The sequence below is a fragment of the Aotus nancymaae genome, unplaced genomic scaffold, assembly GCF_030222135.1.
Source record: "Aotus nancymaae isolate 86718 unplaced genomic scaffold, 86718_ANA_hifiasm-v0.15.2.pri h1tg000012l, whole genome shotgun sequence".
Lineage (NCBI taxonomy): Eukaryota > Metazoa > Chordata > Mammalia > Primates > Aotidae > Aotus > Aotus nancymaae.
The window spans coordinates 34,853,562-34,924,546 of NW_026988423.1; the positions used below are offsets into that span (position 1 = coordinate 34,853,562).

A 70,985-nucleotide genomic window follows, 5' to 3' on the forward strand; every position below is an offset into this window, starting at 1 on the left:
CCCTTCCTCTCCTTGCCCTTCTTGCTTGTTAGAGAAAGAAGTCAATTCTGTGGAGAGGTAAGAAGGATCTTGAGGTCTAGAGCCTAAAAGGCTCCTTGGGCTGTTCTCCAAACTAGATGGTAACATAAGGTGTGATTGTATCTTCTCCACCTGATACCCACTCAGTCTCCTAGGCCAGTTCCCAGTCCAGGGTTTGGTCAAGGCTCAAATGAGATAATTTCATGGAGGAACCCCGGCCCGGTTTTTCTACTGTCTTCCTGGAAGACGGCCTCCTCCTCTTGTGTCTGCAGCCCCAGCATCTGCCGTCCATATCCCCGCTAGGCAGGTAGCTGTGTAACAAGGGCTCATCTACCTGCCCCCCAACCCCTGGCTCTGATTTGCCTGTTCAGGTGGTGTAAATACTTCTACCAGGACCTATTTCAAGTCATTACGATGTCCCTGACTGGGGAGATACAGGGAGCACACCATTTACTATTTCCCCTACATTTCCACCTCACTCTGCTGTCTTCTGGGAGTTGCTGGCTGTCTTGGAGGGTTGGTGGTTCTGGTGGCTCAAGACCGCAGGTAATTATCAAATACTTAGGAAGTGACGTGTTTTGAGCACTTATTACCTTTTAAAAATGTACTTTGTGGCTAGGCATGGTGACTCACACCTGTAGTCCCAGCATTGGGAAGCCGAGGTGGGTGGATTGCTTGAGCTCAGGAGTTTAAGACCAGCCCAGGCAACATAGCAAAATCCCGTCTACCAAAAATACACACACATACACACAAACACACACACACATACAATTGGCCTGGTGCAGTATTGTGCGTCTGTGGTCACAGTTACTCGAGAGAGCGAGGTAGGAGGATAGCTGGAGCCTGGAGGCTGCAGTGAGCCATGATCACACCACTGCACTCAGTCTGGGTGACAGAGTGAGACTCTGTCTCAAAGGGGGGGGGGGAATATATATGTATACACATATATAATTGTAGGTATGTTTAGTTTAATTTTTACTAATGTCTGTGATTAACAGCTGGCTGGCCAGATTCCTGAGAACCGAGCAGTTTGCCCCAGGCCATCCAGCTTGCCATGGGCCCAGGGCAGACCTTGGGAATAGGCGGTCCTGGGTTCCAGAAGGGCTCCCATGCCCCTGCCCTATTGTTCTTCTGATAACAGGACATTTAAGGGAGGAGTTGTTGATTCTGGGTCTTTTAGGGGACTCTGTGATTAAGAAACAGCAGGGATGTTGCAACAGCAGGGATGAAGTGGGCCTGGGGAGGCTTCAGTGGCGGGTCTTCATTCCTAGCTGCTGACCTGGTCTGCCTTGAGATAAAGGCTAAGACCCAGAGAGCGGACCACGTCCACGGGGTCAAAGCGACTGAGGCGTCGGGGCAGTGGGGCATAACCGAACGCGAATCGCCAACCGAGACTGAAGCGCCGGTTTCTCGGGCCAGCCCACGCCTACTGCCTCAGCTCAACGCCACTCCCTCCCCGCCAAGTGGCTCTCCGCTCTGGAGGCGGGACCGAGTTCTCCGGTGGCCCCTGCAAGCTCGCGGCGGAGAGCTCTGGGAGGCTGGGAGGGGAGCGAGGGGAGTGAGGGGAGGGGCGCGGACTGGGCAGTCCAAAGAGAAGGGGGCCTTTAATAGGCTAGTCCGGCGCCTGGCTTGCTGCGCTGCGAGTGGCTGCGGCTGCGAGAAACCGCCCGGCACCTCCCGCTAGTTCTGCGCTGCAAATCCTCGTCCTTGCACTTGACAGCGATTGTACTTAAGCTCCCAGGGCGCGCTTTGCTTGGAAAGGCACAGGTAGGAAGCGCGGGCTGCCGGGTGCACGCTCGCAGCCCTGGGAGGAGTCTTATTCCCGTGGCTCTCCTTTCTGGGAGGTGCCGGCTGTCCCGGAGCGTTGGCGGTTCCAGAGTGCGGGCTGCACGGAGACCGTGTCCGCTACCGGAGAGCCCGGCCCAGCCCCTTCCCAGAGCGCGGCGGTGCGCTGCCCGGCGCCATGCTGCTTCTGGGCATCCTAACCCTGGCTTTCGCCGGGCGAACCGCTGGAGGCTCTCAGCCAGAGCGGGAGGTAGTGGTTCCCATACGACTGGACCCGGACATCAACGGCCGCCGCTACTATTGGCGGGGTCCCGAGGACTCCGGGGATCAGGGACTCATTTTTCAGATCACAGCATTTCAGGAGGACTTTTACCTACACCTGACGCCGGATGCTCAGTTCTTGGCGCCCGCCTTTGCCACTGAGCATCTGGGCGTCCCCCTCCAGGGGTTCACCGGGGACTCTTCAGACCTGCGACGCTGCTTCTACTCCGGGGACGTGAACGCAGAGCCGGACTCGTTCGCCGCTGTGAGCCTGTGCGGGGGGCTCCGCGGAGCCTTCGGCTACCGAGGCGCCGAGTATGTCATTAGCCCGCTGCCCAACGCTAGCGCGCCGGCGGCGCAGCGCAACAGCCAGGGCGCACACCTTCTCCAGCGCCGGGGTGTCCCGGGCGGGCCCTCTGGAGACCCCACCTCTCGCTGCGGGGTGGCCTCGGGCTGGAACCCCGCCATCCTGCGAGCCCTGGACCCGTACAAGCCGCGGCGGGCGGGCTTGGGGGAGAGTGGCAGCCGGCGCAGGTCTGGGCGCGCCAAGCGCTTCGTGTCCATCCCACGGTACGTGGAGACGCTGGTGGTGGCGGACGAGTCAATGGTCAAGTTCCACGGCGCGGACCTGGAGCATTATCTGCTGACGCTGCTGGCGACGGCAGCGCGACTCTACCGCCATCCCAGCATCCTCAACCCCATCAACATCGTTGTGGTCAAGGTGCTGCTTCTCAGAGATCGTGACTCCGGGCCCAAGGTCACCGGCAACGCGGCCCTGACGCTGCGCAACTTCTGTGCCTGGCAGAAGAAGCTGAACAAAGTGAGTGACAAACACCCCGAGTACTGGGACACCGCCATCCTCTTCACCAGGCAGGTGAGTTGATCTGCCGTCACTTTGCACCTAGATAGCCCCAGCCCTGCTAGGGTCACCTTCCCTAGCACTCCAAATCCCCTTTGTATCGTGCAATGCCCCCGAGTTTAAACCTCATTGATCTCTTCCGACTCCAACTCTGGAGTTTCCAGGGAGAGACCTCTCCTAGGCTCCGCGGAGCGGCGGCTCACGTGCATCTGGGCCATTGGAGTAGAGCCTGCGCTTTCCGAAGGTGTTGGCCTGGCGCGGCCAATCAGCGCCTCCTGGATCAGGCGCCAAGGGGCCGGAACCCAGGAAGTTGCCGCCCCGGAGCCGCAGTTTGTGCCCAAGGCCGATAGGAGACGCTCTGAGGAAGGTGTCGGAGAGGGCGGAAACGGCCCGCCCCTATTGCATGGGCGGCTGAGTCTTCTCGGACTCCTTCTGAGGTCGCCTTTCAAGGGTTGTAGAACTGGAAGGTAATCCAAGGTCAGCGCCTGCTACATTTCTCTCGGGTAACATGTTGTCTTCTCTCTGTACTGGGCCAGGAAAGCCCGGATTGGGGTGGAGAGAATCATTGAGATATTTTGTGGGTTGCAGTGACAGGCCAGAAAGTACTGTGAGCATCCCTCCTTCACTGCCGCTTCCCCTACAGCCTTCTCTGCTGGGCCTGGCCCAAGAGGCTTCCAGACCATTCTGAGCAGGCAGTGCAGTTAGGGCACCCGTCTGGAGTTGGGACTGTTTCACGTGGAGTTTCAAGTGGAGTTTCACTTGGAGCTGAGTTGGGAAAATCTCTTCCAATTTTCCTGTATCCTTGCTGTCAGAGGGTGACCCGTTTGCCCAGATGTATACTACAGAGCAGAGCAGGCACGGTTGCTCCTGCTCCCAAGTCACTAAAATTCCTATGACCGCACTTGACTTCAGGGCTTCAGTGTCTGCCCTTGCTGGGGTGGAAGTGGTGTGAGCTTAGTCAAGAGTATTTGGAGATTCCAGCTGTACAGTTAGAAGGAAACTGAGTATTGAGATTAGAAAGATGGACCCAGACCAGGAAGCAGCCCTGCCTTTTGCAAAAACTCTATGTCAAATAATTCTATGTCAAAGGAGCAATAACTGTGAACATTTAGATTCACAGGTATTGGAGTGATTGGGTACTGCGGAGTAGTTGGATTCTTGAAATTTCTCAGATACAGGAGGCTGGGAGGAGAAGGGTCATCCAAGTGAGCTGCTTCTTCTGATTTGGGGGGCTGTGACTTGAATCTGTGCTATGCTCTTTTTTTGTTATTATCATAACCACAGCATTCTGGGGATGGCATGGAATCCTTGGTTATCTCTGGGGCTCTAACTCTCCACTGTTTCCAAATGGTCACTCAGAGTTGGACTGGTGCACACAGGCTGGAGCTGGAGTCTTCCACAGTAACCCATCTGGCACAGCTAGCCCCTTCCTGGAGTTGAACTTCCTCCTTTCCCAGCCTTCTTCTCCTCCCACCACCTGGTTTCTCTAGGGAAGTATTTGGCCTAAGTCTGTTTCCTTGTGCTCATTCTTCCAACTGAGGTCTGTTGAGCTGCCACTGCCCAGCCCCTGCAAGCACTGCCTGACTCATAGGGAAGCTGCAAAGGAGGTGGCTTCGACCTCTGCACACAGACCTGCTCAGCAGTTAGATTGCTGGGGTTTGAAATAAAGCAAAGGCCAAGAACAGGATATCTTAATGGGCAAAGCAGCTGTTGCCCCATGGCTCCAAAACAAAAGACCTCAACCTCTGCAGCCTAGTGGTGAAGGCTGGTTTCTGAAGTCAGCCCTAAGAAGAGAACGCCTGCTGGGAAAAGGGACCGTGCCATCAGAAGGAGCCCGCCTTTTGAAGAAGAAGCAATCAAACAGTTTGACAGCTTCAATTTCTCAGTGGTGTGTGATCAACCCCCCGGGGGCTGTGTTGTCCGTGCATAATGGGTACAAGATGCATGATCACTGGGTCAGGAGCAGTGATGTGCGAGATGTGACTTTTAGAAGCTGCCTTCCCCTTAGGCGTTTAGAGAGCAAAGCCTGAGTGGGGCTTCAGTGTTGGCAGGGCCGCCATCAAGGTATGTACTTTACACTTTAAACACCTCTCCCTTACCTCCTCACCAGCTCAGACTTCAGGGCCTACTGCATTCTGAGAGTCTCAGGATCTTCTCAATCCTGAACTCTCTGGGGGAAGGTACAGTATTCAATAAGAACAGGAGCGAGTTGCTGCTCTTTCTAAGATTAAGGTAGCTGCAGTCTCCAGAAACCATAACTGTCTGGAAAGGAGAATACAGTGGTTATATAAGAAGTATTTTGACAATTTGAGGAGTTTACTTAAAGATTCAGAATAAGTTCATGGAGAAAAGTGCACATCTGATTTTGCAAAGTGATTGGTCTCCAGGCTCATAACAGCAGGGTGAGGTCAGCACAGGACTGGAACCAGAATCTGTGAAGAACTAGAGCCAGAGTCTTTCTCATTTATTTCTAGGAGGAGAAAAGTTTCTTTGGCTTCTTGTTGCATTGGCTGTTAGGAGCCAGGTATTTAATGCTGAGGCTTGGTAGGCCCTCATTCCCTGAGACTTCTCTCCCTTTAGGTCCAATAACTGCCGTTTGGGTAACCCTTTGTGGTAGAATGGCTTTCATTCATTTATTGGTACTCTCTTTTATACTTGTTGAGCATTACTTATTATTATTTCTAGGTATTACCCTGGGCTGTGGAGCTACAAATAGTAATAAAATGTGGCCTAAGCCGGGCGCGGTGGCTCACACCTGTAATTCTAGCACTTTGGGAGGCCGACGCGGATGGATCACGAGGTTAGGAGATCAAGACTATCCTGGTCAACATGGTGAAAGCCCGTCTCTACTAAAAATACAAAAAATTAGCTGGGCATGGTGGTGCATGCCTGTAGTCCCAGCTACTCGGGGAGGCTGAGGCAGGAGAATTGCTTGAACTGGGGAGGTGGAGGTTGCGGTGAGCCGAGGTGTCGCCATCTGCACTCCAGAGACTCCATCTCAAAAAAAAAAAAAGTGGCCTCAGGTCCCAGGAATTCACCTTGTAATAGGAGCTTACGAGACAACAACTAATTTCAATAGGATGTACTAAGTGCCAGACCAGCCCTGTTGGGAAGGAGGGTCGTTCTCCCGAACGCGGAGTGCAGAAGCTGAGGAAGCACTCCAAGGGATGGGAGCAGGATGGGGAGTGGGGGCTTGCATCATAGCTGCTTTCTATGTCGTCAGATGCCCTCTCCTCCATTTCACTGTCTGCTTTGCTATCTGTGACCTTTTTTCCTTTGGATTGACTTTTTTTTTTTTTTTAAGGACTTGTGGTTTATGGTTTTACTGTCTGCTTCTTCATTTATTTCTAGATTTTTTTTTTTTTCTTTTAGAGACAGGGTTTCACCATGTTGGCTGGGCTGTTCTCAAACTCTTGACCTCAGGTGATCCGCCCACCTCAGCCTCCCAAAGTGCTGGGATTACAGGCATGAGCCACTGTGTCTGGTCTGCTTCTTCATTTATTTCTTTATTTTATTTTAGGACTTGTACTTTATGGTTATTCTGTCTGCTTTTTCATTTATTTCTTTACTTTTTAGAGACAGGGTCTCATTTTGTCACCCAGGCTGGGGAGCAGTGGTGGCGTCAGCTCACTGCAGCCTTGAACTCCTGGGCTCAAGCGATCTTCCCAACTCAGCCTCCTGAGTAGCTGGACTACAGGCCTGTGCTACTGTGCCCAGCTAATTGGTTTCTGTAGAGATAGATAGGGTCTCATTATGTTAACCAGGCTGGTCATGAACTCCTGCCCTCAAGGGATCCTCCTGCCTTAGCCTCCCAATGTTTTGGGATTATAAGTGTGAGCCACCATGCCTGACCTCTGTCGTATTCTTTGTGAGACTACTTTTAACTAAAAATTTCATTTTTAAAGCAGATATATATTCAAGTTATTTTTCTTGAGTGAGCTTTGGTCATTTATATTCTTCAAGAAATGTTTCCATGTCATTTGAATTATGAATTCATTGACAAAAAGTTGCTTATAATGCTGTCCACTGTCTTTCCCAGTTCAGCCTCCCAAGTAGCTGGGACTACAGGTGTGTGTCACGCAGCCTAATTAAAAATATATTTTCTTTTTTTGGAGACGAGGTCTTGCTATGCTGCCCAGGCTGGTCTCAAACCCCTGGACTCAAGTAATTTGCTTGCCTTGGCCTCCCAAAGTGCTGAGATTGTAGGCGTGAGCCACTGCGCCCCGTCTATTTTGTTCCATTTTGTTTTTTCCTGTTGCCTCTTAGTATCATTTGATGCCACCTCTTTTCCCTCTCTTCTCACTCTTCTTCCATGCTCTAGCCTTCTTCTTTTGAGACCATCCAGGCAGGATCTTTGCCGTCTTTCTCTTCTCCCTTATTCTCTTCTTTTTTTTTTTGAGACGGAGTTTCGCTCTTGTTACCCAGGCTGGAGTGCAATGGCGCGATCTCGGCTCACCGCAACCTCTGCCTCCTGGGTTCAGGCAATTCTCCTGCCTCAGCCTCCTGAGTAGCTGGGATTACAGGCGTGCGCCACCGTGCCCAGCTTATTTTTTGTATTTTTAGTAGAGACGGGGTCTCACCATGTTGACCAGGATGGTCTCGATCTCTTGACCTCGTGATACACCCGCCTCGGCCTCCCAAAGTGCTGGGATTACAGGCGTGAGCCACCACACCCGGCCCTCTTCTTTTGTACTCTGACTTTTCCCCTCTCCCAACCCCGAGCTTGGTGCTCTCTTCCTGTTTTGACGTTGAGCAGTACTGTGTTTCACTGGGGACATCCTACACTGCGCAGAGTGGAAGAGCATTCTAGAACCGAATGTGAAGCATTCACCAGTTCTTTTGGTGATAAAGCACTTGCTGTAAGGCAGTGAAAGTTAGTGTTTTGATAAAAATAGTCAATAACGAAGTGATAAGACGTATGTTACATGTATCTCCCTATACAATAGAAAAGGATCATGATTTCGTTAGGATCTTTCTTGAAGTCAGGCCTTGGAAGATATTAGGAGAGAGAGGTCATTGGTAGATTTAGTATTTAATAATTTGTTATTCTTGGCCACTAACTGGAAACACCATGCCTTCTGGGAGACAGGAGGGAAGGAGTGGGAAGAGAGAGGGAGGAGTGGAATATGATGGTTCCCTGTCTTGCAGGATGAGTGCTCTCTCTCTTCAGTTACATCAAATGAGTTTGACTGATATTAATGTCAGCAGATGGGGGAGGAAGGTTGGAGGGAATCTTTTTCTTTTATTTTTAACCGCTGGTCTAGTTAGAAAGGTAAGTGAGTTTTTCTCTTTCTTTAGGTTTTCTCTCCTGCCTTTGAACTTCTCTATAGTTTTCTGTGTCCTCTCTCACCCCCGGAATTTTCCCCTAACCTTTCCTTGACACCTTGACTCGATCACGTGGCATGATGGAAAGAACACAGGCTTGGAGTCAGGCGGAGCTGAGTATGAGTCCAGGGGCTCGAATGCTCTAGCAGTGGACATTGCATGAGTCAGCGACTTGCACTTTCCTCATTCTTAGAAGGAGGATAATGATGATGACATGACACCTCACTTACAGGGCTGTTGGAAAGATAAGTGTTACTCAGTGGTCCAGAATAGGTCCCCAATTATGCAGTTTTATCATCACTACCTTAGTAGTCACTCCGTATGTGCTTCTTGTTGAATAATTAGCTACAGAGCCCTTGCCAGACTCAGGTTTGGGATAGTCCTGATTTAAAGCATTCTGTCCCATTGCCTTTGCAAGTATGCTTCACGCTTGCTCCTGTTTTTGTATGGAAGCTATGGACATCAGCATTTGCTAATCCCACTGATCTGTAAACTCCTTCTAGGCAGGGACCTCTTTAGTCTTTGTTAGCCCCTGCGTGGGTCCCTGCAAGTTGTCTGTGCAGTAGGTGATTTTGGAAGAAAGGTGCAGACAGAAGTGCAAGGGCTGCTGGTAGCTCTGGGTGCTTCAGTAGCTCACCTCCCTTCCTGGGGATCATTCATCCAGCTTTTGAGGCTGTCAGTCTACAGGGTTGGGAGAGGGAGTTTTAGATTCTTCTGGCATTTCATCTTGGCTCTTTGCCATGAGATTCTGCTCTGAAGAAAGGAGGGGCTCCAGAGAGGAGTGTGTTTAATTCACCTTGGAGTCAGCAGACAGGGTGCACGGCAGGGCAGGGATGGGGTCAGTGTGTCAATGCAGGTGTGGGGTAAGGAGCCAGGGGCTTGCACAACCAGTGAGGCGGTGCAGACATTGCACTTAGAGCACTCTCTGCACTTAATCCTGCCTCTCCCTTTCCCCAGGACTCTCTCCACTCAGTGTCAACTAGCACTCGCTTGAGCTATAGGGCGGGGCCTTCCATTCTTGGCGTGACACGCACTAGAAGCAGCCGGAAGTCATGGTGAGAGCTCAACCCTGCAGCTGCCCGCACTGCCTGGACTTCAACCCTTCTCTGTCCGTTTCTTCTGTAACCTTGGGCTTACTGTGTGACCCTGGGCTAGTTACTAACCTTCTCTGGGTCTCTTCCGTACGATGGACCCTGATAATGTCATCTTCCTCCTAAAGCTGTGAGGATTAAATGAGCAAAGGAAGGTAAAGCTCTCGTGACAGTCTCTGGCACAAATTGCCAGTCAGTAAATGTTAGTTATTATCACTCTATTTGTAGGCACCTTCTAGTGATTTTTTATAGAAGATTTAGCCTTCTTGCAAGCTTGGGGTTCCTCTTCTTCCTCATTGAGGTAATTATTGTTGTTTTGGTTAACTCATTCTCTTGCAATAATACCGTTTTGTACATCTGGAGGGATTTATATGCCAGTGAAACAGAATCTGCCAGTAGAAGTAACTAACATTCTTAGTCACATTGCCAAGGCACTGAATTGCTCGATTTTATACTTCTAGCAAAGCAAGGCCCTCCCATCCTTGGGGATTAGAAACAGACATGGATTTTGGGCTGGACAAGGAAATACAGTGATGCATGGCAGAGATTCAGATAGGAAACAAGTTAAAGGCACAGTAGTAATACTAGCACAGGGTGCTTTTCACCAGTGATTATAGTCTCCTGACTAGAGCTGCATGATTGAGACCAAAGAACATAGCTTTGGATTTGGGACCTCATTCTTCGCTCGATAGCCACATGGACTGGGGTGCATAATCTCCAGTCACTGAGCCTCAGTTTCATCATCTACAACATCAGAGAACAGCCCACAAGTCATCTTGTGAGTATAATACCTGGATGCTATGATGTAGTTACAAAGGTGAGCTGTGGCTCTCCTGCCTAGAACTTCAGTGGAAGCAGGAAGTCCGCTACATGAGAATGCATGTCTTCTGCCGCATTAAAAATGTTAATGTGCGGCCGGACGTGGTGGCTCACGCCTGTGATTCCAGCGCTCTGGGAGGCCGAGGCGGGCGGATCACTTGAGGCCAGGAGTTCGAGACCAACCTGGCCAACATGGTGAAACCCCGTCTCTACTAAAAATACAAAAATTAGCCAGGTGAGTGGTGGCGCATGCCTGTAATCCCAGCTACTCGGGAGGCTGAGGCAGGAGATGCTTGAACCCGGGAGGTGGAGGTTGCAGTGAGCTGAGATCATGCCACTGCACTCCAGCCTGGGCAATAGAGTGAGACTCAGTCTCAAAAAAAAAAGTTAATGTGCTTGATTTTCGTGCATCCCTGTCTCTTTGTATTGCTGGAAAACGTTGAGCATCTTGGTACCTGCCTGGGAAATGAGAGGAGGTAGGAAGGAGGTTCGCAGGGAAGGCAGCTGGTGGGAATTGCGGTGGAGGTGTATAAACAAGCCACTGCCAGCTTTTATCCTTGTTTATTTATTTAAGTTGTGGCTCCAGTCCTAAATTATTTTATAAGAAGGGACAGTTAGAAAATAACAGTCCAGGAGGATTAGGTTCCTGGCCAAGATAATTCCAGGATCATCTGGAAAAGCAGCTGCAGCTACTAAGAGAAATGGCCAAATGCTGGGAATCATGAGGCAGGTAGGGGCTGGGTTAGGAATGCCTACACCCTCTAGGAGGAAGAAGGCAGAACAGCTGTTGTTTGGAGACAAGCGCTTGAGCTGAAGAGGTTAAGGCGGTTTGAGTACCTCTGAGTTCATTCCAGAAGGGTGGAGATATTTGATGCCACAAATGAGGCACTACTGGGCCTCTGTACAAGCACTCGTAGGCGTTCAAAGTGCAAAGGCCCAGTGGTTCTTCGCTGAGTCCCTGCCAGGGTGGGGAGGAGGACAAGCAGAGCTTCTGACCCCACACAGCTGTGTCTTCCCACAGTGAAGATGCTGGTTACTGCAGGACGGCTGCTTCCAGAGCCACTCTTACCCTCAGGAAATTTGCCGGCTCTTTCCTTGTTCCTCTTGTTTGATCCAGGGAAACCGGGACTTCTTGATGGAAAGAACAGGTTGCTCCTGGCCAAGAAGGGCCTGCAGCTGCATATCTTTGCTCCAGAGAAAATCCACCCTCCCTAGGAGGAAGGAGGCTTTTGGCTGTAAGGACTTCCCAGCCACAGAGGCGGTTGCAGGGTGGCTGAGTTCCAGACGCCCTCGACATCCCAGTCTGAGCGTTCAATCTGGTCTAGCAGTTTCTTTCCTTCCTTCCTCCCTTTTCTTTCTCTCTCTCTCTTCTTTTTCTTTTCCTTCCCTGCCTCCCTCCCTCCCTCCCTCCTTCCTTCCTTCCTTCCTTCTTTCTTTTCTTTCTTTCTTTCCTTTTAAGTTTTGTACACATGGAGTCTTGTTATGCTGCCCAGGCTGGTCTTGGCCTCCTGGCCTCAAGTGATCCTCCCGCCTTGGCCTCCCAAAGTGCTAGGATTACAGGCACAAGCCACGGCATCCTGCCTGCTCTAGGCATTTCTGAAAAGCAGGGTTGGGAACAGGACTCTGACTTTCCATGTGGGTGACTTTCACTTTTCTGAGAGCGAGTGCTATCAACTACGTGACTTGGGTCAGTAGACAAGATGTTCCTTGGGTTTCTAAAAACATGTCATTCTGTGAGTTCCTTTTATAACCTACAGGGCCAGAAGGGGTTGCATGCTCTGGGACTGGGGAAGGAGCAGAGGCTGAAAGCACTGGTTGATTCAGATCTAGTTGAAAGGAAGCAGGAAACCAAGGTCCTGAAGAGAGAGAGGACTTGGATAAAGTCACACATCTACTTAATGATGGGACCAAGACCAGAATCCAGGCTTCTTGCTTCTTATTTCTGTGCCCTCTCCCTCTCACGCAGGCCATCAGTGAGTGTGCAGGCAGCCTAGAGGCAAGGGTAGGTGCCTGCCCCCACAGGCTGCAACTGCTGGGCTAGAATGTCCAGAGCGCTAGCCTTGCTGGGTCCCACACTGCACCTCTCCTACACCTACATCCTTCACTATGCCCCTGCAAGAGCCTTCATCCCTTCCCTCCTCATCTTGGCCCCCTTCCCCACAGTTCACACGCTGATCCATGTTCCTCAGCTGTCACATTCTCTAAACTGCCTAAACTGCTGGTTTGCTGGTCTGGTGAAGGTCCCTTCCCAAGGGTTTTTTTTTTTTTTTTAACAGGGTCCTGCTATGTCACCCAGGCTGGAGTGCAGTGGTGTAATCACAGGTCACTGTAGCCTTACCCTCCCAAGCTCAAGTGATCCTCTCACCTCAGCCTCCTGAGTAACTGGGATGACAGCTGTGCACCATCATACCTGGCTAATTTTGTTTATATTTTGTAGAGATGGGATCTCACTATGTTTCTCAGCCTCATCTTGAACTCCTGGACTCAAGCGATCTGCCTGCCTTGGCCTCCCAAAGTGCTGGGATTACGGGCCTGAGCTGCTGCACCCGGGCCCCTCCCAAGTTTTGACAGTGGTTGTTTTTTCTAGGTTTCAGAGCTCTTGGGAAGGAAAATTTTCTGGGAGAGTAAGTCTTTGAAGAGGAAAGAATATGGGAAGAGAAGGGCATTTGAAGTCCTCCCTGGGACTCCCAGAAGTGGAGGAAGTGCTTCCAGCAAGCATAGGCAGCCGACCTGGCCGGGTGTGCAGGCCACACGTCACTGCCTCTGGTGCACCTGGGTTCAGGCTGGTCACCCTCGGAATAACTGTTCACTCATTAGGAGATGTGACTATCACCTGACCGTGGGAAGCCAAGTTTGACTGCTCAGGTGGTAAACTTCTGATTGCTTTGGATTAAATTTTGCTGATTTTCTGTACTCTGACTGCTTTTCCTCCCATGCCCCCTGGCTCCTGGCTCCCTGCACTGTGCCGCTGCCCACCTTTGCCCCTTGCCAGCATGTACACAGATGCACACGTGGACTTGCATACACAGGCACAGGCGTACGGACACGTGATTCTTTGCCTGTGGAAGGTGGTAGTAGTAGTTGTTATTTCAGTGGGATGTTGTGAGGATTAAATAGAGTCATGCGTGCAATGTGCATGCGGTGTCAGCATTTAATACATTATGGCTCTGATGAACCGTGAGCATGCGCCTAGTTTCCACCTTTGACAAATAGATATGATAATATGTCTGCATCTTAAGCCTATTGTGAGGATGAAATGAGGTGATGCAGTAGCTTCCTGTGAAATGAAGAATGCCTTCCGTATTGAAGGCAGCAATGTAATGAAGAGGGAACCAGCATCACTGATTCAACACACTTTTTTTTGTTTTTTGAGATGGAGTTTTGCTCTCATCACCCAGGCTGGAGCGCAATGGTGCAATCTCAGCTCACTGCAACCTCTGCCTCCCAGGTTCAAGTGATTTTCCTGCCTCAGCCTCCCTAGTAGCTGGTATTACAGGTGCCCACCACCACGCCTGGCTAACTTTTGTATTTTTAGTAGAGGCAGGGTTTTGCCATGTTGGCCAGGCTGGTCTGGAACTCCTGACCTCAGATGATTCTCGGCCTCCCAAAGTGCTGGGATTACAGGCGTGAACCACTGCACCCAGCCTACCACATGTTTTCTTAAGAGGAGCAGAATGTACACAAATGTCTTAACCTATTTCCAATTCTTGGGCTCTTAAGGTATCTCAAAGTGTTACTGGCCTGTGATGCTCAGTAAGTTCTTTGAGATATCCACCCCGGAATCCCTATCCTGCCTTTCTGTGTCCCCTGGGAATACTTCCTGTCAGAGTTTGCTGCTGGAGGCCCTAGCTTCTGCAGCCAAGTTAAGCTTCAGTACAAAACGAGAGACCTTCCTGCTTAGGTGGCCATCTCTCCATTTCATGTATCTTTCTTCCTAGCAGCCACTGAGCCTGTGCTCCCTTGAACTTCTGTAGCCAATGGAACTGTGTCTGGTTGGGGGCTTGGGTCCACCTCACTGCTTCCTCCCAGTCTAAGGCAGCCAAATCGATGGCATGGGTGGGTGCTTGGCTGGCAGCCCTCTGGCTGAGAATCTCAACTTAATTCATGGTTGGCCAAGAGGCAGCCCAGCAAAGACCGAGGCTGCTCAAAGCTGCCTCTGGGTGGGAATGGGATTGGCTTCCTCCCTTGCCTCAGCGAGCCTCCCCTGGCTATGGGAGTCACCGTTTTTCTGGTCTGGTGGGCCATCTCTCTATAAAGTGGTGGCCTTCCTAATTTCCTCCCAGAGGACCTCCCTGCATAGGGTTTGGGCAAAGTCTTTTTGGTGAGCCACAGAGCTCTTCCTGGGTCTTCTCCCTCAGCCTGGGTTGATTCTGTGAACAGCCCCACAACCCCCTGGGAACAAGGGCCCGCTGGAAGGTGCTGGGCCTGGTGAGGTTGGAATGAGATGAGCTGGAATGTCCCATAGGATGCCATTTCTTCCCTTTAGGTCCCTTCTGTCACTGTCTCTAACTTCAGGCTGGCTTCTGCTTCTCCCCCACTCGGCAGGACCTGTGTGGAGCCACCACCTGCGACACCCTGGGCATGGCTGACGTGGGCACCATGTGCGACCCCAAGAGAAGCTGCTCGGTCATCGAGGACGATGGGCTTCCATCAGCCTTCACCACTGCCCATGAGCTGGGTGAGGCTGGATAAGCTCCTCCTGGGGTCTTCTGGGTTTGCCTGGGATGCCCTGGAGGGTGGGAGATGTGTGTCTTTGCCCCTTTGTGTTCTGAAGCCTTACGATCCCTTCTTAGGGCACAGCGAGCCTTAGCAATGGCTTTGTTTTACTTTTTCCGATTGCCCCAGCCCTGCTGGCCAGTGACATGATCTGAGCCCCTCGGCAGGGTGTCTCAGCACTTAGATACTGTGGGGACACCATGTTAACGACAAGGAGGTAGTATACTCTATTGTCAGGGAGCTGACAGTCTGATGGAAGGGACAGAAAACACAAGAACATGATCTTGAGGACATTCGAAAGCAGTCTGTCGATAGGTGGCAATGACCAGCCTGAACGCTGACACGGGCTTTCTAGTTCCCCTGCCCCATTTCTCCCTCCAACCCCCTTGTCCTTCCTCCTGTCCTCTCAGTCCTCTTGCCTCACCCACAGGCCACGTGTTCAACATGCCCCATGACAATGTGAAAGTCTGTGAGGAGGTGTTTGGGAAGCTCCGAGCCAACCACATGATGTCCCCGACCCTCATCCAGATTGACCGCGCCAACCCCTGGTCAGCCTGCAGTGCTGCCATCATCACCGACTTCCTGGACAGTGGGCACGGTGAGCCAGGGCAGCGGGAGGGGAATGGGGCCACCTTGGAGGAGGCTTTGCTGCTGGCCCTGGTGGAGGTGCCCACCTCTCCGTCCTCTGTACCTAAGGTACTGTTGCATTGCTGAGCTGTGCTCTGACATGAATGCATTCCAGTTGCCCTTGGTTCATTCTCCCCTTACCATTCAGATTCTGGGCTAGCCAAACCTCATCTTCCCAGCTCATCCTAACGAACGCCCTCGGTTTTCTGCAGGTGACTGCCTCCTGGACCAACCCAGCAAGCCCATCTCCCTGCCCGAGGATCTGCCGGGTACCAGCTACACCCTGAGCCAGCAGTGTGAGCTGGCCTTTGGTGTGGGCTCCAAGCCCTGTCCTTACATGCAGTACTGCACCAAGCTGTGGTGCACTGGGAAGGCCAAAGGGCAGATGGTGTGCCAGACCCGCCACTTCCCCTGGGCTGATGGCACCAGCTGTGGCGATGGCAAGTTCTGCCTCAAAGGGGCTTGTGTGGAGAGACACAACCTCAATAAGCACAAGGTAAGTGAGTGCTGGAGCCATGCTCGGGGACTGCTGGGAGAAAAGGGATGGAGATCTGGGGGCCTCCCCTGCCCTTGGTCTTCACCAGGAAGCTGCCCATCACAGACTGGCCATGGACTATCACTGTTGCATTGCTGAGCTGTGCCTTCACTGCCTTCTATATGGTCCTATCGCCTTCTGGACTCTAAGATGGGAGAGTAAAGCTATGGCAGGTCAGAGGACTTGGTGAGGCCTCAGACACATGGGGAAAAGTCCTCAGCAGGAGGTAGGGTCTCAGCCCTGAGCTCCAGGCCTCGTCTTACCTGGGGAGGAGCTCTGGGCTCAAAGCTGAATACCTGGTGTTAGGAGCGGCTCACTCACTGGCTCCTCTCTTGCTTCCCTCATCCACTCTTTCCCAGTGTGTCCCACATCCAGGGAGCTGGGGACCACGTGCAGGAACAGGGCTCAGAGCTGCAATGAAGCAAAGCCCTGGGCAAGCTTCAGGAATTGGCTGTATTGTGAACCAAGCTTCTATTTCTGTTGCAATTGTTGTTTTTCTTTAGCAGGAACAAAATTGAACAATACTTGTTTTCCTTCTTGATAAATAGGAATAGCAATCAAACCAGAACACATTCAGAATCCCAAATATTCTTTGAATATAGTAGCTTTATCTTCTTCAGGTCTTGTTTTGGGGATAGGAGAGGGATTTGTACTTTTCTGGGCAGGAATAAAAGATCTGTCTTCTTCCCGGATCCTGGAGCTGACTGTCCCTCCCCGTCCCCAGTTCTCAGCTCGGGGAGGACTTGGTACAAGTTTTCTGGGCACAGAGGCAATGTCACAAAAAAGCATCCACCAAACACCTTACCAGTTGCCCTGAGATGAGTATATTATTTAGAATCTTTTTCTGTGTTCTGGGGATACATATCTCCTGAAACTTTCAACTGTTTGCTAGGCAACAACCCACTGTGTTTAGGTAACTGTGTAAGATACTATAGTGATCAGAAAAATAAATAAAACACAGGCCATGCCTCAGAGAGCTCACAGTCAAGTGGGGAAGCTGGAAACGTAATACAAGAGGCAGAGAAGCGCGTGTTATGTGGAAGGACAGAAGGATGAAAATGTGTCACAGGGCGGGGCAGAGGTCAAGAGATTGATGATGATGAGAGGGGACTGAGAAAACTTTGAGGAGGAGGTTGGATTTGAAGAGAGCCTGAGGGATAGGGTAGGATCCCCATAAAGAGAAACAGAGCAAGGCAGGGAGATGGGAGGTCCTGGGCGGGTCAGAGTGACCTAAAAGGCTGCAGTAGATGGGGACTCTATGGGAACCGTTTTTGGGAAGGTCATTTGGGGCCAGATGGCAGCCACCTTGATTGCCAGTCACTAGAAGGTTCTGAGGACAGGCAATATGTGGCTAATGCCTCCTCCTGGGAAGATGAGGCTGGAGGATGCAGAGAGAAGTTGAGATAATATCGGATGGAGAAAATGCCATCTGAGAAGCACCATCTTTCCGCACTTTCTGGAATTCTCAGTCGATCATCAGCAAGATCTACCACCTCCTCAACCTCTTTCCTAAATAATCTCTTGGCCACTGCGTTTTAACTGAAACCTTCCGTGAAACCTTTATGGAAGTCACTGCTCTCGTTGGGCAAGGTCAGATAATAAAGCATATCTTACAAATCACTGCAGCTCCCACAGATCTGTTTCAGGAATCCCATTCTTACCACCGAGGCCCTGTCCTCCCAGATTACTCCCTCTGGGTTTTGGATTCCAACAATTCTTCAATCCCATCTGGGCCTACAATCCATTGCTGTGACAACCTTCCCATCATGCCTCACCCTTCTTTTGCCCTCACCTCCTCCTTAGTGAGCTGAAATTCCATGGTCCATTGTTGAATCACTTCCTCGCATACGCTCTTGACTCCCTTGCACCTGTCTCTCTACATCAGACATACTTGGATAAGCCACCATCTGGGTTGCATCCAACTCACTCACACATTCAGTTGTGCTTGCACAGATGACTATGGTTGGAGAAAAACGTGCAATTGTGCTCACTGGTCTCAGTTTAAATTCATGACCTGAGTTGGATACAGTGGCTCACACTTGTAATCTCAGCACTTTGGGGGGCTGAGGCGGGAGGATCCTTTGAGTCCTGGAGTTTGAGACCAGCCTGGGCAACATGGCAAAACCCCCATCTCTATAAAAAAATGCAAAAATTAGTGGGAGGTAACGGCATATGCCTGTGTTCCAGCTACTCAGGAGGCTGAGGCAGAAGGATCACTTGAACACAGGAGGCGGAGGTTGCATTGAGCCATGATCACACCACCGCACTCCAGCCTGGGTGACAGAGTGAGATCCCATCTCAAGGGGGGGAAAAAAGAAAAAGAAAAAAAGTAAAATAATTTGATGACCTGGAAACTTAGGTGGGCCCAGAGTGCTGCCCAGGAGTCACGCATTTTGTTTCCCCAGTTGGCTAACTCTCCAGCCTCCTAAACCATTAGTGCACACCCACCATCACCTCTCTCCTCCCTCTACCAACTCTTTCTTTCTCATTTTCAACCTTCACTGATGACCTTTCTTCTCATTTCCCTAAGGGAAAAAAAGTCAAATAATCAGAAGGGAACTTCCACCCACTGCCCGACCTGCTTCTGCACCTGTTCTCCATGGGCCCGATTTACAGTGGCTGAATTGTCCCTGCTCTGATCTGAGGCCGGTGCTTTGCACCGGAACCCTGTCCCCTCTTGCCTGTAAACGACATGGCTGATGAATTCTCTTTCCTGCAGTGCCAGTGTTTACCAATCTTGAGCTGAATCATGCCTTTTAGAATACAAACCTGTTGTAATTTCTCCCATCGGAAACAAAACTTCTTATGATTCTACTTCCTCTGTGGTCTGTTTCTCTGACTCCCTTTCCAGCAAGTTCCCTGAAGGAGTTGTACATGCTTGCTGTCTCCAATTCTGTCCCCACTTTTCTCTGCTGCCCATTCCAAACAGGCTTTCGCTGCCATCATTTCTCCAAAACAACTCTTATTAAGGCCACCAAATGCCTGCACACCACAAAGGTCAGTGACTGTTACCTTTCCTCCCATCGCCCAGCCAGCTAGCAGCATTTGTGGCAGCCCAGAGCTCTGGCCCCTGGAACACGGTCTCCACTGCCTCTTGGTTCTCCTCCTCCCCACGCTGCCCCTCTCATCACCCTGACTGCTTCTTCCTTGTACTCTCATTTTCTAAAATTTGGAGTGCTTCAACACTCAGTCCTTTCTCTCTTCACCATTCACACTCAGCCTCTTCGCTGATTCATCTAGACCATGGCTTTAAATACCATTTATAACTTGAAGATTCCCAAATTTGCATCTTCAGCCCAGGCCTGGCTCCTGAACTGAGGACTTACATCTCTAAGGGAATCTGGACATGTCCATCAGACACCTGATTAGCATCTTATACATGCATCTGTGAGACTGAGCTCCTGGTCAACTCCCCTGGAGCTGCTCTGGTAAATCCACATTCCGGTTGCTCAAGCTGAAACGCTATTTCTCTCACATGCTTCACACCCTGTGTCTCCACAGTCCCTGTGGCCGCTATCTTCGAGATAGATCCAGGATCATTTCTCACCACTTCGTCTGCTCTCACCCTGGTCCCAGCCACCACCCCCTGTCTCCTGGATTATTGCAGTTGCCTCTAACTGGTCTCCTTGCTTCTGATCTTACTCCTTACAGATGATTTCCACCATGACAGCTCTTCTGAAATGCACCTTAGGTTATGCCAGTTCTCTGCTTGGCACCCTTTAGGGGCCTTGCCCCAGCTCAGAATGAGTGAGTCCATTTCTCACTGCCTTGCCAGCCCCGGAGACGCTGGCATACTCCAGGCTCATCCCCACTCAGGGCCTGTGCACTTGATCCCTCTGCTGGGAATTCCCTTTCCCTGATGTCTGCATAGTTTACGCCACCTGTACTTTCTTCAGGGACCCTCATAATCCAGAGCAGCCCTTCCCAACTCCTCCCTACCAGCTGCTTTGAAGCCACCCAGCGCTGTTCACGGATTCATTTTTATTGTCTGTCTCCCCGGTAGGGAGGAATTGTTCTGAGGGCAGGAACTTCCACAAGTGTTTGGTGAAGGAGTGAGTGAATGGCACAGAGCAGGAGCAGAGTGAACACTTGTTGTACGAATAGGAAGCAAGGAAACCAAATAAAAACCAAGTAGCATTGTCTCAGAAGCTTCAGGAACAATGCTACGTGCTGAAGAAGACTTGGAGATCACGAGGCCTATGCACAGGCCTTTCAGTCTTCAGATGGCTTTTGAGAGGGCAGCTTCTGAGGTGTGATGGGGACAAAACCCACAGTGCAAGGCTCTGGGGAGTGAGTACGTGGGAAGAGCAAACGTGGGTGACTATCTCAGGGAGTGAAAGGATGGAATGAGTTAGGCACGAGTGAGTAGTTTGAGGCCAAAGCAAGGTTGAAGGAGGGTGGTGGTGTTTTGTTTTTTTTTTTAATAGGATCAAACAGACATGTTGACACAATGAAACAAGAAATATCTGACAGAAGGACAGAGTGGATAAATATGCTGGATATGTACACAGGTTAAAGTGTTTCTATTACATGCAGCCAGCTTCTGCTTAGTTCCACGTGAGTTAGGCACTGTGTGGACGGTCAGTGGCAGAGTTTTAATTCCAAGCGAGTACAGTGGGGCTGCTTCCTCTATTGCTCAGCTGATGTGTGCTCAGAGGGTCCAAACCCATTTCACTGTCATCCTAAGGAAAACATCATGAGCACTGTGAATTTTATCCCCTTTCTCCTCTGTTAAAAAAACTAAAAAAAAAAAAAAAAAAAAAGCCCTCCAAAGCACTGCACAATTCGCCCCAAAGCCAAATCGAGTTTTAGGATTGCTTAATAGTGTCTTACCTTGACCTCTTCTTAACAGGAACATTAGAATGGTTCATGGTGAAACTTTCTCAAATACAGCCCCTAATCGAGGTTAAGATCAGTTTGGTCTGGAGTAAAGTCTGAATTATAGAACACAAAGGAATAAAAACATTCAAATATCTGTGACGACATTTTTTATCCACAAGGCTGGGGGCTGACCGTGCCTTAGAGATGACTGTGAACGCACTAACGACAAATAAAGGGAATCTTTTTTGTTTTTTTTTCTTTTATTCCTGGCAAGCTGTGAGATAAGAGGAATCTCTGAACTTCTGCCGGGGCCAGTGTGGTTCTGGGAATTGTCATGCCTGTCAGGCCGCTTCTGTCATCCACCTGACCTCAGGCCCGAGTATTAGTGTTATCGGCCCCATTTTTGCAAGTGAAGCACCGGAAAGCTAAGGAGGGTTTGCCATTGCTCAAGCCCACTAGGGTGGTATAGTCTGGGCGCAGTCCCTCCAAAATAGGTCTGACTAGGCTCAGTAGCTCACGCCTATAATCCCAGCACTTTGTGAGGCTGAGATGGGTGGATCACTTGAGGTTGGGAGTTGGAGACCAGTCTGGCCAACATGGTGAAACCCCATCTCTATTTAAAAAAAAATTAGCGAAGCATAGTAGTAGGCACCTGTAATCCCAGTTAATCGGGAGGCTAAGGCAGGAGAATCACTTGAACCTGGGAGGCGGAAGTTGCAGTGAGCCAATATTGCACCATTGCGCTCTAGCGAGGGAAAAAGAGGCAAACTCCGCCTCAAAAAAAAAAGAAAGGAAAATATGCCTGTCTCACTCCACTGCCCAAAGAGGCCTCTCTTTTACGCAGCCTTCTTTGCACTTGGGAGCAATTGTTGTTTGCTAATTAATTGGTTGGAGTGTTGGGTGGGCTTGGTGTACACTGGCCATTTGCTTATTGTTTTTTCCTTCATGATACAACACAAATTTCATTCCGGGAAGGTGGGATGAGAACCTGGAGGCTGTACAGTGTAGCTTTTCTATGGGCTAAGGGGCTGGATGTGGCACTTGGATCCGACAAGGAGTATAACAGGCTCTTCCTCACAGGTGGATGGTTCCTGGGCCAAATGGGAGCCCTATGGCCCCTGCTCACGCACATGTGGTGGGGGTGTGCAGCTGGCCAGGAGGCAGTGCACCAACCCCACCCCTGCCAACGGGGGCAAGTACTGCGAGGGAGTGAGGGTGAAATACCGATCCTGCAACCTGGAGCCCTGCCCCAGCTCAGGTGAGGTGGGGAGAGCAGTGGTGGCCTGGGTCCAGGGGAGGTGAGACCAGAGGTCCCCCCCACCCCACCTCTACTCCACGTAATGCATGGCCTCGAGGTAATTGGGTATACAGGTAATTCAGGTAGTCTAGTATTTCTATCACGGATTCCTATTAATGACAAAGGGGCTTCAGGACAAAGCCAGCAAGTGGAGTGGTGCAGATTCCTCTTGGGGTCATTCCTCTTTCCAGTCACCTTTGGCAAAGGTGTTTCTTTCTTGACGCTTAGTCTGGGAGACTAAACGGATGATGGGAATGAGACACTAGAAGTCCTCTTTGCTGAGGTCTGCCCCGCCCATCTTTGTAAGCAGGAGTACAGAGCCCATGAACTTGCTGGGGAAAAAAATTACATCTCTATCGTTTTGTTTCAATCTAACATTTAGTCTTTCTTTCATATAGAAATTAGCATTTGTCTTCAGTAACTTTTCCTTCTAAAATTTAGTATTTCTTTCAGTTAGGCAACAAAACTACAATAGTAGTAGAAATACTGTGACTGTCATCAGTAGGAATCATGGATATTTTCACAAGACATTTTGGTTGTTGCAGAATTGTCAAAATGCTGTTTAAGCTCATCCTTACTTCAAAATTACAGTCGTTATCAGGTTTATTACTGAATCATATATATATACATTTCTTTTTTTTTGAGACAGAGTCTCACTCACTTTGTTGCCCAGGCTAGAGTGCAGTGGTACAATCTTTCCTCACTGCAACTTCCGCCTCCCAGGTTCAAGTGATTCTCCCAACTCAGCCTCCTGAGTAGCTGGGATTGCAGGTGCCTGCCACCACACCTGGCTAATTTTTGTGCTTTTAGTATATATGGGGTTTCACCATGTTCATCAGGCTGGTCTTGAACCCCTGACCTCTGGTGATCTGCCTGCCTTGGCCTCCCAAAGTGCTGGGATTACAGGCATGAGCCACTGTGGCCGGCCCTGAATCATATTTAATACATTAGCAAAAAAGCATGTATATTACAGACTTGTTTCAAAATATGTCAATAGTTATGTAGCAGATGTAATTGGTATTGTCATAAATCTATATAATTTGTTTTATGCCCTGAGTAACATTATTCTGAAAATAGTTTGCAAGCTAGAGGGAGTGTGAGGCTGGGTTACTGGAGAAGGTGGCACATTGCTCAGGGGATGTGTTTTCATCTGTGCCCTGGGTCCTTTGGGCCTAGTCTGCTTTAGTGCTTTGAGATGTGGAGAGGTTGCAGCTTCAACGTCTTTCTTATGCTTCTCCCTCCTAGCCTCTGGAAAGAGCTTCCGGGAGGAGCAGTGTGAGGCTTTCAATGGCTACAACCATAGCACCAACCGGCTCACTCTGGCCGTGGCATGGGTGCCCAAGTACTCAGGCGTGTCTCCCCGTGACAAGTGCAAGCTCATCTGCCGAGCCAATGGCACTGGCTACTTCTATGTGCTGGCACCCAAGGTGAGTGAGCCGGGGCCCTGAGAACAAAGTAGGGACCGGGTCTTCAAGGGAGCATCATCTGAGCTGTCCTGCTCTTCCTTCTTTTTCCCCTCCTGGGGCGCTGCAGGTGGTGGACGGCACGCTGTGCTCTCCTGACTCCACCTCCGTCTGTGTCCAAGGCAAGTGCATCAAGGCCGGCTGCGATGGGAACCTGGGCTCCAAGAAGAGGTTCGACAAGTGTGGGGTGTGTGGGGGAGACAATAAGAGCTGCAAGAAGGTGACAGGACTCTTCACCAAGCCCATGTGAGTTCTGGGCCCTGGAAGGTGCTGCCAGGGAGCAAAGGGAGGGAGGTGGAATTTCCCCAGGCACTGGAAGCTTGGGTTAGACTGGGGTAAATGTCACATCCAGCCAGTGCCCTTGCTGCAGAGGCCACTCATACTCTTCTAGGGCTGCTATTTCTTCACTCACTTGTTCATCCACTCATTCATTCATTCTTTCAGCAAACAAAGACAAATGCTGGGGGAAGACCCACTTAACAGGAGATGCTATTTAGGAAGGTGGGCAGAATTGTTAGACAGAGTCTGTATAGTGTTCTAGAGTAAGACCGATATGATTTAGATTGCAGTTACCCATTTTCTGGACGACCTTGGGCAAGTGAACTCAATCTCCAGGCTTCTAGATGTCCCCACTTGTAAAGTGCATATGCTATTTCATGTGTGCTTTTTTGAGGAATAAGGGAGTTAGTCCAAGTAACATGGTTAGCATTGCACCTGGTGCATAATAAATGCCCACTACTCCTTCACCTTGATGAGGCTGAATGTGACAGCTGCCAGCCTCTCCCTGGGCTTGACGCCCTGACCTTGGGGATTAGAATGAGGTGAGAATGGCAATAAACTGCCAAGAGACAGCAAGTGAGTGGCTGGGATTGAAGGAGCCTTCATGTCTTGGGCAATCCCTGGGCATCTAGTCCCAACTCTAGAATCTGGGCCCCCCAACTTGAGCTGCCTGAGGTCAAACACATGCTCCTTGGAAAGCCCTGATCCGCGTTCTGGAAGAAGAGGGGGCAGGCAGGGCACCTGAGGTCCCATTTGGGGACGGGGATTATGGTTGGCCCAGAAAATTTGGGAGTCCAGGGACTGGTGATGGAAAGGCCTAGATGGCTGTCCTGGAGCCCTGACTATGTCCCTGGATGTGACAACCTCTCCTGAGCCCCTGGGTGGTGATGTGCAGGGAGGATGCCCAGCCCCGTCTCTGGGAGCTCAGGAACCTGGGACAGATGGCATTCCAGGCTGTGCTTCGCAGGGACCTGTGATGGGGAGGCCACGTGGGGAGTGGGAGGTACATACCCCAGGCTCACTTCACTGGTTAAATGGCAGATGTTCCTTTCACAGCTTGTTGGAGCTGGAAGGAGCCGTAGAAATCACTTAGATTAACCCACTCATTATGCAGATGAGGACACTAGAACCCAGAGATACCGGCTTGCTTAAAATCACTAGGAGTTGGCGTGTGAGCCGGGCTGGATCTGCGTCCCTGCCTCCAGGACCAGTGTCCTCTCACTGCATTGAGCTCCCAGCCTCAGGCTCCGGGAGGTGGACTTACTTCCTCCCCTGCCTCCTCCTCATGGTGGATGTCTATACATCCTTGGTGTGTGCCAGGCACTATGCTATGTGTTTTGGTGGACTCAGCCCTCCCTGCAATTCAATGAGGTGTATGGAATTCTGAGCTCCACTTTACAGGTGAGGGTGTGAGGCTTGGAGAAGCTCAGCAATTTATTCAGCACTGGTTGCCAAGGGGCAGGGATCTCTCTGACTCCAAAACCTGTGCGTTTACTCTCATGCCAGAAGTCACTGAAAGCTAGGTTTACTGAGGAAAACAGGTCCTGGAGCGTGAGGTCCTCAGGTCCAGGCTTCTGTCTAATGCACAACTCCCCTTTCCCACCCCAGGCATGGCTACAATTTCGTGGTGGCCATCCCCGCAGGCGCCTCAAGCATCGACATCCGCCAGCGCGGCTACAAGGGGCTGATTGGGGATGACAACTACCTAGCTCTGAAGAACAGCCAAGGCAAGTACCTGCTCAACGGGCACTTCGTGGTGTCGGCGGTGGAGCGGGACCTGGTGGTGAAGGGCAGCCTGCTGCGATACAGCGGCACGGGCACGGCGGTGGAGAGCCTGCAGGCTTCCCGGCCCATCCTGGAGCCGCTGACCGTGGAGGTCCTCTCCGTGGGGAAGATGACGCCGCCCCGGGTCCGCTACTCCTTCTATCTGCCCAAAGAGCCTCGAGAGGACAAGTCCTCCCATCCCAAGGACCCCCGGTCCCCCTCCGTCCTGCACAACAGCGTCCTCAGCCTCTCCAACCAGGTGGAGCAGCCGGACCACAGGCCCCCTGCGCGCTGGGTGGCGGGCAGCTGGGGGCCATGCTCTGTGAGCTGTGGCAGTGGCCTGCAGAAGCGGGCGGTGGACTGCCGGGGCTCCCCGGGGCAGCGCGTGGTCCCTGCCTGTGATGCAGCCCATCGGCCCGTGGAGACGCAAACCTGCGGGGGGCCCTGCCCCACGTGGGAGGTCAGCGCCTGGTCACCCTGCTCCAAGAGCTGCGGCCGGGGGTTTAAGAGGCGCCCACTGAAGTGCGTGGGCCACGGAGGCCGGCTGCTGGCCCGGGACCAGTGCAACCTGCGCCGCAAGCCCCAGGAGCTGGACTTCTGTGTCTTGAGGCCGTGCTGAGTGGGGTCATCCCTTTCTCCCCTTTCACTCTCCACCCCATTGATGTGCCAGTGTTCTGCCAGCTGGAGCAGTGGGCAGAGGATGGTGGCCAGGGGTTCACGCCACGATGTCACCGACATCCAGGGACAAAGACCATGAGCTGGGGCGAGAGGTTCCCTCCTCCTCCCTGGACTGGGCAGAGGGAAGCCCAGGAACTCCCGCGCAGTCTACCTCAGGCCCCGCTCCTCAGGCTGGTTGTGGGGAGAGGCTTTGAGGTGCAGGTGCCGGGCAGAAGGTGCTGAGGCCGTTTCCAAGGGACTTCGAGGATAAGCACCTTCCAGGCAAAACTTCAGGGACCCTGGCCCCCGGAAGGGAGGCCCCAGGCTGCTGGAAGAGCCATGTCCCAGCAGCTTGGCACCCTCAGGTGGCCCCATGGGCTCTGAGCCGTGTCTGAACAAGGCAGGGTTTTCACGGTGCTTTTAGCCCACTTTTCCTTTCGGACTGACATGGACTAAGCAATAAAAGCTGGCTGGGGCTGGGCAGAAGCCATGGGGAGAGTGGGATCGGGGCCCCTGGAGCCTGGCTACTCCCCCTTGGAGGATGTGGATGTGCACGGGGAGTCCTGAGGTTTCTCATCCTGCACTCTTGGCCCTCCCTTACAGAAGCAGCCTCTCCTCCCTCCGATGTGCAGGGGGTAGGACCAGTGGGAGGGCTGCCATGGAAGTGTCCTCTGAGGCTCTGCAGGTAGGGGAGAAAGTCAGTAGGGAGCCTGCCGTCTTCTTCAGGATGGAGCCGGCCGTTACGGAAAGATGTTGACACTTGCTAGGGGTGATGGAGTCTATGGCTGATGCAGGGAGTTTTGGGAAAGTTCTGGAGGTTGTGCAGTCATTGGGCTGGGATTGGTGCTGAGCTCTGGGCCTGGCTTTGGGGGATGTCACCCTGGGATAGAGAGGAGGAGGCTGCAGTTCTGATGGCTTCCTCCTCCACAGAGGCACATATACGCAGGCTGTCGGTGGAGGGTCTGTGTCACCTCAGAGAGCCCTGACAGTGGCCACAGTCCTGCACCCACTGTGAGGGGTGGGACATGCCTAGGAGGGCTAGGTGCTGAACACCTATGTGCCTGTAAACTCGTCTTCATTCCAGTAGCTACTGCTGTCTTCCCTGGGCTCGTCACGCTGCATCCCCAGGCCTTCGCTTCTCCACTGTTTGCTACCTCAGATTGTGCTCACTGGGAACCCAGCCGTGTACCTCCCCTGGGACAGTGGTGACCTGGTCTTCCACCGCACTCGGTCTTTGGAGACTGAGCTATCCAGCCACCGGGGTGAGGCCTGCTCCCCATATCCCAAACCCCTACTGGGGATCCAAAGCCGAAGCTAGGGCCTCTTTCTTCAGACTCCTTGGGAGTAGCTTTCAGGAGGCACCAAGAATCAATGATTGACCCAGGGGGCCTGGTAACCACTAGTATGAACTGCTGGAGACCTGTCTGTCTTATAGACATGTCAGGAAATAGAAACAGGCATTTCCTATAACTTCAAGTGGGGAGATATTTTGGGATTAGAGCTTCTTTGGCTAAGCTGGGTGTTTCTTGAAGGTTCAGATGCCCTACTGTGTACACAGGACATTCTGCTTCTGTGTGTAGGTGAGGAATCCAGGACCTCAGTGGAGAACTTGAGCTAAGATCAAAGCATGTGTCTTCCTGGGAGAGAGGAGTTCAGTTCTTTTATATGGGTTTCCCTAATAGTCAGAATCCACAAACCAAGTAGCCAGCCAGCCAAGCCTCTGGGATGATGTTCTCACCCAGGTTTAACGCGGGTCTGGAGCCCTTGGACAGAGTTCATGCAGGGGCAGAGGAGATGCCAGTCTCTGAGGCAGGGCTGGAGTCACTCCTGAAGGACTGAGTGAAAAGGAACCCCCTCTGTGCTAGTGAGCACTGTGGGGCTACAGGGACAAGAGGGACCAGGGTACCAGGCAGAAGCAGATCCTCGCTAGCCGACGACAGCACTGCGCCCTGTGCTTGGTGCATTCCCTCCTTGAAGACGAGAGGGTGGCACAGGGGCTGTGCAGGATGGCAGGGGGAGAGGGTGGGTGGGAAGACAGGTGCCATCGGTAGGAGGCTGATCTCCAGGAGAGCAGAGTGGCTTTTGCCATCAGTCACTTTACAAACCATTTTGAGGAAGGACAGCCACTCTGGCTCCTGACACAAGCCAGGCCTCGGTGCTTTTATCTGTTGTGGTGTTTTTTCTTTTTTCTTCTTTTCCTTTTTAAAAGAAGCATGACCAAGACAACCTAGGGAGTTTGTCTTGCTTGCCTTTGACTATTTCCTTAATCCAACCATGCTCTCCAGGGCTGAGCAGAGACTAGCCTCAAGGCACAGGTTTCTGGCAATGGAGTAAAGTTACAGTGGTATCTCATGTCTACAGAAGAGGAACATTTTGAAAGCCCCAACAGCTTCTTCAGTGGGATGTGGACCAATACGGCTTTGGGCTCAGGATTCCCTAGCCTCCTTTGCCCATTGCTTGCACTGATTGGAGGAGTCTGGCTCAAACACTCTTACAGACCTCGTCATGCTGGAGTGGGATCTGGCAGGAGCTGATGACAGTCTGAGGGACTTAAGCGTCCCTAGCCTGGCAGTTGGCTCCCAGAAGCACTAGACACTGACACTCATTGGTAGACCCTCCCTCCCTGCCGTTGTGTTTGGTTCTTTTGCATTCTATGTACTGCAGAAGGATGGAAGGACCTGGGTGCTGGCTGGGCTTGTATACTGTGTATACAGGGGAACTGGCTGCTGAGGTGACCACAGCCTACTCCTAATAAAGCTGTAAGTATTTAAAATCTGTGTCCTGCCTCTGGACTACTTCTCATTCGTGCATGCATTCCTCACATCCACAGAACACCCAGCTTGTGCCAGCCATGGTGTTAGGAGCTATGGAGACAGCGGTGATCTTGACAGGCACACCTGGTCCTGTGCCGCTCCCAGGTTAGCTGAGGAGGCAGAGCTCAAGTCAGCAACCACAGAGTCGTGACAAATCATGCTTCATGTGAAGGAGAAACCAACTGATGCTAGGAGTGGGAGCTTGGGTGTGGGTGTTTGATTACATTTGACCTTTTTCAGAGAGAAGGAGCTAAGAAAAGGAAGAAAAAGGAGCTTGAGTGTGGGAGAGTGATCAGGGAAAGCCCCTCAGATAGGATGATGAAACAGACCGAAGGATGAGATGGCAGCTCTGTTAAAAGGGGACAGGAGCCTTGTAGCAGGCAAGCAGAAGGCCCAGTCCTGGGGGCCAGTGGGGCAGGCTGTGAGGAGGGATTGAGAGAAGCTCTGGGGCTGTGTATAGGTGACACAGGGTGAGGCACAGGAGAGGGCAGAGGGGCACTGTCCTGTGGGCTTCCAGCTTCCTGCCTTAGGAGGAAACCCCAAGTGTCCTGAGGGAAAGGTTCATTCTCTTTGGAGAATGTCTCTCTCTTGCTAGTTCTGTTTTGGTTTGGAAATTTTAGCAAATATGCAGGCATTGGAGAGGTGCGACGCATTGTAAAGGGCATCTAGAAACTCGTTTGGTTGCAGGTCTGAGATCCTTGATCCTTTCTTGGAATTTTCATTTCCTACCTGCAAAGCGAGAAGGGTAGATTCAATTCTATTAGGGCACTTCCAGCTTTAGCAGTCTGGGTTTCCAGGCCCGGTTATGGTTTAGACTTTGCTAGCTGATGGTTTGTTTTCAGTTTGGGGTTCAGAGACGAAGGAGTTTCTCCTGTTGACTTTCCAGCAGGGCAAGGCCATGGGGAATGACTTCCTCATGAGCTGGGAGAGCTGCCCCTTCAGACATGTGGGTGAGGGATGTCGGGGGTTGGACAAAGTTTCAGCCCTTGACAGAAGGTTCTGGAAGAAGGAGGAACTAGCCAGAAGAGGCTGCATGAATTTATGAGCTAGCGGAAGGTTCAGAAGGGACTCGTAGGGGTCTGGTAATGTCTAAGCTGGAGGTCAGCACTTGTAAGATCTTTCTAAAATCGTTCAAAATGTTGTCATATTCCTGGGGTTATTTTTGTAATCCTTTTTGTTTTCCATTAAAGCAATTGCCAGTAAAACATTTCTAAGGAAAAGGTCCCCTTGGCTAATTTGGGGATCAGCAAATTAAAGAGGAAGCAGAAGAAGCTGATCCCAACTGCAGTGGGGCCTGGAGGCTCAGGAGAGCTCCCGGTAAGGCAGTGGGGTATGTATGGGGCAGCAAACTTGCCTGCATTTTCCAGTTTCTGGAGAAGAGAGTAGTTTCCTAAACTTGCTGGTCTTTGAAGAGAGGCAGGAACGATTTGCTTTGTAATCCATCCTCGGGTGGGGAATGTGTTCTTGCCCCAGTGAGAGAAAGCCTTGATCATTGCAAAAAGGTGTCGACCCCTGGGTCATGCTCCGCCTGCCCAGTGAGCCCTGGCCAGCCCCCAGCAAGCTGAGCTGGCGTGGCCAAGGGCAGCGCGTGTGACCCAAGCGTCTTTCCGTCGCTCCTTGACTTGCGTCCAGCCCTCATGGGTGAGTCAGCCCTGAAGCCTGCAATCCCAGCAACAAATCACAGAAGAGCAGAACATTCCCCTTCAGGCTCTTCCGACGCTTCAGACACTACTGCCACGGTGTCACCCCTCAGCCCGAGGCAGCTGTGAGAAGGTTGCAATGAAATGTTTGCTGCTTCCAAGCATGAAACTCGGGAGGGAGAGGGCAGCCAGAAACTCAGCCCTCACCTTCCCCTCCCTCCAGGCCCGCCCCTTTGTGCTCCACTGGGCAGCTCTGCCTTTGTTTTGCTCTCCTGAGCTGTGGTCAGTAACGTAAGTCACATTCCAAGCACTGACCAGAATGTTGTGAAGGAGGAGATAAGAGTTCCTGACCTCCCGAGGCATTCCAAAGAAGAACAACTATTTGTTTCCAAAGGAGAACAATTTTGGCAGAAAGGGTAAGATAGAGGGAGATGAAGAGAGGAGGGAATCTCCTCGTGAAAAACTGGATTTGGGAAAAGGGCAAAACTATTGTCATGGTGAATGGCTGGAATTTGATGAGATTTTTAGCTGCACTCTTAGGTTGTTAGAAGGAATCGCCTTTGTATCATTCACTGTTCCTGTTCCTGGCCACAGTCCCACAGTCCCAGATGGGACTTAAGCCACTGCTGTCCCAGACTTCAGACCAATAGTTCAGATGACCTCAGGGGACTGGGATTCCAGTCTCAGCAGAGAGCACCTCCCACCTCTGCCATGGGTAATTGAGCAGATACTCCTGATGTGGTTTTGTTGTTGTTGAGGATTTTGAGAAAAGAGCCTTGGAGAGTGCTTGGGGAATGTGTTTAGAGGATAACATGACCTCTCCAAGCACCCTCTCTGGGCTGAGACTGCAGTGCATGCGAACCTGGTTCCGAAGCTGCAGTTCCACACAGCACCTGGAGTCCAGGGCTTGGGACACAGTCAGTGGTCAATGAATATTTGTGACACGGAGGCTTCCTGGGGAACACACACCAAACCAAGAGGGATGGAGGATCCTGTCTTTGCTGGAACTATGGGGACACTTCTCAGTGTGGGCACCGTGCTGTCTGTGTCCATGGTCCTGTTTGATCTTCACAACCTCCGCAGTGCTGCTGCTCCTTGCAGCCCTCTGCTCGGCTCATGCGTGTCATACACTTTCCTTGGGGATCACGTGCTCTCTCACTGCTCAGTTAAAACCAACATATCAATGGATCCTGTGTCTGCATACGGAACCCTCCTGCCCACCTTTGCCCTCCCAGATTCCCCACCAACCCCACACGGACCCCCCTAAAACATCTCATTATTCATCCAGTCACATGACTTGATTCCACTTCCAGGATGTCTTCAAATTTGCCCCCTTTCTTCCTTCCCATTGCTGCTGCTGTAGGGCAGGCCAGCATCACATCTCACTGGAGTATGTCCGTAGTCTGTACCTGGTTTCCCTTGTTTCAGATTCATCCAGTTTCAACCTTTCCTTCAGGTGTGACATTTAGCAACAGCACGTGCCCCATCTTGAGCTCCCATGGCACCCTCCGTGTCTTCTGCTATTGAGCTAATTGCTTGTCTGTCTCTTTAGCTATACCCTAAGGACCTCTAGGGCAGGCTTTAATTGTCCTTGCACTAAGTGCTTGGCACACGGTAATCATATAATGATAATAGCCACCACCCAGCATTAACTATATGTGAGCATTATGTTAAGGGCTTTACTTCTCTTATTGTATTTGTTGTTCATAACAATATTATGAATCATATTCTATCTCTGCCCCTCTGTGTGTATCAGGAAGCTGAGGGCCAAAGATGTTAGGGACCTTTAGATGTTCCCCCAACTTGTAAATGGCAGCATCAGGACTCCAAGCTGTGTATTTACTGAATAAATTGTAGAATGAACCATTTGCTCTACTCCTCAAGAGATCTTTTTTTTTTTTTTATGTGGAGACAGACGAGAAAATGATTGTGATGGAGCATGAGAAATTCTCTAACAGAGGTATGCTTATAGATCTATGGGAATTACGTAAGAAGCAATTGCGGGAATCACTTTGAGTGGACCTGGGAAGGAGTTAGAGGAAATGATACTCTTGAGCTGTGTTTTGAAGAATGAATAGAATGTGTTGGGTAGATAAGGAGATTCCTGGAAGTGTGGCCAGCATGTAAAATGGCATGGAGGTCAGGAATGAAAACAGTTTGATATGGCTGGACTGTAGAATGCATGGGAGAAGAGTGGTGGGCTTGAAGCCTGGGCTAGGCTGGGCTGGGGTCTGATCATGGAGAGCCTTCTATGTCTTATTAGGGAGTTTTTGCTTTGTTTGTCAGGCAGTTGAGAGCCATGGGAAGACTTTAAATCAGACTGTAATCGGCTCACCACTCCAGTGAGCTGGTAGTAAGCATGGGCTGGGATAGGAAAAGACTGTTGGCAGAAAGACCAAGTGAGAGGCTCCTGCAATAATCCGGATTTAAGACCATGAAAGCCTGGCAGTGTAAGTGGATTGGAGAGGATGTCATAAATTCTAGAAATATATAGGAGAAGTATGAGCTGGTCTTGAGTGCTAACTTTGTGCAGAGTATGACAATAAAAGAAGTGTCAGAGGAAATGCACATTAATGTTTTCCATCTCAACGATTTCCTTGCTTTACAAAAGAAGTGTAAAATGAGGCCATTCCTTGACACATGGTTATGACCATGCAACAAGGGCAGGGGAAAGGCGGATATACTTGACTTCCTCTTGGGATTAAGTTTCTAAAATATGGTACTGCCAGGATTCAGAGGGATGAGATGACTGATACTGTCTCCTGTTGCTCTCACTTCCAGCCACGCCTCCTTACTCGCTGCCTTAGTTCCCAGCATCACATCCCCCAGACTCCAGCCTTAGTGTTGTGTGGTTAGCATGGCACCAAGAAGACATGGGTGAGTGAAAGGAAAAAATAGAGACCAGAAAAAACAACATAGATAGTTCATGTACACTAGAGTGAAAGCAACAATATGGTATTTCAAATGTATGTCAGCAGAGGTCATAGAAACGGATTTATTTTTTAATATACCCCCTGTATCTTTCAATTAACTGTATATTGTACATAATATATTTCAATACTGGTATCTCAGGATGGGAATAGCAGAAACACATGTTACTGGAGTTATATTAACTCTAGGGACAGTATCACTGGGTTACGAGATATTATGTCTCAGCAACATATGTTACCCATAAGAAAGCCTGTGGCTTTAATGTGTAACATGCTGTGGACTGGATTGGCAAGTGGACTGGACTCAGGCTGACAAAAAATAAAGCTCTTCTGAATGAGGGGCTTATTTTATGTGTTATATCGGGGCAAGAAAATCTTCCTGAAGCAATCTGGCTAAATTACCTTGTTGCCTAATCTCTATCTGAAACAGAGATTCTAATGGTTTAGGCCACTGCTATTTTTTTCCCTAACATCCCAGGAAAGTTTGCATATATAGACTGCCTTTGAGATCAGATAAATACCTAACTGCTGAATGGGAGTTTCTCCTAGTTCCCATGAGTCCAGGGGACTATGTCTTGGCAAGTTCACTTTTGTCTTATTTCTTCAAAGGTCACCTTATTTCTTATTTAGACATGGACCAGGTGGCCTGGACAACCACAGCCCGGGGAGACAGGAGACCCAGGCTTCTGTCTAGACTCTGCTAGCACTGGGCCATTTGCACAAGGTCACTCTGGTGTTCTGGGTGTTCATTTCCCTGTTTGTTAGATGAGGCATTGAACTTGATCGTAAATTACACATTGCCTTTCTAGCTCTAAGACACACTGATTCCATAAATTGAAAATCTCAGCTCCAAGGGGATTAAAAAAAATTTGTCTGCCACTTCATGTGAAACAAAAGGAGATGTGTCTTTTGACTGTATACTTCAAACATTTCCATGCCACTTCAAACATTTCCATGCTTCCCCACTCCTATTTGGAAGTTCCTCACCCAAGGCATGTCTACCTGCTCTTCCATTGGTAGGCAGCCCTCCAAAGGGAAATAAACGTTTGTAAAATTTCAGTATATAGATTAGCTTCTGAAGTTTCCTTAGCTCCTCTTGACTTTTAAAGTAGTTTTAGATGTCAGTGACCAAAAAACTGACACTTAAGTATTTCTCTTTCTTTATACTTGTCACGCCCATACCTAGCAAATAAAATCCATTTTGAACTCTGTACTGCTGCCCGGTGGGTAGCTCTCTTCACTGCATTTTCCTTGTACTGGGCCCTGGGGAAAGAGACCTCAGCTCCTAGTGGAAGGTGGGATAAAAAGAAGGCTCTGTTGCCAAGGGAGGGTTCTCAACACCCAGGCACCCTTAAGGAATTGTATGTTGTGTATGTCATATGTGTTTATAGGTTCAAGTGTTTCCATAAGTTATCTTCCTCATAGGAACTTGAATTACATTCTATTATTGTCCCCATATTGCAGATTAGAAAACTGATGTTTATGAAAGTTGGTAAGTGACAACTGGTTTGATAGGTTTAGGGCTAGAGACGGTAAGAATGGTTCCTCCTGGGCCTCTGATCTCACAGAGATTCTCAATAGCGAAGTTTCTGTCTCAACTGTCAGAGAAGAGCGGGTTGGGTGGTTCATAGTATTTTCAGTTTAGTTCAGTAACTACCAATTGGAATGTATGCTTGGAGGAATAAGAAAGAAACCCAAAGCATTGGCCATGTCCTTGAAGGGTCTATAGCCCAGGTCAGGGGACTGTGCATACACTTGGGAGGTAAATAAAGAGTACAGAGTAGTCCAAAAAGTTTTATGAAAGAGGAGGAGTTGAAACAGGAAAGGAAATCACAGGTCAGATTTGGAGGCTGGAGAAGAGGGCCATGAGAGGTGCAGAGGAACTTATGGGAGTTCTCTCCTTGACACAGGGCTGTGTCTTTCCTTTTTCTTTTTCTCTTCCTTCTTTCTTTTCAATATTTTATTATTTTCTCAGTATATTCCAGAAATAATGGAATATAAGACAAAGGATATGCACTCTGAGAGCTCACAGTCTAATGCTGACATGGTACAGCTGATCTGAACAAAGGCATGAGGCAGGGACAGCTGAAGCCTCTTTGCAGGGGAGGAAGAAGCCAGCCTGGAGCAGTGGCGCTGTGCCTGAGAGGTGTGGTGGGGGAGAGGGTGCAGAATCAGACTTGGGGGGGCTTCAGTTCTGCCCAGAAAGTTGGGACTTCATGGTAAGCCTTGGCAATGGAGAGTCTGATTTCTAAGTAAGGGAATGGTATTCTGAAATCCTGTGGTATTCACTTTTTTAGGTAAGAGAAATGAGAGGAGAGGGAAGTATAGATTTATATGCCTAGTGCCAGTAACTCATCTCTGCATGAATGGGTCGAACTCTTTGAAGCCAATTACAGAGAACTCTCCAACACTGCCATGCCATTGCCAATCTCCACTCAGAACTCTTCTTAGAGGGATTTAGCAATGACATCAATGACATATGTAGCAATGACAGCCATATGACTTCCTAGGTTGGTCTCTACAAGTTTAAGGAATTGCTTAGGGAACTCAGGAGATGATTCATCCTAAACTGAAACTAGAGACAAAATAGGCTCTTTGACTTCTCCGGAGTTGAAGGTTCTGTCATTTTCTAGAGTCAAGTATGTGAATGACTCTTTTCTTCTTCTTCTTCCTCTTCTTCTTCATCGTCGTCGTCTTCGTCATCTTCTTCTTTTTTTCTTCTTTTCTCCTTCTCCTCCTTCTCCTTTTCCTCTTTCTTCTTCTTGTTCCTCTTGTCTCCTTCTCCTTCTCCTTTTCCTCCTCCTCCTCCTTCTTCTTCCTCTTCCTCCTCCTCCTTCTTCCTCTTGTTTCTCCTTCTCCTCCTCCTCCTCCTCTTCATCTCTCAAAAAGGTCAAATTCAATACATTAAAAAACAAAAACAAAAACAGGCAACATAGAAGGGAGAGCAGGAAGCCAGTTTAGTACAAGTAAAGAACCATGATGAATTATTTAACAAACTGTATGCTTGCAAAACTCAAAGCTCCCAGGCAACATGACTTATATTGACTTATAAGATATGCTTCATATTTAACATGAGAACTCTTTGATGAATCTAACCTCTGAAAACACTCATTCATGAATATACAAGATAATATCTATAGGAATGCTCAGTCCAGTATTGTTTGTAGTGGAAAAAGATGAGAGAAGAAAGAAAAAAGAAAGGGAAGAAGGAGGAGATGAAGGAAGAAAGAAAGGAAGAGAGAAGGAAAGAGAGAAAGGATTTAGAAAGCTACTAAAAAGTGAACTATGTAAATCAGTTATAGTATATTTATAAAATGGAATTCTCTGTGGCAGTTAAAAGGAAACGTGGCAGAGCTATGTACTAGTTGGCCAGGGCTGCCATAACAAGTGTCACAGACTGGAGGGCTCCAATAACAGAAATGGGTTTTCTCAATTCTGCAGGCTGGAAGTCCAAGATCAAGGTGTCAGCAGGGCTGATTTCTCTTGCAGCCTCTCCTTGGCTTGTAGATGGCTGTCTTCTCCTGTGTTTTCACATGGTCTTTCCTGTGTGTGTGTCTGTGTCTTAATCACTTTTTCTTGTAAGGACACTAGATTAGGGTCCACCCTAATTATCTCATTTTAATTTAATTACCTCTTTCAAGTCTGTCTCCCAGTACAGTTACATTCTAAGGTGCTGGGGGTTAGAACTTCAACATACGAATTTTGGGGAGGTCACGATTAAGTTCATAACAAGCTAACTATACTCATGGAGAGGTGCCTAGAATGGTTAAAAATAAATAAATTTCAGATCAGTATAATAAGTATGATACCATTTTGAAAACAAATAGTATGTATGTAACCTACATGTATATATGTATACCAAAAAACATGTGGAAGGATATATACTGAATGTTTAACAGTGGAGATTTTGAGAAAGTGGGGGGACATGCTGGTGATAGGGATGTGGCGGCGTAGGAATGAACTCTGGTGATTTCCCTCCATTTCTTTATTGTATGAATTTCTTTCATTGTATGTTTTATTTTTGACATTAGCTTAGTAATGAAGAGCACACACCTAGAGTCACATTGTTTGACTCTTAATTTGAATACAGGCTCAGATTCTGACTTTGCTGCTTTGTAAGAGTTTCTCTAGACCTCTGTTTCTGCATTCATAATGCGGAAAATAATAAGATTTTAATGATAGTCAGATCAGATAATGAATGGAATGCATTCACTGGCACAGTGCTTGGTACCTAATAAGACCAATGAATATTAACTATTTTTATTATCATGAAAGGGCAATAGAAAAGGAAGAAAGCTCTCAGATGCAATTTATGTTAAATGTGGTGTTCTTATTCCCAGGGTGTCGTTAAATCTTGTTCAATTAAATTGAACAAATAATTTGAGAGTCTGCTGATTATGCAAGGCACTGCACTGAAACATGCTGAGGAATGAGGAATAAAAGTAGTTGGACTAATGACTACTTATAATTAAAACAATAGGCAAATACAGCTTTGTGTATAAAATAACCCTAACTCAGAGGGGTGTTGCGACCACTTAGTGAGGAAATGTCTGTAAAGCAGATATTAGTAAGAATTCAACACAGCAATATTTTTGTTGTTCTATTTACCTCTCTTTTGTAAGAAAACCCACCTGGAAAACTAAACTTGGAAGGCAGCTCAGGAACTACAGATATCGGAAGAGTTACTTAAGGAAGTGTCATCAAGCCATGCAGAGACTGGCTCATTCCAGACGGCTCTAGGAGCAGACAGGAATACCTGTCATGACTGGGTGTTGTCTGCAACACCAGGAGGGAGTCTGACAGGTTTCCTCCTCACTATTCCTTTTTGATGAGCAAAGCTTCTTTACAGCTTTGCCACAGAGACAAGGGACAGCTTCTTAGGTTACTGTCCCCACCCAAGAGATTGGCTTCTTTTTGGCACTTGCTTCCCTGGGGCATGGATAATTTCTAAAGGCACCTGTAGATTCTTGTCCCTTGTCTCTGAGCCTTGACATACAGTTTTCTCTGTGGGTCTCTGGTAGCCCACAGTGACACTTGGTCAGCGACACTGTGACCACTACATGAGTAGTGATGGTGCTGGCCGGTCCTAGGCTCTGCACTCTTGGTCTCATGTGTGGGCCAGGCCCCCGTCTGCGTGCCCATGCTGTGTGTCCTCAGTGCGTGTCCACCCTTGACGGCATCTGCTCGCTGCTGCACCCCAGAGCCTGCGTGAGCCACGGCTGCACCCGAGTCCTCTGCTTCACCAGAAGAGACTGACTTGGCAAGCCCAGCTTGAAAAGAAAAATGAAAAGAAAAATAAAAAGAGTATTTGGGCTAGACATGGGGGACTATTTTATTTCTTCTTTTTATTCTTTCCTTTGGAGGATGTCTTGTGGGATCAGCTCTCTCAATGAGAAAGATGAGGAGAGAGGAATATATACTTGCAGGCTTTGTGCCAGTAGTGGGGAGGTGGGAGAAGTCTGGGGAAAGGGTTACAAGAAGGGCCATAGGAGCAGAGACTGAGGGAGGGGCTCCCTGGCCTGGGGTGGACCCCACCATCAAGGGAAACCAGAGCAGGGAGAGCCTCGAGGGCAGCATCCTACCTGCAGGGGTGCGCGGTCGGAGGCAGTGGACATTTGGTGAGTGAGGCTGAGGTGCAGAGATTCAGCTCAAGGATCCAGGTGAAAACTCCAGTTACAGGCCCTGTGAACTATGCATGATCTCCAGTGATGGTCGCTACTCTGGTGCTTTGGCCTCCTTATCTGTAAAGGGAGGGAATGGCAGTACCTGGCTGACAGGCTTGGTGAGGGCATGCAGAACACCGAATTTCCGGCGTCCTTATCACCCAGGCGTGTAGTGCAGATGAGGGCAGCAGCTGTCAGGGTGCATAGATGCAGGAAAGGGAGTCCTCCTGAGCCTCCCAAACCTTCTCCCTTCCTGCCTCTCTTGTCTTGTGTTACTCAGGCAGCTTCTTAGAGGACAACTTTCCTTCCAGCAAGTTCCTTCCACTTTTCCAATGCCCCCCGCAAGGAAGGTGGCACCTCCTTGAGTGTCAGCCCCCAAGTCCCCTCGGTGGGGACCTGGCTCCTTCCGGGTTGGATCTTACAAGCTCTGGACATGCAGGCCCGGCTGGTAGAGAAAGGGACCTCGGCTGCAGCTGTCATGGGTCACAGCAGATCACCCTTCGCGTGCTGGGCCCCAGCCTCTCAGCTTTCTGCCGGGTAGGAGGCCCAGCCCATCTGGGACTTTCATGTTGGAAATATGAAGTGTGACTTCCCTTGCCTGGGGATGGCTGAGCCAACCCAGCCTGGGCTTATCTCTTTACTCAACACAGTGTTTGTCTGAGGACAATCAAAGCATGTTCTCTTTCTGCTTTCTTCAAAACGAGGAAAGAGTAAGGCTCCGGGCAGGGGCTGCCTAGTTCAGGGTCAGATCTGTGCTCTCTTTTTAGCCTCTGGTCCTGGCATACCCCTTTCTTGGGCCAGTCGCTATGGAATTAAGTTGTATCAGTATACTCAAGCTCAGGGATCTGCAGCGGGCAACATTTCTGAACTTGGCTCTGGAGGGAGGGTTCACCCCCCTCATTGCCCCCTGACTCCCAGGTCACAGCCGTTCATCTCCAGCACACTGAGCCCCACCTCCGCCCCAGACTCTGCAGCCACAGGCTCCTTTTTGGCTGAGCCACCTCATCATGCCACGGTGTCTGCAGTCCCTGCTGCAAAGCTAACTCATCTGTCTGCCAGGCGAGAGGCCTTGGCTTCCCTAGGCCTCTGGTTTCCACCTTTCAGTTTGTTCCTGCTCCTTCTCTTTCCTTCTTCCCATTCCAGACCCACCAGTCCATAGGGCCAGCACCCCATTCTGCCTCCCCAACCCCAGGGAGGGCCAGAACCCCTGTTCTACCTCTAGTCCCTAACTCCACTGAGGGTCAAAGTTTCTTGTTGCAGGCATGGAGGGAGCTAAGCCCAGCCACTGGAATGGGAACAATCAACTCATTGTTGAAGATGCTTCTGGGATCATTCAAGATCCATGGGGTCACGGAGTGCTCTCAGTCAGGACTGGAGGGCAAGGCCTGTGTGCGAACTCGGAAAAGCCACGTGGGGCCTCATGGAGAATCACTGGCAGCCATGAGCAGTCAGTAACTTCTGGCTAGTACTTCACAGGGCCCAAATCACTTTCCATATTCAGAAGCCTGCAGGAGAAATGTTTTAAAACATTTTCATACGACACTCAAAGATACAAAAGCAGAGAGAATTGAACAACCAGCGCCCAGGCACTCGTCACCCTGACTCAAGCAGCCCCCACTCTCCGCTGCTGCTGTTTCCTCAACATCGTGCCCCCAGTTCCCTGTCTAATACTCTCTTTTCAAAACTTACAAACAGTTGATGACCTTTTAGATGAATTTATCACGTGTCTCTCCGCCACAGTAAACAGGAAACCTATGCTCTTACATTTTATCATGGCCGGTGCTTTGCTCTCAGGAGTCATGATCTGTTTTAGTAAAGACCTCAATTCAATGGCAAAGTATTGTCAGAGAGGACAGCCCCACCTCATGCCAGGTTGAAAATAGTTGTTTTAGGCAGGCATGTTCCTACGTCTAATCAGCCAATGTTAAATAATGATGTGACTGGCCAGTTTCTGCAGCTGCTTGGTGCTGGGTGTTGGCTGGGGCCTAGCTCTTTACTGCAAGTCCTTCCTGACTCTTTCCCAGAAGCAGGGCTCCTCTAGATTAGAAGCTCCTCAGCAGCGTCATTGACTCTGTGATGGTACAGCAGAGTATGCTGCCCACAGTGACATTCACTGGCATTTTTAAAGAAATGACACCATAATTCCTTCTAGAAGGCAGCTCCGGGGAAGGGTGTGTGTTTTATGATAACTGGTATAATCTCTTTTTCTAACATTAAGAACTATGAACACCATCGTGTTTTGCTTTTTGCCTTGGCTACCAGGAAGCTTAGTGCTAAACTGAGGGCTCAACTAAGCGACTGTTTCACCTGTGATTCCAGTTAACTTATCTCCCCCATTTCCTTTATAATTTCTAATTTCTCCTTTTTATCTTTATGGGCACGGAGATTTTATTGTACCCACCCTTCACTTTTGTTTCTTTAAGCTTAAGAGTGGGAAATTAAAACCAAAAGCAAATAGACTACAACTGCGCCTTCCCTGTGACCCGTGTCCTGAGAGCCTTATTGGTGAGAGACCCAAAGGGGTTAAAGTATGAGAATCAGACCTTACGTGTATGCAGTGCATGGACATTTATACTTCATGCTTTATACTTTTAAAAGGGCTTCCTCATATCTCATCTTAATTTATTATTGATTTGTTCTTTCAACAAATGCTCACGTCGCACTTTATTTGTAACATACTAGCCTCTGTGGACCAATGAAGATAAAACACACATTTTTTTTGCCTTTAGGGAATTTACAGTTTATCAGGGAATATCAGAGTGCTCATCCGATTAAAACACAAGATAAAAAGCGTGGGAATGTTTCAGATGAAATTTATTGAAGTTGAGGAGAGGAAGGAGTTAGTTGAAGATAAGAAATGGGGACAGACTGTGAAGATGGTTGACATTTACACTGATTCTAGGTGAGGAAAGAGTGGACATATGGATCTTTTATTCTTACTATTGTCCCCATTTGACAGAGGATGAAATCAAGACAGAGGGAGGGAGATTTTCTTTATTCACTTAGTTGGACAGTTTTACTATTATTTTTTTTTAGATGGCATCTTGCTCTGTCACCCAGGTTGGAGTGCAGTGGCACAATCTCGGCTCCCCACACCCTCCACATCCTGGGTTCAAGGGATTCTCCTGCCTCACCCTCCCAAGTAGCTGGGACTACAGGCTCGTGCAACCACACCCGGCTAATATTTGTATCTTTTTTCATAAAGATGGGGTTTCACCATGTTGGCCAGGCTGATACCGAAATCCTGACCTCAGGAGATCCACCCGCCTCGGCCTCCCAAAATGCTGGGATTACAGGCGTGACATTTTTACTATTTTAACCATTCCTTCTGCTTCCCACCCTTCCCCCCCGATCCCCCGTCAAAGGCTTTCAGACAAGTGAAGGCTGGAGTAAATTTGTTCTTAGGTGACAACTAAAGTCATGCACTGCATAAGAAGTTTTCAGTGAACGAGAGTCCACATGTTCAATGGTGGTCTCGTAAGATTATAAAGCGACTGACAAATTCCTATTGTCTTGTGACGTTGCCCTCTGAACGTTGCAGCGCAAAGCATTACTCACGTGTTTGTGATGATGCTGGTGTAAACAAACCTATTGCACTGCCAGTCGAATAAAAATCCAGCACATACAATAACGTACAGTGATTTGTGCTTAATAATCATGAGAAACGACGATGTTGCTGGCTTACGAATTTACTAGACTATGCTTTTTATTGTTAAGAATGTATTCCTTCTACTTATCAAAAAAAGTTTACCGTACGTCAGTCTTACGCAAGCAGGTGCTTCAGGAGGTATCCAGAAGAAGGCATTGCTGTCATAGGAGATGACAGCTCCATGCCTGTTACTGTCCCTGAAGACGTACTGCAGGATGAGCTGTGGAGGTGGAAGACAGTGATATTGATGATCCTTAACCGGTGTAGACCTAGGCTAACGCGTGTGTTCATGTCTTAGTTTTTAACAAAAAAATTAAAAAAGTCAAAAAATAATACAAAAAGCTTATAGAATAAGAACATAAAGAAAAAATATTTTGGTACAACTGAACAATGTTTTTGTGTTTTAAGCTAAGTGTTGCTACAAAATAGCTAAAAAGTTAATAACAAAGTTTGTGAAGTAAAAAAGTTGTAATAAGCCAAGTTTAATTTATTGTTGCAGAAAGAAAAAATTAAAAATAAATCCAGCGTAGCCTAAGTGTGCAGTGTTTATAAAGCCTGCAGTATGTGCATAATATCCTAGGCCTTCCCATTCACTCACTCACTGACTCACCCAGAGTAACTTCCAGTACTGCAGACTTCATTCATGGTGAGTGCTCTATGCAGGTGTACCATTAAAAACATCTTTTATACTGTATTTTTACCGTACTTATTCCATGTTTAGATATGTTTAGATGCATAAATACTAACCATTGTGTTACAATTGCCTACAGTATTCAGCGCAGCAACACGCTGTCCAGGTTTATAGCCTCAGAGCAATAGGCTTTACCCTACAGCCTAGGTGTGTAGGTTTGTGTAAGTACACTCTAGGATGTTTGCACAATGATGAGATAGCCTAGTAACGTATTTCTCAGAATGCACCTTCGTTATTAAGCAACTCATGACTGTACTGAATTAATGGTATTTAAACTGACAGAGCCCAAGCCTTGATATTTGGGGCAGTACTTTTTTACTTGCAAGGGACAATAATTGTCTTGAGCTAACTTAAAGTAAAATGGAGGAAATTCATGGAGGCCACTGAAGAACCTCAGATAATTTAAGGCAGGGTTGAAGAATCAACTGAGGCTTGCCAGCATTTGGTGTTACCAGCATTCTGGATTTTGGCCATTCTAGGAGGTGTGTGGTGGTATCTCATTGTTGTTTTAATTTGCATTTCTCTGATGACATATGTGAAACATTTTTCATATCTTATTTTCTATCCATATATTTTTGGTGCTGAGATGTTCTTTCAGGCCTTTGGCCCTTCTTAAATTGAGTTGTTCATTTTTTAAATTGTTCAGTTTTAAGAGTTCTTTACATATTTTACATGGTAGTCCTTTATCAGATATATCTTCTGCAAATATTCCTCCCAGTCTGTGGCTTGTCTTCTCATTCTCTCAACAGTGTATTTTGCAAAGCAGTTTTGAATTTTAATGAAATCTAGCTTATCAATTATTTCTTTCACAGATCATGCCCTTGATGTAATATCTAAAAAGACATTACCATATCCAAAGTCATTTAGATTTTCTTTTATACACTTCTAGGAATTTTCTGATTTTGCATTTAACATTTAGGTCTATGATCCATTTTGAGTGAATTTTTGTGAAGAGTTTAAAGTCCATAACTAGATTCATTTTTCTTCCCATGTGGATGTCCAGTTGTTCCAGCATCATTTGTTAAAAGGAATGTGTTGGTTCCATTCTACTGCCTTTCCTCCTTTATCAAAGATCAGTTGACCATTTTTTATGAGGCTCTCTGTCTGAGCTCTATATCCCATTTCATTAACTTATTTGTCTGTTTCCCACCGATATAACACTATTCTGATCACTGGAGCCTTATAGCAAGTTTTAGAATTGGGTAGTGTCAGTTCTCTGACTTTGTTCTCTTTCTACGTTGTGTTGGCTACTCTGGGTCTCTTGCTTCTCCATGTAACCTTTAGAATTAGCCTGTTGTTATTCACGAAATAACATGCTGAGGTTTTGATTGGGATTGCACTGAGCCTATAGATCAAGTTAGGAAGAGCTGATGTCTTCACAATGTTGGGTCTTCCTATCCATGAGTGTGGAACATCTCTCCATTAGTTTGTCTTTGACTTCCTTCATTAGAGCTTTGTAGGTCTTTCTTTTCATATTGCTCTTGCGTGTATTTTGTTAGGTTTATACCTAAGTATTTCATTATTTTGGCTGCCAATGTAAATGGCATTGTGTTTTATTTTTTATTTTATTTTATTTTTTTTTCGAGATGCAGTTTCGCTCGTTAGCCAGGCTGGAGTGCAATGGCGTGATCTTGGCTCACCGCAACCTCCGCCTCCTGGGTTCAAGCAATTCTCCTGCCTCAGCCTCCTGAGTAGCTGGGGCTACAGGCACGCGCCACCATGCCCAGCTAATTTTTGTATTTTTAGTAGAGACGGGGTTTCACCTTGTTGACCAGGATGGTCTTGATCTCTTGACTTCGTGATCCACCCTCCTTGGCCTCCCAAAGGGCTGGGATTATAGGTGTGAGCCACTGCGCGCAGCAGGCATTGTGTTTTAAATTTCAAATTCCACTTGTTCATTGCTGGTATATAGGAAAATGATTGACTTTTGTATGGTAACCTTGTACCCTACAACCTTGCTTAATCACTTAGGTAGGTTTTTTCTGGTCAATTCTTTTGGATTTTCTGCATAGACAATCATGTTACAACTGTGAACAAAGACAGTTTTATTTCTTCCTTCCTAATCAGTATACATTTTATTTCCTTTTTCTGATCTCATTGGATTATCTAAGGCTTCCAGTACAATGTTGATAAGGAGTGGGGAGAGGGGACATTCTTGCCTTGTTGCTGATCTTAGTGGGAAAGTGTTGAGTTTCTCCTCATTAAGTATGATCTTATCTGTAGTTTTTTCACTGGCATTTTTTTAAAAAAATCAAGCTGAGGAACGTTCCCTCTATTTCTAGTTTGCTGAGAGTCTTTACCATGAATTGGTGTTGAATTTTGTAAAATGCTTTTTTCTACATCTATTGATGTGATTATGTGATTTTTCATTTTTATCTTGTCAATGTAACAGATTATATTAATTGAGTTTCAGATGTTGTTGAACCACCCTTGCATACTTGGGATGAATCTTACCTGGTGTGTATTTCTTTTTATGCATTCTTGGATTTGATTTGCTAATATTTTGTTGAGAGTTTTTGTGTTTATGTTTATAAGAGATATTGGCCTGTAGTTTTCTTTTCTTTTAATATGTTTGTCTTGTTTTTGTGTTAGGGTGATGAGGGCCTCACAGCATGAATTAGGAATGAATTATTCCCTCTGCTTCTATCTTCTGGGAGAAATTGCAGAGAATTGATATAATTTTTTTTCTTAAATGTTTAGGAGAATTCACCAACAAACCCAGGTGGACCTAGTTCTTTCTGTTTTGAAAGGATATTCATTGTTAATTCAATTTCTTTTATAAATATAAGTCAATTCAGAATGTTTATTTCTTCTTGTGTGAGTTTTGACAGATTGCATTTTTAAAAGATATTGATCCATTTCATCAAGGTTAGCAAACTTGCAGGCATAAAGTTGTTCATAGCATTCCTTTGTTATCCTTTTAATGTCCACGTGATCTGTAGTGTTAATCTCTTTCTCATTTTTTATATTAGTAACTTGTATCCTCTCTCTTCTCTTTTTTCTTTTTTAATATATATATTTTATTACACTTTAGGTTCTGGGGTACATGTGAAGAACATGCAGGATTGTTGCATAGGTACATACATGGCCATGTGGTTTGCTGCCTCCTTCCCCATCACCTATATCTGGCATTTCTCCTCCTGTTATCCCTCCCCAACTCCCTACCCCACACTGTCCCTCCCCTAGTCTCCCCCAACAGACCCCAGTATGTGATGCTCCCCTCCCTGTGTCCATGTGTTCTCATTGTTCAACACCCACCTATGAGTGAGAACATGTGGTGTCTGATTTTCTGTTCTTGTGTCAGTTTGCTGAGAATGATGGTTACCAGGTTCATCTATGTCTCTACAAAGGACACAAACTCATAGTTTTTTATGGCTGCATAGTATTCCATGGTGTATATGTGCCACATTTTCCCTATCTATCCAGTCTATCATTGATGGGCATTTGGGTTGGTTCCAGGCCTTTGCTATTGTAAAGAGTGCCACGGTGAACATACATGTGCATGTGTCTTTATAATAGAATGATTTATAGTCTTTTGGATATATACCCAGTAGTGGGATTGCTGGGTCAAATGGAATTTCTATTTCTATGTCCTTGAGGAATTACCACACTATCTTCCACAATGGTTGAACTAATTTACACTCCCACCAACAGTGTAAAAGTGTTCCTATTTCTCCACATCCTCTCCAGCATCTGTTGTCTCCAGATTTTTTTTTTAAATGATTACCATTCTAACTGGCATGAGATGGTATCTCAATGTGGTTTTGATTTGCATTTCTCTAATGACCAGTGATGAGCATTTTTTCATAAGTTTGTTGGCCTCATTTATGTCTTCTTTTGAAAAGTGTCTGTTCAAATCTTTCACCCACTTTTGAATGGGTTTGTTTGTTTCTTGTAAACCTTCTTCAGTTCTTTGTAGATTCTGGACATTAGATTCTGGACATTAGCCCTTTGTCAGATGGGTAGACTGCAAAAAATTTTTTTCCATTCTGTTGGTTGCTGGTTCACTCTAATGATTGTTTCTTTTGCTGTACAGAAGCTCTGGCGTTTAATTAGATCCCATTTGTCTATTTTGGCTTTTGTTGCCAATGCTTTTGGTGTTTTAGTCATGAAGTCCTACCTATGCCTATGTCCTGAATGGTTTTGCCTAGGTTTTCTTCTAGGGTTTTTATGGTGTTAGACCTTATGTTTAAGTCTTTAATCCATCTGGAGTTAATTTTAGTGTTAGGTGTCAGAAAGGGGTCCAGTTTCTGCTTTCTGCCCATGGCTAGCCAGTTTTCCCAACACCATTTATTAAACAAGGAATCCTTTCCCCATTGCTTGTTTTTGTCCAGTTTGTCAAAGATCAGATGATTGTAGATGTGTTGCATTGTCTCCAAGGCCTCTGTTCTGTTCCATTGGTCTACATCTCTGTTTTGGTACCAGTACCATGCTGTTTTGATTACTGTAGCCTTGCAGTATAGTTTGAAGTCTGGTAGCGTGATGCCTCCAGCTTTGTTCTTTTTGCTTAGAACTGCCTTGGCTATACAGGCTCTATTTTCGTTCCATATGAAGTTTAAGGGTTTTTTTTTTCCAGTTCTGTGAAGAGGGTCATAGGTAGCTTGATGGGTAGTGTTGAATCTGTAAATTGCTTTGGGCAGTATGGCCATTTTCACAATATTGATTCTTCCTAACCATGAGCATGGAATATTTTTCCATCTATTTGTGTCCTCTCTTATTTCCTTGAGTAGTGGTTTGTAGTTGTCCTTGAAGAGGTCCTTTACATCCTTTGTTAGTTGTATTCCTAGGTATTTTATTCTCTTTGTAGCAATTGTGAATGGGAATTTGCTCATGATTTGGCTTTCTGTTAGTCTGTTATTGGTGTATAGGAATGCTTGTGATTTCAGCACACTGATTTTGCATCCTGAGACTTTGCTGAAGTTGCTTATCAGTTTCAGGAGATTTTGGGCTAAGAAGATGAGGTCTTCTAAATATACAATCATGTCATCTGCAAATAGAGATAATTTGACTTCCTCCTTTCCTAATTGAATACCCTTTCTTTCTTTTTCTTGCCTGATTGCTCTGGCTGGAACTTCCAATACTATATTGAATAGGAGTGGTGAGAGAGGGCATCCTTGTCTAGTGCCAGATTTCAAAGGGAATGCTTCCAGTTTTTGCTCATTCAGTATAATATTGTCTGTGGGTTTGTTGTAAATAGCTTTTATTATTTTGAGATATGTTCCATTGATACTTAGTTTATTGAGAGTTTTTAGCATAAATGGCTGTTGAATTTTGTTGAAGGCCTTCTCTGCATCTACTGAGATAATCATGTGGTTTTTGTCTTTGGTTCTGTTTATGTGGTGAATTACATTTATAGACTTGTGTATGTTGAACCAGCCTTGCATCCCCAGGATGAAGCCTACCTGATCGTGATGGATAAGCTTTTTGATGTGCTGTTGCAATCAGTTTGCCAGTGTTTTATTGAAGATTTTTGCATCTATGTTCATCATGGATATTAGCCTGAAGTTTTCTTTTCTTGTTGAGTCTCTGCCAGGTTTTGCTATCAGGATGATGTTGGACTCATAAAATGATTTGGGAAGGAGTCCCTCTTTTTGGATTGTTTGGAATAGTTTCAGAAGGAGTAGTACCAGCTCCTCTTTGTACATCTGGTAGAATTCCGCTGTGACTCTGTCTGGACCTGGGCTTTTTTGGTTGGTAGGTTATTAATTGCGGCCTCAACTTCAGCCCTTGATATTGGTCTATTCAGGGTTTTGACTTCTTCCTGGTTTAGGCTTGGGAGGGTGCAAGTGTCCAGGAATTTATCCATTTCTTCCAGGTTTACTCGTTTATACACATAGAGTTGTTTGTAGTAATCTCTGATGGTAGTTTGTATTTCTGTGGAATTGGTGGTGATATTCCCTTTATCGTTTTTTATTGCATCTATTTGATTCTTCTCTTTTCTTTTTTACTAATCTGACTAGTGGTCTGTCTATTTTGCTGATCTTTTCAAAAATCCAGCTCCTAGATTTATTAATTTTTTGAAGGTTTTTTTTTGCATTTCTGTCTCCTTCAGTTCTGCTCTGATCTTAGTTATTTCTTGTTGTCTGCTAGCTTTTGAATTTCTTTTGATCTTTCTCCTCTAGCTCTTTCAATTTTGATGATAGAGTGTCGATTTTAGATCTTTCCTTGCTTCTCATGTGGGCATTTATTGCTATAAATTTCCCTCTAGGCACTGCTTTAAATGTATCCCAGAGGTTCTGGTACGTTGTGTCTTCATTCTCATTGGTTTCGAAGAACATCTTAATTTTTGCCCTTATTTCATTGTTTATCCAGCCGACATTCAAGACCCAGTTGTTCAGTTTCCATGAAGTTGTGCCATTCTGAGTTAGTTTCTGAATTCTGAGTTCTAATATGATTGCACTGTGGTTTGAGAGACTGTTTGTTATGATTTCTGTTCTTTTGTATTTGCTGAGGAGTGATTTACTTCCAATTATGTGGTCAATTTTAGAGAGATGTGATATGGTGCTGAGAAGAATGTATATTCTGTGGATTTGGGGTGGAGAGTTCTGTAAATATCTACTAGGTTTGTTGGTCCAGATCTGAGTTCAAATCCTGGATAGCCTTGTTAATATTCTGTCTCGTTGATCTGTCTAATATTGACATTGGAGTGTAAAATCTCCCACTATTATTGTGTGGGAGTCTAAGTCTCTTTGTAGGTCATTAAGAACTTGCTTTATGTATCTGGGTGCTCCTGTATTGGGCACGTATATATTTAGGATCATTAGCTCTTCTTGTTGCATTGATCCTTTTACCATTACGTAATGCCCTTCTTTGTCTCTTTTGATCTTTGTTGGTTTAAAGTCTATTTTATCAGATACTAGGATTGCAACTCCTGCTTTTTTTTTGCTCTCCGTTTGCTTGGTAAATATTCCTCCATCACTTTATTTTGAGCCTATGTGTATCCTTGCATATGAGATGGGTTTCCTGGATGCAGCACACCAATGGGTTTTGACTTTTTATCCAATTTCCCAGACTGTGTCTCTTGATTGGGGCATTTAGCCCATTTACATTTAAGGTTGATATTGTTATATGTGAATTTGATCCTGCCATTTTGATGCTAGCTGGTTGTTTTGCTCATTAGTTGACCCAGTGTTGATGCTCTTTACCATTTGGCACATTTTTGGAGTGGCTGGTACTGGTTGTTCCTTTCTATGTTTAGTGCCTCTTTCAGGAGCTCTTGTAATGCAGGCCTGGTGGTGATGAAATCTCTTAGCAATTGCTTGTTAGTAAAGGATTTTATTTCTCCTTCCCTTCTGAAGCTTAGTTTGGCTGGATATGAAATTCTGGTTGAAAGTTCTTTTCTTTAAGGATGTTGAATATTGGCCCCCACTCTCTTCTGGCTTGTAGGGTTTCTGCTGAGAGATCCGCTGTATGTCTGATGGGCTTCCCTTTGTGGGTAACCCGGCCTTTCTCTCTAGCTGCCCTTAGCAGTTTTTCCTTCATTTCAACCCTGGTGAATCTGACAATTATGTGCCTTGGGGTTGCTCTTCTTGAGGAATATCTTTATGGTGTTCTCTATATTTCCTGGACTTGAATATTGGCCTGCCTTGCTAGGTTGGGGAAGTTCTCCTGGATAATATCCTGAAGAGTGTTTTCCAGCTTGGATTCATTCTCTCCATCACATTCAGGTACACCTATCAAATGTAGATTAGGTCTTTTCACATAATCCCGTATTTCTTGGAGGATCTGTTCATTTTTTTTTTTACTCTTTTTTTCTCTAATCTTGCCTTCTCATTTTATTTCATTGAGTTTATCTTCAATCTCTGGTATCCTTCTGCTTGCTTGATTTGGCTATTGAAACTTGTGTGTGCTTTGCAAAGTTCTTGTATTGTGTTTTTCAGCTCCATCAATTCATTTATATTCTTCTCTAAGCTGTTTATTCTTGTTAGCATTTCGTCAAACCTGTTTTCAAGGTTCTTAGTTTCTTTGCATTGAGTTAGAACATGTTCTTTTAGCTCTGAGAAATTTGTTATTCCCCACTTTCTGAAGCCTGTTTCTGTCAATTCATCAGACTCATTCTCCATCCAGCCTTGTTCCCTTGCTGGTGAGGAGTTGTGATCCCTTGGAGGAGGAGAGGCAGTCTGGTTTTGGGTGTTTTCATCCTTTTTTGCATTGGTTTCTTCCCATCTTTGTGGATTTATCAACCTGTGGTCTTTGTAGTTGGTGACTTTCAGATGCAGTCTCTGAGTGGACGCCCTTTTTGTTGATGATGAAGTTATTTCTTTCTGTTTTTTAGTTTTCCTTCTAACAGCCCCCTCTGCTGTAGGACTGCTGGAGGTCAACTACAGACTCTGCTTGCCTGGGGATTACTGTGGCGGCTGCAGAACAGTAAGGGTTGCTGCCAGTTTCTTCTTTTGTTATCTTTGTCCCAGAAGGATACCCACCAGATGTCAGCCTGAGCTCTCCTTTATGGGGTGTCTCTTTGGATATATAAGGGTCAGGGAGCTGCTTGAGGAGATAGTCTATCCCTTATAGGAGTTCAGGTGCTGAGCTATGAGCTCTGTTGTTCCATTCAGAGCTGCTGGGCAGGTACATTTAAGTCTGCTGCAGCAGAACTCATAGCCACCTTTTTTTTGCAGGTGCTCTGTCCTGGGAAGGTGGGGCTTTATTTATAAGTTCCTGACATGCTGTCTTTTTTCAGAGATGCCCTGCCCAGTGAGGAGGTAGCCTAGTCACAGTCTGCCAGCAGAGGCATTAGTGAGCTGCTGCGGGCTCTGCCCAGCTGCTGTGTGAACTTCCTTGCAGTTTTGTTTATAGAAGTATAGTTAGAACTGCCTTGGTAATGGCAAACTGTCTCTGTAATGCAGACCGCCTTGGTAGTGGTGGACTGCCTTGGTAGTGGTGGACGCCCTTTCCCCCCCAGAGCTGGACCTTCCAGGGTCCAGCTTTGCTTCCTGTGAAACTCTCAATCCAGGGCATTTCAGATTGGTGGTCTTTGTGGGGGTGGGACCCACCAAGCCAGATCACCTGGCTCCCTTTTTCAGCTCCCTTTTTTTCAGTTAAATGGGTAACTCTGTCTCCCAGGTGTTCCAGGCACCAGTTGAAATGGCACCCATATTTGTGTGAGTTTTTGTGTGGAGACCCACTGCACTGGCTGAAACAGGCATGCTGGAGACTTGTGGTGCTTTTCCACCCGGGAATCTCCTGGTCTGTGGGCAGTAAAAATTCATTTGGAAATGCAGTGATCACTCACCCTCTGTGTTCTCACTGGGAACTGTACTCCAGAGCTGTTCCTATTTGGCCATCTTGGATTGTCTCTCTTCTCTATTCTTATTTATCCTGACTGGTGGCTTATTGATTTTATTGATCTTAAAAAAAAAATCCAGCTTTTGGTTATGTTGGTTTTTTAAAATTGATTTTATGCTTTCAATTCCATATATTTCCACTCTAACCTTTTATTATTTATTTTCTTCTGCTTACTTTGGATTTAATTTGGTCTTCCTTTCCCAGTTTCCTAAGGTGATATCTTCTTTATTTTTACATTTTTTTCTTTTTAAATATATGCATTCAATGCTATAAGTTTTCATCTAAGCACTGTTTTCACTGCATTACACAAATTTTGATAAGAAGTGTGTTGTAGGCCAGGTGCAGCGGCTCACACCTGTAATCCCAGCACTTTGGGAGGCTGAGGTGGGTGGATCACCTGAGGTCCTGAGGTCAGGATTTTGAGACCAGCCTGGCCAACAGGGTGAAAACCTATCTTTACTAAAAATACAAAAATTGATACCCTTGATCAATCAAAATTGGTTACCCTGTAATCCCAGCTACTGGGGGCGGGGCACAGGGGCTGAGGCAGGAGAATTGTTCGAACCCAGGAAGCAGAGGTTGCAGTGAGCCGAAATGACACCATTGCCTGGGCAACAAGGGCAAAACTCCATCAAAAAAAAAAAAAAAAAAAAAAAAAAGAAGTGTGTTGTTTAACCTCCAAGTATCAAGTGTTTTGGGATTTTTCACCTATCATCTTGTTACTGATTTTTAGTTCAATTTCATTGCAGACTGAGAACATACAGTGTATGATTTCATTTTTAAATTTGTTAAACTTTGTTTGCAGCCCAGAATTTGATCTGTCTTGGTGAATGCTCTTCTAAGTTTGAGAAGAGTGTATATTTTGCTGTTGTTTAATTAAGTGGTCCATAGATATCAATAAATGTCATAGATGTCCAGTTGATTGATGGTGCTGTTGAATTCAACCATGGCTTTAAACTTATTGATTTTCTGTCTTCTGGATGTGTCCATTTCTGATACAAGAGTATTGAGGTCTCTAACTATAATAGTGGGTTTGTCTGATTCTCCTGTGGTCTATCAGATTTCGCCTCATGTATTTTGACACTCTGATGTTACATACATACACACTAAATATTGTTATGTCTTCTTGGAGAATTGATCCCTTTATCATTATGTAATGCCCCTCTTTTGCCCCCACAACTTTCCTTACTCTGAAGTATGCTCTGCTTGAAATTAATACAGCCACTCTTGCTTCCTTTTGATTAGTGTTGATATATCTTTCTCCATCCTTTTGCTTTTAATATATATGTATCTCTATATTTCAAGTGGGTTTCTTGTAGACAACATATAGTTATGTAACATTTGTAATATATGTTTTTTATAAGAAAAATGAATAACAGGAATGATACAAGAAATGGGAGGAAAGAATTTTTCTTACTACAAGGTACTTGTCCTACTGTGAAGTAGTATGGTGTTATTTGGAAGTGGACTTGGATTAGTTGTAATGTATATGACAACTCTAGGAATACCACCAAAAAAAAATTTAAGCATAACCTATGCTAAGAAATGAGAGTGGGTGGAATTATATAAAATGCCCAATTAAAACCACAAAAGACAGAGTGGAAGGCAAAAATAGGACCAAAGAACAAGGGCAGTAAATAGAATACAGTAGCAAATAGGATAGGTATTAACCCAAGTACAACAATAATTAAACATCAATGACCTAAATATACAAATTAAAAGGCAGAGATTGGAGGTTGCCAACGTGGATGAAGAAACAATACATAACTATATGTTGTCTATATATATATTTCATCATTCTTTCACATAAACTCCATTGTAAATGTGATGTTCGTTCTTGCTTTAATTTTAGCAGAATTTCATGTTGCTGTGATAGGGGCTCTTTTCAAATTGATGTCTTATCCTTTTTAGTGCTTCAAACTAGATCTTGTTCAGACAGTTATTACAAGTTAGTACAAGTTTATTTTGGTGTAGACAACTTTGAAATTCATTCATGTTTTTTTCTTAATGTATATTTTTCATAAACTTTTTCTTTTCTTTTCTTTCTTTCTTTTTTTTTTTAATGAAGTCTCTCGCTCTGTTGCCCAGATTGGAGTGCAGTGGCATGATCTTGGCTCACTGCAACCTCTGCCTCCCAGGCTCAATCGATCCACCCACTTCAGCCCTCTACCCCTGAGTAGCTGGGACTACAGGTGCATACCACCATGCCCAGCTAATTTTCTTTTTTGTAGAGATAGGGTTTCACCATGTTGCCCAAGCTTGTCTCAAATTCCTGGCTCAAGTGATCCACACACTTGAAGGTCCCAAAGTGCTGGGATTAAAGGCATGAGCCACCATGCCCAGCCTTCATGAACTTTTGGAAGCCCCTTCATATTAATCATGGTTGTTTCCAATTCCTGGTCTGAAAATTTCATCATCCCTGCCGTAGTCTAAATCTGTTCTGATGCTTCATCTGTCTCTTCAAACTATTTTTACTGTCTTTTAGTACACCTTGTAATTTTTTCTGGATAGTCAGACATGATGTACTGGTTAAAGAAAGTGCAGTAAAGAGGCCTTTAGTAATGTGGTGGTAAGGTGTGGGGACAAGGGGAGTGTCCTATAGTGCTGTGATTAGGTCTCAGTCTATTAACATTGGACTATGAACTTCACCAGTACTGCTCAGTATTTTTTTCACCCCCTTATGTTGTACATGATGGCTAGGGGTGTCTGAAACTGGGTATTCTCTTTGCCCAGGTCAGTTAGGCTAAAGAAAGACCTTTATAATTTAGGTTCTGATAAAATAATTTGCTTTTGAAGGAAGGCCTTGCTAAGGAGAACAGAGAGCTCCCTCAGCCACCTTAATCAAGGCTGGGACCTCTGCCCCCATTGGGTATTACATCTACCTACCTGCTTTAGCTACACATTTCAAAATGATTCATTTCTCCCTTCCTCTCCTGGAAGCAGAAGGGATTTTTTGTTTGTTTGTTTTTGAAACAGGTCTTACTATGTCACATAAGCTAGAGTGCAATGGCACAATCATGGCTTACTGCAGCCTTGATTTTCCGGATTCAAGGTATCCTCCCACCTCAGCCTCCTGCGTGACTGGAACCACAGGTGCACGTGCACACTACCATGTCCAGCTAATTAATTTTTTTTTTTTTTGTAGAGACAGGGTCTCACTATGTTGCTCAGGCTGGTCTCAAACTCCTAGGATCAAGCAATCCTCCCCTCAGCCTTCTGAGTAGCTGGGCCCACAGGTGCATGCCACCATGCCCAGCTAATTTTTAATATATTTTTTAAGTGGTTTGGTCTTCCTATGTTGCCCAGACTAGTCTTGAACCCATGGGCTCAAGCAATCCTCCCACCTTGTCCTTTCAAAGTTTTGGGATTACAGGCACAAACCACTGCTCCCGGACCACAAGAGGACTTTTAAATTAATATTCACTGTGAGAACCTGGAGGCAAAACTCAAAAAAGTGTGTGTGCGTGGTTCCCTCCACGACTGGATGAGCCCTGCAGTTTTTAACTCTGAGACATGTGCACACCGAGCTTCTGGCAATTTGTTAATTACAGTTTAGGTTTTCCTACTCCAATACCTTCCACAATGGTTTCTGATTGTGGGTTTCTGCTCTGGTAAGTTGCGATTCTTTGTGTTAACCTGTCTGTCTCTCCAGTTTTGGGGATAATAGTTTGCCCTGTGACCTTACTTCTCTGATGGATCTAAGAAGAATTGTTAATTTTCAGGGTTTTTTTTTCTGCTTTTAAAACTTGTTAGACAGAATAGTGATTTCTAAGCTCCTTACATGCTGGACTGAAAATCAAAAGTTGGCTTGGCTTTTGTCATCAGCATAATTCTCTGGTGATTCACCTAGATGGTTGTGTGTATCAATAGTTTTTTTATTTCCATTTCTGAGTAGAATTCTATGGTATAGCTGTGCCACATTTTTTATATTTCCACCGACGAGTGAGTGATCTTGTTTCTCCACATTCTTGCCAACATTTAGTATTGTAGTTATTTTTCATTTTAGCCGTATTGATAGATGCATAGGGATATCTTATGGTTTTAATTTGCATTTCTCTAATGATTAATGATGTGAACGTCTTTTCATGTGCTTATTTTTCATTTTATATCTTCTTGGATAAAATGTTTCCATGCCTTTTGCCCACTCTCTAGTTGGATTGTTGATTTATTTTTGTTTTGAGTGTTCTTTATGTATTCTAGAGGCTAGTCCTTTGCTAGAAATTCGTTTGCAAATACTTTCTCCTAGTCTGTAGACCTCTTGATAAGAGTCTTCTGCAGAGCAAAATTCTTAATTTTGAAAAAGTCCCGCTTATCATTTGTCCCTTTTGGGACTGTGACTTTGTATCATTCAGGAACTCTTTGCCTAGTTCTGGATCATAAAGATTTTCTTCTTTAAAATATATTTTTAATAGTTTTTAGCTTTATATTTAAGTCCATGATCCATTTTTTTTTTAGCTGTAAGTTTATTCAATGCAAAATAATCCTCTCCAATTTTACTGAGGTGGTTGACCACGTCTACGACCAAATCCGCCTCTGAACTGGAATTCGGTTGCTGACCCAGCCCCCGCCTCGGCTTTCTCGTCGGCACCAGGTGGCACAGCACTCCGTCTGTAGGTATCTCTGTCGGCTTCCCCTCTTGTGAGTCTTGCAGGTCGCTCACCTTCCAGACTTTTAGGCCGAGGCCTGCCTGTCTCTGGACGGCTGCGGCGTAGGGTGGCAGGCACGATCTCTGGGGGCAGATGGAGGTAATCACGGAGATACTGGATACCCTCATTGGTAAGGTACCAGTAGAAATGTCTCCAGGGAAACTGTTCCTTCACGTAGCCTCGGGACTTGAGAGACTGCATGGCCTTCATGACATGAAGGTTGGGCACGTTCTTGTCTGCCAGCTCCGGGTGCTTAGGCATATGGACATCCTTCTTGGCCACTATGACTCCCTCCTTAAAAAGGAGCTCATAAATGGCAATCCGGTTCTTCTTAGGCATCAACATCTCGGCGGCTGTAGGGGCCGGGGCCAGGGCTGGAAAGGGGAGTCCATGATCCATTTTAAGTGAATTTTTTCTTTTTATAAGATATGAGACTTGGATTGAGATTCATTTTATTGCCTCTGAGTGTCCAACGAATGGTTCTAGCACCATTTGTTGAAAAGGCTGTCTTTCCTTCATAAACTGCTTTTACCCTTTTATTAATAATCAGTTTGGTGTATTTGTGTAGGTTTGTTTTGGGGTTTTCTGTTATGTTTCATTAATTTGTGTGTTTTTGCCTTTGCCAATACCACACAGTACTTATTATGGTAGCCACATAATAAGTCTTAAAATTGGGTGGATGATTTCCTCTTAATTATTCTTCTGTTAAAAATGTCTTTAGCTACTCTAGTTCCTTTGGCTTTTCTTATAAATTTTTAAGTAATTTTGTACATATCTACAAAAATCCTTGCTTGCATTTTGATAAGAATATGTTAAATCTGTACCTAAATTTGAGGAGAATCTTCTCCTCATATTGAATCTTCTAATCCATAGCAAAGTATTTCTTGCCATTTATCTAGGTATTTTTTCTTTCATCAACATTTTGTAGATTTTAGCATAAAAGTTCTATACATGGTACATTTATACCCAAGTATTTAATTCTTTTTAGGTATTATCAGCAATATTATATTTTCACTTTTAGTATTGATGTGTTCATTGCTCATATATAGAAATATGATTAGCTCTTAAAATATTTGTCCTGACTGGGTGCGGTGGCTAATGCCTGTAATACCAGCACATTGGGATGCCAAGGGGTGGGAGGATCGCTTGAACCCAGAAGTTAGAGAACAGCCTGAGCAAGATGAGGAGACCCTGTCTCCACAAAAAGTTTTAAAAATTAGCTGGGTATGGTGGTGTACACCTGTATTTCCAACTACTTGGGAGACTGAGGTGTGAGCATCACTTGAGCTCAGGAATTTGAGGCTGCAGTCAGCCATGATTACACCACTCTGCTTCAACCTGGGTGACAGAGTGAGACCCTGTCTCAAAAAAAGAAAAAAAAGTGTCTTGCTTGTATCCCACAAGCTTGCTGAACTCATTCATTAATTCTAGAAGTTTTTTTAAAAAAAGGTTAGTTGGAATTTTCGACATATATAATGTCATTAACAAATAAAGATGGTTTCATTTTGGATCTATATGCCTTTTATTTCTTTTCCTTTCCCTCACACTGGCTAGAACCTTCAGCACTATATTGAGTGCTGAATAGGCAACTCTTACCTTGCTCCTGAACTTGACAAGGGGAGGGTAGATAGCATTAATTCTTCACCATTAGTATGATGTTACCTGTAGGCGTTTTGTAGATACTCGTTAGCAGGTTGAGGAAGATTACTTTTATTTCTAGTGTTGAATTTTGTCAAATGCTTTTTTCTTGTTGGCTAATGTTATGATTATGAATTTTTTCTTCTTTAGTCTTTTAATATGGTGGATGATGTTGACTGGGAATTGAATCAGCCTTGCATATCTGGAATAAATTCTACTTGGTCATGTGTTCAATTCTTTTATGTATTGCTGAATTCTGTTTGATAATATTTGGTTAAGGATATTGGCATTTATATTCATGAGGAATATTGGTGTGTAGTTTTTTTTTTGTTTTTCTGTACTGTCCTTACCTGGTTTGGGTATCAGTGTAATGCTGACTACTTTACATGAATTGAGTAGTGTTTCCTACTTTTATGCTGTTTGTAAGAGACTGTATAGAATTGGTGTTAATTTTTCTTTACATGTTTGGTAGAATGCACTAGTGAAACCATCTGGCCCTGGAGATTTCTCTTTTGGAATTTTAAAGTTATAAACTTAATTTTGTTAATAGTTAATAGGATTATTCAAATTACTTATTTCATATTGTGTGAGTTATGAGTTTGTGTCTTTCAAAAAATTGATTTATTTCTTCTAACTTAAATTTATGTAAGGAGAGTTGTTTACACTGTTCCTATGTTATTTTCCTGATATCTGTGGGCTCTGTAACAACATCCTGTGTTTCATTCTTTATATTATTTATTTGTATTTTCTTTTTCAGTCTTCTTAAAGATTTGTCAATTTTGCCAGGTGTGGTGGCTCACACCTGTAATCCCAGCACTTTGGTAGGCCAAGATGGGCAGATCATGAGGTCAAGAGATCAAGACCATCCTGGCTAACATGGTGAAACCCCATCTCTACTAAAGATACAAAAATTGGCTGGATGTGGTGGTGCACACCTGTAGTCCCAGCTACTTGGAAGGCTGAGGCAGGAGAATTGCTTGAACTTGGGAGGTGGAGGTTGCAGTGAACTGAGATCACGACACTAGACTCTAGCCTGGTGACAGAGTAAGACTTTATCTCAAAGAAAAAAAAATTGTCAATTTTATTGATCTTTTCAAATAAGCTCTTTTTTGTTTTATTAATTTTAAACTTTTTATTGTTTTTGATTTCACTGATTTTTGCTCTTTCCTTTATTATTTCCTTCCTTCCACTTGCTTTGGGTTTATTTTGCTCTTTTTCTCCCCCACTGGGTTTTTTTTGGGGTGGGAGCTTAGATTATTGATTCAAGACATTTTTTTTTCTAATTCTATAAATTGTTCTCAAAGCACTGCTTTGTGTCCCACAAATTGTGATGTTACATTTTCATTTTCATTCAGTTCAATGTCTTTAAAAACATTTCCTGAGACTTTCCCTTTGGCTTCTAGATTATTTAGAAATGAATTGTTTATTCTTCTATTATTTTTCTGTTATTGGTTTCTAGTTTGATTTTCACTGTAGTTGGAGAATAGAGTCTATATGATTTAAATTAAAAAAAATTTGTCAAGGTTTGTTTTCCTAGGATGTGATTTATCTTGATGTATGTTCTGTAAACCCTTGAAAAGAATGTACATTCTGCTTTTGTTGGGGGGAGTGTCTTATAAATAAATGGCAATTAGCTTCCATTTGGTTATGGTGGTGTTAAATTCTTTTATATTTTTGCTGACTTTCTGTCTAGTTTTTCTATTAGTTGTTGAAAGAGGGTGTTGAAGTCACCAACTGAAATTGTAAATTTGTTTATTTCTCCCTTCAGTTCTATCAGTTTTTTTTTCTTCACATATTTTGCAGCTCTGTTGTTTGGTGCATATGCATTTATTCATTTATTTGCTTTTAGAAACATTCTGGTCTCACTCTGTTGCCCAGTCTGGAGTGCAGTGGTGCAATCATAGCTCACTTCAGCTTTGAACTCCTGGGCTAATGTGGTCTTTCCACCTTAGCCTCCTGAATAGCTGTGACTACGGGTGTGTACCACCATGCCCAGCTAATTCTTAAACTTTTTGTAGAGATGGGGATGGAGTCTTTCTATGTTGCCCAGGATGGCCTTGAATTCCTGAGCTTGAGACGTCCTCCAGCCTTAGACTCCCAAAGTGTTGGGATTACAGGTGTCAGCCACCACACCTGGCCTGCATACACATTTATAACTACTATGTTTATTAGTTAATTAACCCTTTTATTATTATATAATGTCCTTGTCTGTCTCTGGTAATTTTCTTTGCTCTGATGTTGACTTTATTTGATATTAATATAACCAGTTATGCTTTCTTTGATTATTGTTTGCATGATGCATTTTTTTTTCATTTTTCTACTTTAAATCTGCCTATATTGTTATATTTGAAGTATGTTGTAAATAACATGCAGTTGGGTCATGTTTTAAATCCACTCTGCCAATATGTCTTTTAATTGGTGTATTTAGGCCATTTACATTTAATATAATTATTGATATATTTAGGCTTAAATCAGTCATTTTATTTATTTATTTATTTATTCCTCTCATTTTAGTCTTTCTGTTTTCTTTTATCTGCCTTCTTGTGGGTTACCTGAACATATTTTTTTGTCTATAGTTCCATTTTGATATATCTATAGTATTTTGAATATAGCATTCTTAGTGGTTGCTCTGGATATTATATGCACACAGTGTAATATAATATAATAACTTACAAGAGTCTAATGATGTCATCATTTTATCAGTCTAAGTGGCTTGTAGAAATTTCCTTGTATATCCCTTAACCCTTCCTCATTTATATTATATGTGCATTAAATCTTTTCTCTACATACATTTAGAATCATATCAGTGTTAGAATTTTTGCTTAATCTGTCAAACATTATTTACATATGGAGAAATATATTATATTTACCTCTATTTTCTTTCTTTTCATTGCTTTTCCTTGCTGATGTTACGAGATTCCTTCTTTTGTCATTTCCTTTCTGCTTGGAGAACTTTTTTTAGCCAATCTTTTATGGTCCTGTTGGTGGCAAGGCATGTTAGTTTTCATCTGAGATGTCTTCATTTTCCATTCATTTCAGAAGGCTATTTTTGTTGGATATAGATTTTTGCTGTACAATTCTTTTCTTTCAGCACCACCCCATGCTGTCCCTCCCCTAGTCTCCCCCAACAGACCCCAGTGTGTGATGCTCCCCTCCTTGTGTCCATGTGTTCTCATTGTTCAACACCCACCTATGAGTGAGAACATGCAGTGTTTGATTTTCTGTTCTTGTGTCAGTTTGCTGAGAATGATAGTTTCCAGATTCATCCATGTCCCTACAAAGAACACAAACTCATAATTTTTTATGGCTGCATAGTATTCCACAGTGTATATATGCCACATTTTCCCTGTCCAGTCTATCATCAGTGGGCATTTGGGTTGATTCCAGGTCTTTGCTATTGTAAACAGTGCCACAGTGAACATACATGTACATGTGTCTTTATAATAGAATGATTTATAATCCTTTGGGTATATACCCAGTAATGGGATTGCTGGGTCAAATGGAATTTCTATTTCTAGGTTCTTGAGGAATTACCACCCAGTCTTCCACAGTGGTTGAACTAATTTACACTCCCACCAACAGTGTAAAAGTGTTCCTATTTCTCCACATCCTCTCCAGCATCTGTTGTCTCCAGATTTTTTAATGATCGCCATTCTAACTGGCATGAGATGGTAACTCAATGTGGTTTTGATTTACATTTCTCTAATGACCAGTGATGAGCATTTTTTCACATATTTGTTGGCCTCATATATGTCTTCTTTTGAAAAGTGTCTGTTCATATCCTTTGCCCACTTTTGGATGGGTTTGCTTGTTTATTTCTTATATATCTGTTTTACTTCTTTGTAGATTCTGGATGTTAGTCCGTTGTTAAATAGGTAGATTGCAAAATTTTTTTCCCATTCTCTTGGTTGCCGGTTCACTCTAATGATTGTTTCTTTTGCTGCACAGAAGCTCTAGAGTTTGATTGGATTCCATTTGTCTATTTTGGCTTTTGTTGGCACAAGAAATCTCTAAGCAGGTAAGCATTCAAGATATGGTCTGGATGCTTCTAAAAGCTTATGGTAATTTGCATAAGCAAAGATAACGTACATTTAAAAGGGAAAAAGAGCGTGAAAGTTTGGAAAACTTGCAGCCTGATCATGTAGTAGGAAAGAAAAACCCATTTTCCAGGGAGGAATTCAAGGCTGCAGTAATTTGTATAAGTAAAGAAGAGCTGAATGTTAGTAGCCAAGATAATGATAACAATGTCTCCAGGGGATTTCAGAGGCCTTCCTGGCAGCCCCTCTCATCACAGGCCTGGAGGCCTAGGAGGGAAACATGGTTTTGTGGGCCAGGCCCAGGGCTCCACTGCTCTGTGCAGCTTCAGATCATAACATCCTGTATCCCAGCTGCTTCAGCTCCAGCTATGGCTAACAGAGGCCAAGGAACAGCTCAGACCATTGCTTCGGAGGGTGCAAGCTCTACACCTTAGCAGCCTCCACATGGTTTTGGGCCTGCAGGTGCACGGAAGGCAAAAATTGAGATTTGGGAGCCTGTGCTAGATTTCAGAGGATGTATGGGAACACCTGGATGCCTAGGCAGAAGTCTGCTGCAGGGGTGGAGCCCTCATGGAGAACTTCTACCAGGGCAGTGCAGAGGGGAAATGTAGGGTTGAAGCCCCTACACAGAGTCCCCACTGGGGCACTGCATAGAGGAGCTGTGAGAAGAGGGCCACTGTCTTCCAGACCCTAGAATGGTAGATCCACAGACAGCTTGCATTGTGTGCCTGGAAAATCTGCAGGCACTCAATGCCAGATCATGAAAACAGCCATGGAGGCTATACCCTGCAGAGCCAGAGATGCAGAGCTGATTATGGCCTTGGGAGCCCACCCCTTGTATTAGTGTGCCCTGGATGTGAGACATGGAATCAAAGGAGATTATTTTGGAGCTTCAAGATTTAATGACTGCTCTGCTGGGTTTTAGACTTGCATGGCGCCTGTAGCTCCTTTGTTTTGGCCGATTTCTCCCTTTTTGAATGGGAGCATTTACCCAATGCCTGCACCCACTTTGTATCTTGGAAATAGCTAATTTGTTTTTAATTTTACAGGCTCATAGGTGGAAGGGACTTGCCTTTTCTCAGATGGGACTTTGGACTTGGACTTTTGAGTTTATGCTGAAATGAGCTGAGACTTGGGGGATTGTTGGGAAGGCATGATTTTGTTTTGAAATGTGAGAAGGGCATGTGAGATTTGGGAGGGGCCAGGGTGGAGTGATACGCTTTGGCTCTGTGTCCCCACCCAAATCTCATGTTGAACTGTAATCCTCAATGTTGTGGGAGGGGCCTGGTAGGAGGTGATTGGCTCATGGGGCCTGTTTCCCCCTTGCAGTTCCCATGATAGTGGGTGAGTTCTCATGTGATCCAGTTGTTCGAAAGTGTATAGCACTTCTTTTTTTCATTTTTTCTCTCTCACGCAACCACGAGAAGACTTGTTTGCTTTCCCTTCACCCTTCTGCCATGATCCTAAGTTTTCTGAGACCTATCCAGCTATGCCTCCTGTACAGCCTGTGGAACTGTGAGTCAATTAAACCTCTTTTCTTTGTAAATTACCTAGTCTCAGGTAGTTCTTTATAGCAGCGTGAGAACTGACTAATACACTTCTTAAACACTATTCCAGCAGGAGAAGGGCACTTGATTATTGCCATGTGGAAGCTGAAGCCTTGGTTGCTCACTTGACCACCAAGGACACCTGAGAGAGGGTGATACGGTTTGGATGTGTCCACACCCAAAATCTCATCTTGAATTATAATCTTCATAATCCCCACATGTCATGGACAGGACCAAGTGGAGGTAATTGGATCATGGGGGTGGGTTTCCCCATGCTTTTCTCATGACAGTGAGTGAGTCTCATGAGATCCAGTGGTTTTATAAGCACCTGGCATTTCCCCTGCTTGCACTCCCTCTGTCCCACCACCCTGTGAACAAGGTGCCTGCTTCTCCTTTGCCTTCCGCTATGATTGTAAGTTTCCTGGGGCCTCCCCAGCAATGCAGAACTGTGAGTGAATTAAAACTTTTTCCTTTATAAATTACCCATTCTTGGATATTCCTTCACAGTAGTGTGAGTATGGACTAATCCAGAGGAATCCTCATTATGGCTGAATGGGGGTGGGATGTTCAGCTCCTCACCTTTTATCTGGGAGGGGTAGGAATGCCTTGTTACTGCTTTACATGTTGCCTGCTCTGACATAAACTCTGCACAATGGGGGAGGGGTATCTCATTATTGGTACATGGATGTGAATTCTAGGTCTCTTTTTGGTCTCCACCTACACTCTGAGGGAGGGTGTCTTGTAACCATCCAATGAAAATAAAAGTCCCAACTTCTTTCTTGGCCTTCTGTGACTGCACTCTGCGGAGTTCTTGCTGGTGCCTGACTTCAGTCTGGTGAGACTGGTGGAGAGTAGCTCTCCTCTGGCCTTTGCTGGTGTGGGTGTGAGTGGGGTTACAGTTTTTTCTGTGATGTTTGGCTGGAGTAGGGGAGTTATTTTCTAAAAGTGTTTGGTCTTGCTAGGCTGCTCCTTTCCTCAGGCTAGAGAGAGCAGGGCTTTGTGTGGGGCTTGCCTGTATTCTTCAGTTCCATCTGTGGTATAGTTGAGGCAAAAAGAAAGCCCAGGTTGCTCACCACTGTTGATCTTGGGTCCTAAGATTCCTAGCTGATCTGCCTTTTTCTTTCCAGCTTTCAGAGTTCTCTTGTGTTTGTTTCATATAGAGTACTCAGGGCTTTCAGTTGTACTTAGTGGGAGGAAAAAGTATGACTACCATATCTTCCGTAAAGTGTAAATTCAGCACTCCTTTTGAAACTTCACAAAAGTTATCACAATGATCTAAATTAGGGCTTGGAATCCTGGGGGAAGGGAAGTTTTATAATTTTTTAATTTAATTTTTTCCCCAAGACTATCATAAAACAGCATAATTATTTTTATACTTTATTAAGTGCACATGTGTTTAACACTTAATATTAAGATTTAATAGCCAGGAAATGTGCAGGCTGCTTTACGAATGTCATCTCATTACATTCTCACAATCAGCCTCTTGGGCATTGCCATTGCCCAGAATTTAGAGATCAGGAAACTGGGTCTTGGTAAGAAGGTTACCAAGGGTCCCGGGGATGGTGAGGGCAGGGCTGTGCTCTGAACCTGCATCTGATTCAAACCCCAAGATTCTCATCACTGTGTTTTCTAGGTGGGAGACCTGGCTGGCTGCTGGCTTGCTAATGGTTGTTGAGTAAAGGAGTTACGTGGCTTGGCCAGAATCTTCCTTGCTGTGATCCTTGGCACCTGTCAGGATGCCACTATCCCAGGAAGATACTTGGACACGATTCTTAGAGGGTCAAGATGTGCCCAGGATCTGAGGGTCATCTCTACCCTGCTTCCAGTCTCCAAACCCAAACAAGTCATTTCCTGTGGATGAGATCTGTCCTATCTGTTTGCCTCACAGGAAATTAGACTTGTTTTGAACAGGCCACTCAAACTTGTACTTGACTTAGTTTGTATCCCTGAGTCTCTGAAACGTTTCTAGAAAAGAAAAATCTTCCTGCATGTAAGGAGCCCTCTGGCAGTGCCCATGAATGCCTGTAAAAGGAGGTGTTTCCCTTGCAGGGTTTGCAGCTCAAGAGGCCTGGTTTAAAAACAAACATCACACATTTGTCTTGGACCTTGACCAGCACCACCAATCTGATACTGACTTTAAAGTGCAGTTGTGACTGCAAAGCATGTGGTAAAGACCCAAAAGGAGAACACTTCCTACTTCACATCTCTGTGCCTGTGGGGCTGAGAGCTCCCTTGCACACTGTTGCCTGTGTGAGGCCTGCTCCTTCTGGGGAAGGGGCTTGGACTGCGGGGAGCTGAGGGCCCAGTTGTTCTCCTTGGGCCACACCTGGGGCTTGTGCTAGTGCTGCAGACATGAATTGCAGATTTTATAAGTCGCTAGGAAATTTAGCTATATGTGAACAAACATGGGAGTGCTCCCTGATTCCCATCTCTGTGTTTTAGAATCTGGGATGAACCCATAGGCAGAAAGAATTGTGTTGAATTTGAGGAGCTGAAGAACAAGGACTTTGGATTAGAGACATGCTAGTTCAACCTCAGCTTCTCCAGTTGTAATTGTGGGTCACCTGGAGGATTCTTTAACCTTTTCAGCTTCCTCAGCTATGAAGTGAGGATAACAATAATTGGCTGCAGAGGAAATGCTTGGTACATGGTAAGTGCTCAATACACAGCCTCTGTGTTAGTCAGGGTTCTCCAGAAAAATAGAACTCATGGTAGATAGCTATCCATAAATACCTATAGATATCTATAGATATATAGCTATTTATGGATACATATATGCATATGGTATCTATAGATATGGCTATGGATAGATTATATATAGGATATCTATCTATAGATTTAGCCATTTATGGACAGATATAGGATACAGATATATATCTATATCTCCTATATCCATCTATCTATAGATCCATATCCTGTATATATCAATCTATAAGTAGATATATATAAAAATACTACAAATAGATGTATAGGATATATGTATCTATCTATCCTGTATCTCTATCTATCCTATAAATCTATGTATCCACAAAAAAAATCTATCTATATATCTAATCTATCTATAGCTATGTATCTGTCTATAGATATAGCTACAATAGCTAAGATATCTATATCTATAGACAGCGGTATCCATAATATAATATGAATATATCTATCCATAAATAGGTGTATCTATTTATAACTATATCTATAGATATCTATCTCTATATTTGTGTCATAAACATATGAGATTTATTATGGTAATTGACTTACGCAATTATGGAGGCCAGGAAGTCCCATGATCTGCCACGTGCAAGCTGGAGACCCAGATATGGAGTGTGCGAATAGGAAGGGCTGAGAACCAGAGGAGATGATGTTGAAGGACCGGAGGAGACGGATATCCCAGCTCAAGAAGAAAGAGAGAAAAGTTGCCCTTCCTCAGCCTTTTTGGTTTTTTTGGTTCCGCAATGGATGGATTGAATGGCACCCGCCCACATTGGTGAGGGCCTATCCTCTTTACCCAGTCTACTGCTTCAATTGCTAATTTCTTTGGGAAACACCCTCACAGACGTATCCAGAAATAATGTTTCACCAGCTGTCTGGGTATTCCTTAGACTAGTCATGGTGACACATAAAATTAACCACCACAGCCTCTGTACTAGATAACTTTGAGTGCATACAACTCATGGCATGATCGAAATGCAATTTTATATTTTTTTGTGTCTCATTGTTCCTTTAAAATGATTCGGTGGGTGCAGTATTGCCTGCCCACCCCAGAAGGAAATATCAAGTACATCTTACCAACACTTTAAGTCCCTAATCTCGGTTCACAAATGGCAATGTCCAATGCAAGATACTAATAAACATTTGGAACTAGATTTCACTCTCCTCTCCTCCCTTGGTTCGAGTGAGCGTTAGGTGGGATGCCCCTGAGCTGGCACTGGGAGGGAAGTGGTGGGAAGGATAAGAAGCAGCAGAGAGGAGAAGAGGAATTAGGAAAGGCCTCACGTGGATTTCTGCTCTCTGGGTGTGCAGGGCACTCTCTTCTTTGGGCACTGCGAGTTCTTCAGAGTTTCCCAGCATGCTCCCGTCTGCAGATCCCTTGACCCAGGGGCTGTATTTTAGTGTACAGGGACCATGAAAAGGAAACCTAGGCCCATACAATCTTATTTCCTTTTGTGAAAAATCATCTAATCCTTCTGAGTACTTTGTTATGTGTATAGTCAAAGTGCTGGCTTCTTGGGTGAAAATCAAAAGCACAGATAGATAATCCAAGGCAAAACATCAGCATGAGGAGATGGACAGAAATGGGAAACACTGAGTTGACAAAGTACTCTAATTGACATTTTGTGTGGCATATGAGGGGCAGCACATGGAAATTATCATGCAATGCCACTGAGCGTGTCGTGGATGGCAAGGCAATATCTGTCATGTCTCTGCCTATGTCCACAGACAGGCCCTGTACATGGCTGCTTGCAGCTCCTTGGACAGTCTCGGTGGTCCTGCATCACCCCTGTCTTCTTGGGGTGGGCCATCTCAGCTCCTTAGGCACACTCCTTTGACAACTTTTGCAAGACATCCCCACCGATGCCTCTCTCCAGGGCTAATATCTCGGTCCCTGGGGGTCATGATGTACTCCTTGCCTGATTTTGATGCATCCACCTCCACCAGGCCAAGCGCATCTCTACTTTCTTGGGAGTGACTCATGCACGGGGTTCCTGTCTTCCAGATTGGCTTTAGGCCAGAGCCATAGTTCAGGCTCCTGAGGAATGCCCAGAAGCCCCTTCTCACCAGACTTCGGTTAGAAGGTAACCCCACGTGGGAGAGGGGTGAGATCACAGCTCATCCATGGCTCTCTCCACAGAAATCCTGAACCCTTCCCCACAACTCTGTCACCTTCCTGTATTACTGATCTGCCCAAAGGTTCCAGGGTGGTGCCCTTTGTTCTGGAACATTCACTGTTGGAGGTCTGCACATTGGGACTGGTCTCATGCTCACCGTGGTGCCAAATTTTATTTTGTAGGCTCTTCTGCTGAAACTTTTATTTTGGTATCTTTTTATACATTTAATAAGCCCAGCATTTAAATTCTTTTAAAATTTTAGTTACACTCCCCTCCCTGTCAAGTCCTCGTTGATTTTCCACTTTGCCCTCCTGACAAATGGCCAGGGTGTGATTACCCAACAGCCCCTGTCTGAGGCTTACCTTGCTCTCTAAAACTTTGGAGAACTGGCCCTAAAGGCTTCTGGAGTTTGTGGAGTTCTCTGTGCTGAACTCCAGACTCAGCAGGGGGTGTCACAGGTGGAGACTCGGTTTAGAGAGGACGTCACCAGAGCCTCAGCACAGAGGATGGCTGGATATCTGGTGTCCGGTCCAGGTCGGAAATGGGGAAGGCTGCACTTGGGAGGTCTGAGGGGGTGACGTTGGAGAAGGCTGTTCCCTAGGCAGCTGGCTCCCTGGGCTTTCCCAAGTGGCCTTAAGTTTTCGGGCCCATTTTTTGTTTGGGCTCCCCACCTCGTGCCTGGGGAAGAACCTCAGTAGGGACTGTAAGGGGAGAAGAGGGCAGGAGGGTAGGAAGGAGTGGGCATGGAGCTCTTTTTCCAGACTGCCCACTGAAGCAGGTGAATGGGACCCTGGCTGGTTCCCGTTGACCCAGGCTCAGGATGTCTGGTCATGGAAGTTGGCTGCAGCCTGAGCTCTGAACTGGCTTGGGGAGGAGCCCTGCCCATCCTTCCCCATCTGGGTTGATACCCGTGTGCTGGCTCAAACAGAGCTCACACCTAGTTCTCATGCTGGGGCTCAGGCCAGGTGGCCTCACTTCCCCTGGAGCCTCTGCATGGCTCCAGCTGATGATTTATGTCTGCCCATTGACTATTAAAATGGCTCAGCCCTCAGGAACATCTGCTCTGTGGTAAAACAAGCTGTGTTGTTTGCAGGGACATATGGTCAGGCTCTTCTGGGGATAGATTAGGCTCGTGAAGGGACAGATTCCTGGACTTTCTGCTGCCTGGGGAAAGTCAGGCTCCCTACTTACTCAACAGAGCGTAGACAGACCTTCTTCCCTTCAGCCATTACCCTACTGCGTGTAGGTTCCTGGGACTCCCTCTGCCTGGCCCTCTCACTTCTAGCACCTGCCAACCTATTCCAGTTCT

At 45.9% G+C, this 70,985-nt stretch overlaps 2 protein-coding genes across 2 annotated transcripts; one reads left to right on the forward strand and one right to left on the reverse strand.

Moving 5' to 3' along the window:
* The first annotated feature begins 1,652 nt into the window (after positions 1 to 1,652).
* Positions 1,653 to 29,096, forward strand: ADAMTS15 (ADAM metallopeptidase with thrombospondin type 1 motif 15). Its single transcript, XM_012477011.3, has 8 exons — positions 1,653 to 2,938; positions 14,704 to 14,836; positions 15,305 to 15,472; positions 15,714 to 15,997; positions 21,938 to 22,115; positions 23,400 to 23,581; positions 23,688 to 23,863; positions 25,505 to 29,096. The coding sequence occupies exons 1-8, from the start codon at positions 1,982 to 1,984 to the stop codon at positions 26,277 to 26,279; spliced, it is 2,853 nt and encodes a 950-aa protein (XP_012332434.2). The 5' UTR covers positions 1,653 to 1,981; the 3' UTR covers positions 26,280 to 29,096.
* A 28,347-nt stretch (positions 29,097 to 57,443) lies between these two features.
* LOC105734226 (small ribosomal subunit protein eS10-like) lies at positions 57,444 to 58,017 on the reverse strand. The gene has a single exon (XM_064375321.1). It carries the CDS (start codon positions 57,977 to 57,979, stop codon positions 57,482 to 57,484), a length of 498 nt encoding a protein of 165 aa, XP_064231391.1. The 5' UTR covers positions 57,980 to 58,017; the 3' UTR covers positions 57,444 to 57,481.
* Between the last annotated feature and the right edge of the window lie 12,968 nt (positions 58,018 to 70,985).

Coding starts and splice junctions, on each gene's coding strand:
- ADAMTS15 (XM_012477011.3), top strand. CDS start 1,982: ATGCTGCTTCTGGGCATCCTAACCCTGGCTTTCGCCGGGCGAACCGCT. Junction 2,939..14,703: donor CCATCCTCTTCACCAGGCAG/GTGAGTTGATCT, acceptor CCCACTCGGCAG/GACCTGTGTGGAGCCACCAC. Junction 23,864..25,504: donor GGACTCTTCACCAAGCCCAT/GTGAGTTCTGGG, acceptor TTCCCACCCCAG/GCATGGCTACAATTTCGTGG.
- LOC105734226 (XM_064375321.1), bottom strand. CDS start 57,979: ATGTTGATGCCTAAGAAGAACCGGATTGCCATTTATGAGCTCCTTTTT.